This window comes from Tyto alba, unplaced genomic scaffold (assembly GCF_018691265.1).
Source record: "Tyto alba isolate M040663 unplaced genomic scaffold, T.alba_DEE_v4.0 Super-Scaffold_16, whole genome shotgun sequence".
In the NCBI taxonomy this organism is placed as follows: domain Eukaryota; kingdom Metazoa; phylum Chordata; class Aves; order Strigiformes; family Tytonidae; genus Tyto; species Tyto alba.
In genome coordinates this window covers 70,863-142,951 of record NW_024881278.1, presented here as the reverse complement: position 1 = coordinate 142,951, position 72,089 = coordinate 70,863, and the positions used below count along the sequence as shown (strand labels likewise).

General features: G+C 38.7%; 1 protein-coding gene and 1 pseudogene across 1 annotated transcript; both read right to left on the bottom strand.

Annotated features, from left to right (window-relative positions):
* Positions 1 to 15,047: 15,047 nt before the first annotated feature.
* Positions 15,048 to 52,805, bottom strand: LOC116959576 (annotated as a pseudogene).
* A 648-nt stretch (positions 52,806 to 53,453) lies between these two features.
* Positions 53,454 to 60,173, bottom strand: LOC122153175 (radial spoke head protein 4 homolog A-like). Its single transcript, XM_042789462.1, is given in 7 exon segments — positions 53,454 to 53,567; positions 53,569 to 53,689; positions 54,335 to 54,457; positions 55,277 to 55,410; positions 57,000 to 57,755; positions 59,370 to 59,601; positions 60,109 to 60,173. Coding segments are annotated over 7 exon segments (1,545 nt in total).
* Between the last annotated feature and the right edge of the window lie 11,916 nt (positions 60,174 to 72,089).

Below are 72,089 nucleotides of genomic sequence, written 5' to 3'. Positions count from 1 at the left end.
AACCTTTCTGTCTCATTTGATCTACCACCTGTTCGAGTATTTGTTGCACTTCCTTCTCATTGTTTCCCTGAATTAGGATATCATCAATATAATGCACTATTTGCATATGAGGAGGCAATTTTATGTTAGCCAGATGCTCAACCACTGTCCGATGGCAAATTCCATCCCTGAGGCAATCTGGTAAAGGTACACTGTCGTCCCTGCCAGGAGAAGGCAAATTGGTCCCAATGCTCCTCTGCAATTGGGATGGTGAAAAAGGCGTTAGCTAAATCTATTACAGCAGACCAAGTCCCTGAATGCTTTTGAGCCTTTTCTATTAAAGTAACAGTATCTGGTACAGCTGCTGTAAGCAGTGGGGTGTGTTTATTTAATTCCCTAAAATCTACTGTCATTCTCCATGACCCATCACTTTTCTTGACAGGCCATACCAAATTGTTCCAAGCTGTGGTAACTGGTTTCATTACTCCTGCATCTAATAAATCTTTAATTGTCTGTGATATCTCCTCATGCCCTCCTGGAATTCTATATTGTTTCATAGTCACTAATTTAGTAGCAGCAGGAATCTGTACAGGAGGCATTTTCACTTTTCCTACTAAAATTGTTCTAATACTGATATGATTTTTCATCCCAAACTGTTACTGACTGTCTGAAAGATTCAAAGTTAGTCCCTTCAAAATGTCTATTCCTGTTATGTATTCAGGAATGGGGACAATCATGACTGAATACAGTTATTTTGGGAGGTTTCCTATTTTCATTTCAATTTGAGTTTGTACAGCTTCAATTTGTTTCCCTCCCAGACCTGTAATAATTACAGGTTGTCCTTTAAATTTATTTGGATTCCCATCTATCAAGGAGGCCTCCGCTCCTGTGTCAACTAAGGCTTTCACTGTTTGTGAGGACTGTTTTTTCCAAAATATTTGGAGCTCCGCATGGGGCCGTCGGTCCTTCCGTGCCCATTGCACTGGAGCTTGGCCATAATTTCATTCCTGTTTACTACGCTAGACAATTTCCCTAGTCTCCTTCCATGGGTATAAATCAGAATACAGCTCCCAATCCTCCCTTTCCCCCGGAACAACTGATCTGCCCGCGGAGGGCCCACTGTCTGCAGATGGGAAGTCCCGTTGAGGCTCAGGAGGAGGTGCTGTAGGCTGAGTTACCCCTGGATTCTTAGATTCAGAACTCTGCACTCTCCTGCTAGGCTTATTCAGCCCTCTTTGTCTGTATATTCGCCACAGCTCGTTAGTTGGAACACCGTCGATCTTTTCACGAGATAGGCCATCCTTCAATAAAGCTGTAAACATTTCCTTGCAAGAAACTCTGTTCTCACTTCCTTTAGGGCTCTCCCGAGTATCTTGGTTTCCTGCACTTCCTCGGGGGCCCCATTCTCCAAGATCACCTAGCTGCTGTATTTTTTCAATTATCTCATCAATGGGATTTCCGGTCTCATTGATTAAGAGAGTCATTACTACATTTTTATATGCTGGTGGGGCAGTTTTAATCAATCGGTTTCTATGAGTGACAGACAAAGCAGCTTGCATCATTCCGTCAGGGTCTCCTATAAAGATTGCCAATTTCATCCCTTCCTCCTCCACCCGCTGTATGCAATCTCGCAAAGTACACCACGGACATTCCCCACCTGGCCAATCATTCTCCGTGGGGTATTTATTAGTACATCCCCGGGTGGCCAAGGTTAACAAATTTGTATCCTGAGTGTTATTTCGGAATGCATCTCGCACAAAGGAGTCAGAACTCAAAACTAAAAACTTCCTAGAGTCCTCTGGATCTAGGGTTACCCCTGCCGTGCAAACGCACCATCCAAGACAGCAGGGGTTCCCCCGGTCTCTGCTTAAATCTTTCAGTTATATCATTTATTTCATGCTGAGTATAATCCTCAATCACATCCTTCCTTACTTGTTGCCCATTAGTATCCAATTCTATTTTCCGTCTCCACACTGGTTTTACATCCACAGGTTCATCTGAGGAACCAGCCTCATCAGAACCCGTAGAATCCCAAATATCTCCATCCCATCTGTCAGGATCCCACTGTACCCCTGCTTCTGCAATCACAGCATGCACGTTCCTATGATTTACTTGTCCCCTTCTTTTCTTATACTGTGCAACCCTTACTGCAGCTCTTTCAGCTACAGTCTGATAAGGATCCAACTTATTGGCAAGCAACTTGTTTTGACATGGTAACATTACAATTTGATTCTGCCAATCACACATCTGTCGCTCCATGTGGGAGTGCTCTAACAACAGTTTTTCTTTCTGTCAGTGCTGTTTCCGATATGCTGTTAACAAAACCCATCCCTGTCTTCCCAAACACACAATTTCTTTTCCTTTTTTGATAGACAATTTTTGGATACATTTTAACACATCCAGTGGTTCAGCTTCTTTTAGCCGACTTTCCCACTGTTCACATGGTCCTCTGACCTTAGCCCACTCAAGAGCCAGTGAACTATAGGGAAGGTCTTCCCATCCAGGAATTTCAGATGGAGCTGATTCATTACATTTAGATTTAAAAAAATGACATTTTGTTCTAATCCTGTTCGTGACGCCAAATTTGTTTTGCCAATTGACAGGGTCAACACAAAGGACACAGACACCAAGCTAAAGAAATAGGCTTATTTTACTTTAGTTTAATGCAGCAGAAAGAATAAGCAAGGTAATGCACCTAGTCATTGCTACATAAAGCTGGCTATAGTGATTAAGAAAGATCCATCACCAATTGCCCTCCTACTTTACCACCCCCCCGCCCCGTGCACCAGCTGGGGAGCCCCGTCCCAGCGAAGGGTCGCAGAGCCTGTCCCGGCAGCTGGGAAGTCCCACGCAGGGCGTCCGCTCGTAGGGGAGGTCTCTGTGCTGTGAGAGGGCCCGGCTTTTATACAGGTTAACAAACAAGTCTATACAAAATGCAGGGGAGATAGCTGGTGGATTGACATGCCTCGCTCAGGCGTGTCTGGATCTGGCCAGGATCCGGGCACCTCTGAGGAGTTTCCGTTTTTCTTTACATTTGGGATTTATAGTTCCTTCCTGTTGTTTACTTACAGTTCCCAGGGCTCGTTCCCAGGGTTTCATTTCACACTGATAAGATGCTGGTTGCTTCGTGCTGCTGATAAGATGCTGGTTGCTGGTCGGGGAATTCACTCAGAAGTCAACCTTTGTTTGAGGCCTATTGTTTGGGCTTTTTTTGTTTCACATTGTAATGAGCAATTTCACACAAAGGACAGCATTTCGTCAAAATCTGATAGGACGTTGGCTCAGGGTGGCCAGGGTGCAGCTTATCAGTTCTGTGGTACCACCTTGTCTTCGTATGTGCTGTAGCATCTCAGGGAGACACCGTGAGCTCTCCAGCCTGCTTCACTTGCTCCCCATGTTGCTTTGCAAGCAATATTGTCCCGGGAATCACAGATGACGTGGTGGATTCTGCGCACACCAGCTGCAGCTGCATTTTACCCTAGACGCTTTTTGATTTTATACCTTTCCTTAATGTGTGAATGTGGGGGACCTCAGCTGGACTGAGGCCCTGGGAAGGAACAACTTCGGCCTTGAAAGGATTCCAAACTACCCCCGAGAGAGCAAGCAAGAACAGGAGGAGCTGCAAGATGAGCAAGCTTATTGACCGCAGTAAGAAAGCATAACCACTCTGAACCAATAACAAAAGAGACATGTCGGAAGAACTGATAACCCCGTACTTGGAACTAGTTTTAGGTGGATAGGGATACTAGAAAGCTTGGGAGCCTGAACTTTTGTACTTTTCACCTTACTACACTTGTGTGATGAGCTTATGCATATTAACTCCTCTGCCCTGGCAAGAGCGAGGGTTCATTTCCATGAACATGCGATGTATGAACACATACGTGAAAGGGCGTGTTGGTAAGCAGTCTGGAAAATCTGTACACCCTGTAGTAAAAGTATAAAGGAACAAAGGAGGAGAGCAATAAGGGGTGCTTTTTGAGGCTTTTTGCTTTTGGCTTTTGTGTTAACTTGCTTTAGAGAAGAATCTCTCTTGTAGTTTTGTCCATCTTGACCGTAGTTTTATCTGTTTTGACTGTGACAATTGATGACCCCAACTGACGAATGGAACACTGAGAAAAGACTGACTGCTGGATGTGCAGTGGAGATGGAGGCCGGTGAAGCTGAGAGTGGCGGTGGAGCTGCTAAGTCCATGGACCGATACTTGACACCTAATGTACCAGGTGAGCCAGCAGGAACATGGGCACGCCACTCACGAAGGAGAAGGCTAGTGTGCTGAACATATGGAAAGCAATATTTAAAAATTGGAGACTGAAAATGGACGAATTAATGTTACAGAGGATGCTGATGTGGGGTAAACGTAATGGAGTGCCAGCGTCCGCTGAAACTGTGTTCAGCATAGCAGTATGGGAGCAAACAGGAGAAAAGTTAAGACTGCACAATGCAGGGTGACAAGGAAGCATTAGGACTTTTAACTACATGGCGATTATTATTAGACACTTTAAAAGCTCTTAAGCAAAATCAAGATGAGATCGAAAAAATTAACAACAGTGACACAGAGGACAGATTGGACAAAGCGGTGGTAGCCATGGGGTTAGCAAACCCCTCTCTTGTTAAAAAAGACACCCCCTCAAAATTGACTGGCGCTGCGGAACCACAGAAATATATGCGGCCTGATGAGACTATAGAGCCTCAGCAATATCTATGTCCCCGGGATACAGGTAATGTACTGTATCCTCCTCTAGTGAAAAAGGCTCAGACAGAATCTTCCACACCTCCACTACCACAGGGGATGGAAGGGGCGGTGGGGGAAGTGGGTACAGACTTGGAGGTTTCCGAGGGGTGCCCCCCCCGTCACCTGAAGGACCAGGAGATGGCTGGGGGGATGGTAAGGGAACTCCAGCCAGCTGATTTGAAAACACCCTTAAGAGAGGGAGTGGAATGCCCTGGGCCTCCTCGGCCCTGAACATTACTTCCCGCTGAGCTAACGGCCCTCCCCAGAGACCCTGTTAGTTTTTGGATGGAGGTGAAGAAGCAAGCCATGGAGGAGGGGAATTGGGACTTATCCAAGGCTATCCAGACACCTGGCTTGTGAGACACTCACATTACGGTCCAAAAAGAGTCCACTGGCCCCTCGGCGTTTCCAGTAATTCGTGCCACCCAACAGGGCCAGGCCGATGAATATGTTGCATTTGCCTGGAGAGCAATACAAGATTTACAGAAGGCTGCTACCCAGCATGGTCCAAATTCTCCTGCAGTCATGCAATTATTACGTTTGGTAGCCACTGATGAGTTGGTCCCTTTCAACATAAATCAGCTTGTGCAAATTATATTTCAGCCAGTGCAAAACGCAGTATTTCACAACATTTGGAGGCAGTGCGGTGATGTACAGACAGCAAAGAACTTGCAGTTAGATCATCAGGACCCTAGATTTGGGGTGGGAATGGAAGCACTCATGGGATTAGGGCAGCATAGTGATACCCGGGCCCAAGCCTGCTGGCATCTACTTGTGATGGAACAAGTGAAAGCGATAGGTATAGAGGCTATTATGAGGACTGTGGAACTTTCAGAGCCGAAACCATGATATACTACTATAAGGCAGGAGCCTAAAGAGCCGTTTCTGCTGTTTGTAGAAAAAATAATGGCATCTGTTGAAAAACAAGTCTGTGACCCCACCTTGTGACAGATGCTGGTGTCCTGGGTTGAGTGAGTGGTGGAGTTCTTTTGGTAGCAGGGGAGGGGGCTATAGGGGTGGCCCCCTGTGAGAAGCTTCTCGAAGCTCCCCCAGCTCCAAGTCAGCTCCACTTCTGTTTGGAAACTGAGCCCATCAGCTGCGCCTCTGCGAGAACATATTTAAGAAGGGACGTGGTGAGGAGCAGTGGGACTGGTGAGGAGGAGTTGAGGCAGCTGCGTGAACACCAAGGTCAGTGGAGGAACGGAGGAAGAAAGGAGGGGGGAGGTGTGCCGGAGCAGAGACCCCCCTGTATCCTGTGGGGAGACGGCAGGGCGGCCCCCCCTGCCACACATGGAGATCTACGGTGGAGCAGACATTGATTTATGGCCTGTGGCTTCCGCCTGCATGATCAAGGTGCTCTGCTCAAAGAAGGCCAGGATCTTGTGGGAAAAGGTAGACCCACTGCTGTAATTCAGCGCTGGGAGGATTGCAGCATGCGGGGGAGTCCCACGCCAGAGCAGCTCGGGAAGGGCTGCAGCCGTGGGAGGGAATCCAGTCGGAGAAAGTTGGTGACCCATGACAGAGCAGTGTGGGGAACGCTGCGGCCCGTGGGAGGGACTCATGCTGGAGAAAGTTTGTGGAGGACTGTCTCCTGTGAGAGGCAGACCACGATGGAGCAGGGGGAAGAAGTTCCAGAAGCTCCCCCCACTGCAGATGGCAGAAGTGGCAGCACTGACTGCACCCCTCATTCCCTGCCCCCGCGCTACTGGGGGAGGAGGTAGAGATATCGGGAGCAGAGCTGAGCCCGGGAAGAAGGGAGGGGTGGGGGGAAGGTGTTCTCAAGATGTGGCAATGCTTCTCACTGTCCTACTCTGTTACGTGTTGTTAGTGTGTAATAAATGTATGTTCTTTTTTTTCTTCCCCTAATGAGTCTGCCTCTTGCTTGTGCCCATAAAGGGGGATTTTTTTTCCCCATCCCAGTCCTATCTTGAACCCCAAGCCTGGTTCTCTGTCCCTTCTTATTGCCGGAAGAGAAGGGAGAGAGAGTGGCTGTGTGGTGGTTGGCTGCCGACCAGGCTCAAACCACAACAGCTGGTAAAGCAACTAGCTCGTGATAATGCAAATAAGGACTGCTAAAAAATTACTGAAGCTATGCCAGGTGATCCAACTATAGAGGAAATGGTCACTGCCTGTGCAAAAGTAGGGTCAGTAAAACATAAAATGTCAGAACTTGCCATAGCCATGTCAGCTCTCCAGTCGGAGAACCAGAAATGTTTTAATTGTGCCAAGGCTGTCCACTGAAAAGCCAACTGTCCTAACAAGAACAGAAAAGGAGGGCAGTCGCAGTCCCTACAAGCAATGGGACTTGTAAATTGTTTAAGATGTGGAAAGACAGAGCACTTTGCAAAGCAATGTAAATCTTGGTTTCATTTTAATGGGCAACCGTTGGGCTTGGGAAACGCCAAGAAGAGCACGAGGGGACGCGTGCAGACACAAATGACCCCTCACAGGGTGCCTTGGGCCTTGCAAAGACCGCGGGCAGAACCACAAGCCTTTGCAACCAGTTATGGGGAAAGACTGAGGGGTCCGCTGGGATGGATGTATCCACCTCCTGCACAGTGACACTAACTACAACGGCAATGTATAAGGTGCCTTTAGAAGCATGGGGCCCCATCGGACAAGGACTAAGTGCATTATTGATGGGACGATCAAGTAGTACCCTGCAGGGATTAATGGTGCATGTGGGAGTGATTGATGCTGATTTTAAAGGGCAAATAATAGCAATGGTGTCTACTGCGACACCTCCGGTGACTATAAAAGCAGGAACACGGATTGCACAACTTGTGCCATTTAGGAGCTGCATCCTAAGAACAGCATCCACGGTTCGTGGAGATTGCGGCTTTGGGTCCACCGGGAAACCACAAGTATATTGGACCCAAAACATTGAAGAACAGCGCCTGGAAATGACCTGTACTTTGACTATGGAGGGTGCCTCTCCAAGACAACTCAAACTTGTGGGTTTACTGGATAGTGGCGCAGATACTACAATCATATCTCTGAACCACTGGCCTAAATCATGGCCTGTAGTTTCGAACAGTGGAAGGCTCCTAGGAGTGGGAGTAGTGCAACATAGTCTGTTGGCAGCCAAACCTGTATTGATGAATAACCCAGAAGGGCAAAAAGTTACAATATGGCCCTATGTCACTTCCCTACCAATGAATTTGTGGGGAAGAGATCTGATGCAACAGTGGGGGGTGCGATTGACCGTGGATTTTTGGTAGGGGCCACTGTAATATGGGCCAAAGAGTGACCGACTCTGGCTTTGTGATGGTTGACAGACAAGCCGGTGTGGGTGTATCAGTGGCCCCTCAATGAAGAAAAGCCTGTGGCCCTAAAGAAATTAGTGTAAGAGCAGTTGGCTGCAGGACATATTGAACCCTTTCATAGTCCTTGGACCACCCCTGTGTTCGTAATTAAAAAGAAATCAGGAAAATGGAGACTTTTGCATGATCTTAGGAAAATAAATGATGAAATGGCACCGATGGGGGCCTTACAGCCAGGCTTGCCATCGCCCATGATGATTCCAGTGGAGTGGGATGTTGTGGTAATGGACTTAAAAGATTGCTTTTTCATTATCCCTTTAGCAGAGCCTGACATGGAAAAATTTGCCTCTACTGTACCATTGGTAAACAATGGTGATCCTACAAAAAGGTATCATTGGAAGGTATTGCCACAGGGAATGAAAAACTCCCCAACAATCTGCCAATGGTTTGTAGCAAAAGCACTGACTCCTGTTAGAGAGAAATATCCACAGTGTTATTGTTACCATTACATGGATGATATTCTGTTGCTGCACCTCATTTGCCGCTTTTAGATGAAGTAGAAAAAGACACGCGCAAATCACTAGAAAAATACGGACTGATTATAGCACCTGAAAAGGTGCAGCGACAGCCTCCATGGTTGTATTAAGGAATAAAAGTGTTAGATCAGGTGGTGAAACTGCAACCTATTCGGTTAAAGGTAAACATAAAACCACTAATTGACATACAAAAGGTGGCAGGAACAATCAATTGGATTCAACCCTATTTAAGGTTGACGTCATCTAAGTTACAACCACTTTTGGACCTTTTGAAAGGGTATGCCGATATAGCTGCCCCTCGAACACTAACACCTGAAGCAAAACGAGTGATTGAGGATGTAGAACAAGCAATTAGCAGAAGTCAAGTGTGGAGGATTGATTTGACTGTGGCTGTGCATGTGTTTGTAATGATAGATGAAATGATACCCTTTGCCATGATAGCGCAATGGAATTCTGATTGGTTTGACCCATTACACGTGTTAGAGTGGGCATTTTTGCCCTTTAGACCAAATAAGACAGCTCCTGGAATCTTTGAGCTTTTGGCACAAATTATTATCAAAATGCGAGATCACTGTTGGGAAACTGACAAGCAATGATCCTGAGAAAATCGTTGTCCCTGTTCAAACAGAGGCTTTTTAATGGTGTTTTGCCAACGATTCAACCTTGCAAGCAGTGTTAGCAGGTTTTGAGGGGCACATTTCTTATCACCTTCCCTCTCATCCTCTTATAAAATCAGGCAGTCAAGTGCGAATTGAACAAAAACAGTTAAACCAATCAGAACGAGTGGCTGGACTGACCATGTTTACAGATGGGTCAGGGAAGACAGGAAAAGCAGCTGTTGTATAGTAAGATGGCAGTAGTGGCAACAGTTAATCGAACACCAAGAGGGGTCTCTGCAAATTGTGGAACTCCGAGCCATGGTGATGCTTTTTCAGAGGTTTGAGGAGCCATTGAATATTGTCACTGACTCTGCATACGTTGCTGGTTTGGTCCAATGATTGGATAAGTCTGCGCTAGGTCATGTGACAAATGAAAAATTATTTGGGATACTAAAATTATTACGGCTTATGATTCAAGAGCGACAGCACCCATATTATGTTTTGCATGTTAGAAGTCAGACAACGCTGCCAGGTTTTATCACTGAAGGTAATGCTCGAGCTGATGCTGCTACAGCAGGCGCAGCAATGGGGCCGATGCCTAATGTCAAACAGCAAGCTGTTGAGTCCCATCGATTTTTTTCATCAAGGACATCAAGCATTGAGGAGACAGCTTCATCTATCCAACACGAAGGCCTGGGCCATTGTCACAGTGTGCCCAGATTGCCAAGGACAGCGTGTTCCTCAGTATTATGGAGCCAATCCATGTGGGTTACAAGCCTTACAAGTTTGGCAGACTGATGTTACTCATATGTCAGATTTTGGACACATGAAATATGTGCATGTCTCAATTGACACTTTTTCTTCTGTTATTATTGCTACAGCACACACTCAGGAATCAGCGAAGGATGTTGTTCAACATTGGCAATGCGTGTTTTTGATCGCAGGTGTGCAACAAATTAAGACTGATAACGGCCCAGCATATAAATCTAGAAAAGTGGTGTTGTTTCTATCTCTTTGGGGGTTTCAGCATGTGACTGGTATTCCTCATTCTCCCACACGACAAGCTACTGTGAAGAGTGCCCATGGCACCTTGAAGCGTATGCTTCAAAAACAAAAAGGAGGAATGAGGGGAGAAAGTCTGGAATCACGCCTTAATAAAGCCACGTTTTAAATTTTTTGCAGGTAACAGATGACTCACCGCAGCCACCAGTGCTGTGGCATTTTGGACCCCTGACACCTACCTCTGGGGTAAAACCAGGGGTCAAGGTGCAGATAAGGAATCTGATTACAGGTCAATGGTCCTCTTCATGTGAACTGCTGACATGGGGAAGAGGATATGCTTGTGTTTCCAGAGATAGCAGACCTCAATGGATTCCTGCTCACTGTGTTGGGCCTGTTGTGGACTGCTGCACAGGATAAATGAAGCATGGATGGTGCCACAACCCAAAGCGAATAGATGGGTAATGTTGGCAAACATAACACAACAAAAAAAAGATTATGCTTTTCTGCTGCCTTCCCTGGAAACCCTTTTTTCACTGGCTTGGCTGGGCTGCCTGTAGATACCTGGCCCAATGCTGTGAATGTGGGCCCCTGTGTTAGCCCACAGCCATGTGCTGATAATAGCATTAAGTGGATTAGTAACAGATGTTGATAGCGTTAGACATGCTACGTTGCAAGGTAGAGCTGCAATAGATTTTTGTTGCTAGCCTCATGTGTTGTATGAATTTGTCAGATCACTCAGAATCATTTTATAAGAGTATTCAAATGTTTAAGGAAGGACTGAAGCCGCCTCAGACTGATGATGTGTGGGATTGGGTAAATAACTTCTTTCATGGTTGGGGATTGTTTGGTTGGATTCTATCACTGATCGAGACTGGAACGTTGGTATTGATTGTAAGTGTAGTTGTGTTATTGATGTTGCCATGTTTTATGTCCCTGATGCAAAGGGTCCTGCAGAAGGTGACACGGGCAACTTTTGTAGCACAAATACAAAAAGGGGGAATTGTGAAGGACCTCAGCTGGACTGAGGCCCCTGGGAAGGAATGGCTTCAACCTTGAAAGGATTCCAAACTACCCCTGAGAGAGCAAACAAGAACAAGAGGAGCTGCAAGATGAGCAAGCATACTGACTGCAGTAAGAGAGCATAACCATTCTGAACCAGTAAGAAGAGAGACACATCGGAAGAACTGATAACCCCGTACTTGGAACTAGTTTTAGGTGGATAGGGATACTAGAAAGCTTGGGAGCCTGAACTTTTGAACTTTCTATATTATTATGCTTGCGTGATGAGCTTATGCATATTAACTTCTCTGCCCTGGGAAGGGCCAAGGTTCATTACCATGGACATGCAATGTATGAACACATACCTGAAGGGGCGGGTCGGTAGGCGGTCTGGAAAATCTGTACACCCTGTAGAAAAAGTATAAAGGAACAAAGGAGGAGAAAATAAAGGCCCCTTTTTTTTTTTTTTTTGTTTGTGGCTTTGCTGTTAACTTGCTGTAACAAAGAATCTGCCCGTCTCAACCGTAAGTTTGTCCGTGCCGACCACGACATAAGCCTTTCGTTATAAAGGTGCCCATCTCCCCCAGGTTAGCAACCAATGCTACCTAGAGATGCTCAAATCCATGCTGCGGCTCAGATTACTGGGTCAAATTTAGTGTCCTATATTTTAAATCAGATTATTCAATTTCTCTGCTTTTAACCAGAAATGCCTTTTCCTCAGCAGCTTTTCGTGACACAAGTTGCAGCTGGAATGTTTCCCTGAAGGTTGCAGATTCAGCCAGACTTGTTCTGAAAAAGTTTAACTGAAAAATTCTTTATGTTCTAGTATAAAAAACCATTATCTCTTTTGATTTAAAGTCAGACTGAGTTACAGACTATGTTTCAAGACATTGAAATGTTTCACTGTAGGTTTCCCTCCCGTAACTGAGACATGCACACGCACACAAAGAAAGAAATAAAGCACAGACTAAAATAACAGTTTCTTACACAAACAGTAACTGAGATGCACCTTTCTAATTTGTGGAAAACACCTTAAAATCCCTTTTTAGGTTGGCTAGTAAATAGATGTCCCTTTGGATGCCTCTGATGATAGTCTGTATAAGGCTATATAAGAGTTTGGGCCTGTTCTAGCGTAACTTTTTTGCATTGACAGGTGAAAAATACCAAGTTAAAAATGAGGTACCACACACAACTAGGTTGCACTGTCCCTCTAACGTACCAGGCTTTCCAAAATGCAACTCCTCAACACAAAGTCCTGGGAAAGGTTCTATTAATAGTAGCAAGTCCCGAGCACCTCAACAATGTGCTCAAAGTGCTCACTCAAGGCAGAGGAAGATCAGTCTTTCTTTGTTGTTGCATACCTCTTTTCAGTGGGGAAAAAAAAAAAAAAAACAGAAAACAAACAACAACAAAAAAACCCCCACACAACAAACCAACAACCCTGATTAGTTCAAGTTCTTCTCCAAATCAGCTTAACATTTTGGAAGCAAAATGAACTATAAATACATTTTTCAATCTAGCAATCGGTTTTTATGAACATTTGCCGCACCAATTCTATGAAGCATTTAAAAATAAATATTAGTATAGTCACTCACCAACGGATCTCAAACAGCTTGTTATATTTCCTGACCTTTGTACAAAAGAAAGTTTTATACTTTTTTTTGCCGTCCTTGTTGGGATTTGTAGTCTGGTACATTTCACTAGATGAACGCAATTTCCTGTTGAAACGTTGAAATGCTGCTATCTAGTGAAACTCAGGATTGTAAAAGTGTGATTTTTCTCCTGCCCAGGAAAGGCCAAAAAGGCAGCACCAGCATTAGCTGTCCATTCTCCCTAAGGAATTCAAGAGATCAAAAGGAATCCCACCAAAAAGGGCCACAAACGTGTTTTTTGCAAGCAATCTCTCTGTAGCAATATAAACTATCAAATTCCAAGCTAAGACAATATTTGCCTAATTTTGTACGTTTGGGTTTTTTTTGTTAAACTGGTGACTAACTTTTTCTTTTTGTATCTAGTGCTATAACTTACATTTGTTAAGGCGGAGTTAATCTCATCAGACTAGAAAATTCTAGGACAGACTACTTCAGTTATAAGCTCACATCAGACCTAAAGTGACTCTGATCGCATTCTTAAAGAATTTGGAGTCCTGCCTGAACTTCAGGTGGGCACATTCTCCTCAGGAAAGCCATTTCTTTGGGTAGACTGGGACACATGTACAGAAAGCTCAGTAATACTATCTTGTCTTTCCGCTGAACTAAGATAGCTTTCCTAAGGCTTTGTAAATCAGCTTCCCCAGGAAACAAAATGATTAATGGCTAGGTTTTCTAAAAGCATTTATCCTTCTGTCCCTAACCTTTTGACTGCTCAATTCAGACAGACCTGTTGCAATAAGTTCCTGTTTTTCAGCTCAATCACCAGAGAAATCTCCAAATCCAGAAACATTCCAAGCAAGCAATAATTAACAAAAAAATGCTTGAAATTCTATATAAAAGGTAGATTTTTATATACACACCTTGTTTCCCCTGATGAAAGGAAAACATCAGTTTAATTCACTTATTAGAACACTGAAATAGAGGGAATAGAAAGAAAAAAAGCTGGTAGACAAAGGAAATATCTTTCAACCATAGATGGAAATTGAAAAAACCCAAACCCCACCCAACCAACCCCAAAACAAAACCCCACCACACAAACACTAGTGCTTTGCACTTATCGCTGTCTGGAAATAAATTGCTCCTACGTACCTATGGTAGGAAAGGAGACATTGCAGTGCTGCTCAGAACCTGTGTAGTTTGTTCCAGCAGTATCTTTTAAAAGCTTCCCAAAATGCATTCCAGGCCAGAGATTTAGAGACAAATTCTTACAATCTGTTAGCAATTACAGTAGTTGGCAGAATTTTCAGCTATTCAAGGTAAATACATAGTTGGTTCTTTAAAAGAGATCTCTGAAGTACCTCCAACAGGTAAATAATCCTTATGTGACTTTCCAATTCCAGTAACCACTGACTGCACAGAAACATGCCAATGTAACCATTTGCTTATCAGTTTGGGTAACCCAAACTGGAGTACTTGAGAACTATCATCATCAGGAGGTTTATTCCTATAAAATAAGGATGATGCTTCTGATGTGGCTATCTTTCTTCGGTATGACTTTCTCATGTCATGAAGATGATTTCATTCTTAACAAGTTGGTCTCAGTGTCAAATTCCTATTTTGTTGTCAGTGGAAGGCACATACGGGGAAGAAAAGGAAGAGGGTCTATCTTTTAGACTTCAAACATTGCCTGACTGAGAAAGACTCAAAAAGAATTAAACAAAACACCCATGACATGGAGACATTTTAAATCAACGAAGGTCACAATGCCCTTGAAGGGTTTTGAGTAACAGAAAAATTAAGGTTTTGAATAACAGAAAAATAAGGTAACAACAGACCTTGAAGGTTTTGGAATAACAGAAAAATATGGTTTTTAAATAACAGAAAAATAAGAAGGTTATCAGTGAACAACAGAGGACTTTGGAAGAACGCCCGGAGCAAAAAAAAAAAAGTAAAAAAGCAAGTTATAGTGGCAAGGGAAAAAAGACCTGTAGTTAAGCTAGCCAATCAAATGTTAGAATAGGCATGTGAGTAATATATGGTAAGCAATAAGCACTTATGCTGGGGACATGGACAACTTTGTAGGGGGATAAAAACGCAGCTTTCTGAATAATAAAGGGTCTTCGATCTTAACATTGGAGTCTGTGTCATAGATCTCCCCAATGACAGACTTGTGCAACAGTAAACTTCTGCACAAAGTAATTATTGCAGAAAGTTAGAAGACACAGACAAGAAGCATAATAATGATGGAAGTGGCAAGATTACTACAACAGATAGTCTTTAGACACTGAATACTGTAATCAACATCCTTAGATCATAGCACAAGTGACATGAACAGCACAAACAACTTGATGTATTAAGCATTTAATAGTTATTGACAAAACAAACCTTCTTATACAAAACATACACAAAAGCAGGCTAGTGAAATAGTCCGTCATACAGCCCTGACCATCCAGTTTATTTTCCATTCACTAGAGTAACAGAAAAGTGTCAGGTCCATTGCTTACTACTAAAAAAATTCTAGTAACCATCTTCAGGCAGGAACTAGAAGCATATTGAAAGATGATACAAAATACAAAATTACTCTTGATACCATAATTCACTGAGCTGCAGAAATAGTGTAAGGAGTTTAAGAGGAACCCTTGATTGTGCACCCTATAAACAGAAAATTAGTAACTTCAGTTGCAATGTCCAAAGAGAGAGGTTAAGAGAGTGGTGAAAATACAGTTTCTGTGGACTAGAGAAAGCATGGTATAAAAACCATATGCTGAGAAACAAAAAGTACAGTTCTTTCCAACTCAACAGCACTCAAGATACAAATATTGACCACCCAGAAGAGAGCTGTTTTAGGAATGACAGAATTAAACATTTAAGATTGAGAAGTTTCACAGTAGATTAGTTTCTGATTCATGCCTGTTTCCATTTTTTCTTCAATACCTTGGTTTTTCTTTGTCATCCAAAAAACAAACCTACCAAAGTAGAACACCATCAGATCATCAGGCTGTGGGTAACATCACTGCTTTTCCATTTCTGCTCTTGTATTCTAGCTTTTCCAATTGTGGGAAGTAGCAGCTCCGAGACAGCAGGGGATTTGCATGCCACCAGAGCTCTTATCACAATTTGTGCAAGAGGCTGATGGCTTTGACCTGAAGCAATTATCTTTTCTATATGCAGATTCTGGCTGTAGCCACTGCAAAGGCAGCTTACAACAGAGCACCTTTATTGGGTGATACATTCAGGTGCTTTATCTTTCTCTGAAGTCCCAAACCAGTGCTTAAGATGTTCTTCTGTGGGCTCTATTCCTGCAGGTCGTGTATCTATACAGAAGAAAAGAACGTCAAAGTAAAATTAAACTTTTCCAGTTAGACAGGCAGTAGGAATACAGCAATTTAATCTTGACTAGTGTTTTAAATGTCAACTGTCAAAGCTTGCCTCTGAGTAACTTGGTAATAGAATTCCTCACAACACAACACAAAAGTTGGCTGTCCCAAGCAACGGCAATGAATCATATTCTTTCTGGAAGCCTGCAATTAATACTTTGAAAACTGGTTAACTCTTCAACATGTCTGCTGGGCCTTCTAAAAGTTTTTAGAAGCAAGTGTAATGATGAAGGCAGTAGTCTTAATGTGCTACTATAGATCACTAAGGCTTCCCCAGACGTCACCTGGCCAGATAAACGAAATCCTGAGATAGGGCTGAGAAACACAACTTACCAAAACAGCTACTACTGCAGCTGGAGCCAGGCAGACTGGCAGATTCAACAGTGTCTAAAGTCTACCACCTTGAAGTTTAGAAAAAAGTTAACCAGCAGTTAGCTTCAAATAGTTTTTCCATGAAGTCTGTGCTCAATCAATGTAAAGTTAAAAAGCAAAACATTTTAGAGCATCAGCTATCTAGTAATGATATTCTGCTAATTCAATTTTAAAGTCAGTCATCAACACTTCCACTGCAGCAAAAAAAAAGAAAAAGTTTGATTATTCTTCAGGGGATGAAGGATTCATTTAAGTAATTAGGTTCTCTAGCCCATACATAAGCTTCACAGCTCCAGCTGGTCAGCCTTCCAGCTGACTAACTATTCAGGAAAATTGTGCCATCATGCAAGTTTCAGGTCTGAATATAGAAAGGATAGAGCATTTACCCTCAACTTGCAGGCTACCCCTTATACTTTACCTCTCCCAAATCTGTATAGGTTAATACCACCCTGTTACATACCTGCTAGTGTACCCAAGCTGGAATTATCAAAGAAGTTTGTTGGACAAGTCAGTGGCAGAGGCTTTGATATGTCCTGAATCACAGTTTCCTGAGGAACAGATTGTTTGGAGTGCGAAGGCATTTGGTCTTTAAGGGAATATGGCACTGTTTTCCTTGGAGACCTTGGAACTGTCTCTCTAGTGGTTTCTCTTGAGGATCGTTCTTTCCATTTTAGTGCTCGCTCTTTCCATTTTCTAAGTTCCTCTTTCAGTTCAAACTCATTACTGGAAAAAAAAAAAAAAAAAAAAACAAACCCCAAAAATAACCCCTCAAAAAACAACCCGGCACTTAATTAAGAAAATTTTAAAGTAGCTCCTTTAAGTCAGGAAAAAGTTCTGATGAGACAGTTCCTGTATTTTCAGATGACACAGACACAACAATCAAGACCATATTTGTGTATCTTGCTTTCAGAGGCTTTTTTTTTTTTATTTTGTAAGCTAAAATTCCTTCCAACATACAATTTAAGTCTATCTTCTAGCATTTAAGAGATTCTTACGAAAGAAAGCAATTTGAAGTTCAATAGCCAGAGAGATATATACATAAGTAATAAACCACTACCCTTAAAAAAAGTTTAATGTAAAAAAATATTAAAAATCTAAAATTAATAATTACTCACTGCTACAGGTCGCCCAGAAAGAAAGTGATGTGCATAGTTAAATAACAACAATGATTTGACATGTTGCTGATCAGCTTTATACTTACCTTAGTAGAAGGTCATTTTGTTTCTTCAGGTGAAAGTTCTCTTTCTGTAGCTTAGCTTGTTCAGATTTTAGAACAAGTATTTGTGTGCTCTGCACAATACCACTGCCACCACCACAAGTAAGGGGCATTTGGGATTCCTGAGGAGCTGCTTTTTCCAGTGCCACTAGAAAACAGTTTTATATAAAAGTGTGGGCTATTTAGACAGTGCTTAAAACCAAGACTATATATTTTTTAGCTTATTCCTTCCTATGGTCTGATATGTAAAACCTTACTAGGTTACAAGTGCCATTACAACAGCTATTTTTTTATACACAAACACACCTCCCAGTATTCACACTGCCAGGGAGATATTAAGGAAGTTAAGAAATGCTTCACTGGGCCATTTAGAGTAAAAATAGTTAGTTTCATGTGTGTCAATTATATTTAGAATTAGATTTTCATATGTGAAGTCAGTCAAGGAAAAAATAGCAACATGAGCTACTACAGCTGCAGCTTATCCCATCACAAGTGCAAACAGTGGCTGGAGAAATAAATACAAGGACTGCTGTGAAGCACTGTATGTGCAGCTAACATTTTATTTTCCATCTCATCTTGCAATGCACCCAATTCTCCTCATACCCTTTGAGGTAAAAGGCCTGCATCTCTATTTGGACTTTAACCATATAACCTTAACACTGAACGTTTAACATGAAAGAGCCACTTATATTTGTCTTGGGTTTACCAGTAGCATCTTGGTCTTGCTGTAATCTTCTGAATTGTTCTTTTAGCTTTGTTAACTGCTGTTCTTGGTGTTCTGCAAGAGCTTTATAATTAGCAATTCTATATGGGGCAGGAAGGGAGGAAGAAGAAAAAAAGATAAAAATCTTCAGTTCAGTATTTATTACAGTCGTAGAAGAGCTAGTTAGCTCATTTGGAAATCAAACACAAAACATACCCAAGTTATACAGGTAAGATTACATAAACCTAGTTGTCAGATTTTAGGTAAAGTGCAGAAACCCAAAAGTTGAACTAGAATTGTTCTCTGTGTATCTCTTCTCTCCAGTGAACTAGAGATTGCTTTCAATTACTGCTTTCCCCTCACCTTCTTTAGTCAGAACAGTTACTTCATTTATGACTGAACATAGGTTGGTTGAGAAATTTTGGTGGGTGTATAGGGAAGGAGTTTTGTAACCAACCCGAGATGCATACAGTTTTTACTTTCTCTGGAATCTAGCTACAATAAAAACCTAGGACACCTAAAGCTGAATGCTCACCTCTATTCTGTGGAAAAGAGAGACATAGAAGTAGAAGCTAAGAATTAAGTCGTTGAGAATTGTAACAAGGTAAAGTTTGAACTTACTTAATTTCGAAGAGAGTTGGATTGTTTCATTCTTTCCATATCACATTTTACCAATTGTGTTTTGAGATGATCAATTTCTTCTTTGTACAACTCAGCACCTTTATCTAATTTTGCCTGAAAATAAAAGATTTAGTGTGAAGAAAGGCTTGTTACTTAGCAATGAATTTAAGGGTTGCTTACTTTGTATCTTGACTAATATCTGCTAGATTTTGCAGGTACAGGACTGGGAGCAGGAAGTTATTCTGGAGTAAGGAACGCCCATGTTATCAACGAGCACTATAGTATTAGTTGGTATCCTAATTCTGGTGTACTACATGCAATCGTATTTTAGCAACTTTTGCTGACTTGTTTGCATATATAAGTCTGAGAATTTAGAACCAGTATGGTAATATATTACATAGAAAAAACAGCTCATGCTTCAGTTTCCAATTCCAAATTTTCTTACAATGTTTCAGAAATGCATCATGTACAAATGATAAATTTAGCTTCTAATATAACATAGGTTCTAAATTCTGTCTCTGAAGGCTGCATCGGTAGAATGTGAAACCGCATGCCAAACAGGCAAGTAGAGTGTTTTAATTTAAGAATGCCTATACAGAACAATAAATTGAAGTTAGAGAGCTATGTTTCATCCACAAGCGGTTCTCAAGCATGCTCACTCGCTCCCTCTGAGATGAGAGGAGAATGAGAAGAGTAGTTTTGCTCATACCTGAAGACTCTGATTCTCAGCTTAAGGCAGGTTTTGAGGCACTTCTCTGTCTCATTCACTCTGGCTTGCAGTTGGGTGAGCTCACTTGTTGCTGGTTTGATTCTTATCTGTGCTTCTAATTTGTTTATCCTGTCATCTTGCTCTTTGACATTTTCTCCCACTTCATTTATGACACTTTCCTAACTTCTGAATTTTTATTTCCATAGCCTATTGAGATACATCAATCAGTTATGAGTAGTCATGCCAAGAGATCTAATCAGTAACAGGCACATGGTCACATTCTTAATAAAACTAAAATAACCCAAACCACACAAAAAAATCCAACACTACAGGCTCTACAGGCAACTTAGTGTCTACCTCATTGTTCTGTCATCTTTTAGTATTCTGGAACACTCAAGTCTAAAAAAAGTGCTTTGAAGCAAGGGTAACTGTGACATAAAAAAGAGGACAGAGAAAATGAATCCTCAGTTCCTGGATTAAAGACAGAATTCTTCTCCAGCTTCCAGTTTGTCATAATGAATACCACATACTTAAAGGAAGTATCAAGAGTATCACACTATTAAAATCAACACTAAATTAAACAAAACAAATGGGAATATTTCATATGGACTTTCTAAACTGACATCCTATTTGTGTACAGAAAACAGGCAATTAAATTAGTCACGTTACAGATAATAGCTCAAACTTGCACTCTGGGAATAAAAAAAGCTGCAAAAATAGACAGTGCAATCAGGGTCAATGTATTGTGTTACAAGATTTACAGTTGCCATCAGACAACTTCTCAGTTTGATGTACTCTCACTCAGAAAACAACCGTCCAAGAAGTTTCTCTGAGAAACAAACATTAGCACCTTTCTGTCTTGTTCTGCAGCCTTTAATTTGCTATGAAGCTGTGTAGTTTTCTTCTTCTAATGCGAGACTGGCAGAGCCACCAGGTGCCAGTTGTTCTTAAGAGCGGTTAGTTCCTGAAGCAACTCATCACTTTTCTCTCTTCTCTGTTTTAATTCAGTATCAGCATTTTTACAATAATTGGTAGTTTTGGCATCCAGCTCTGAAGAAAGCTGAAGGAGGATTCTGAAAATAAGAAGCAGTCATACAGAAAAATTTTAAGTAATTTTTGAATCGTCTAGAAATAAGGTAAGTGAAGAAACAGTAAGTATCTTGGCCTGTATTATTTTCACCTTCTTGTTTCAGTGTCCTATTTGAAGATGTCTGCTATCAGAAATGCAATCAGCTAACACTCAAAAGACTGGCTTCATTTCCAAGTGAAGGGGAGGCAGGAAGGGGCACGAGACAAGAAGATAATGCATTGCGAAATTTACCAGTATTTCTGCATTAACTCATAGGAACACTAACATTACAAACAGAGGAACTACTACTGGAAAGACTTCTTGAGTATCAGTAACAGAAATAAACAATTATTTGCAGAAGTTTTTGCTAGAATGTATTCACTGACTAAAGTGAAACCTTTTTAGAGAAAACATACACACTGGACTATTCTAGAAACCCACAGGCTTAACTTGCCAGGATGAAAAACGAAAACTTCACACTTGTCAGGAAGTGACAAGGTTATACTAGATATGGTCGTCTTTTAAGTATTCCTACATCTTACGCTTAAGTATGAATATAGTAAGTGCCAATTGTAATGAATAAGCTTTAAATAGTCTTTTTTGAGGGGGGGGGGTAGTTTTCTATCAGGTTAGAGGCATTTACAGAGTGCTTATGCAAAACACAGTTCTGATTAAAGAAGGTTTAATTTTACCTTTACGCTAGGAGTCCAGAACTTAATGACTTGCATAAGCCTTTCATTATCTTTCTTTAACTCTTCTTGAAGTTCCTCTGCGTCACAGGGAGTTCCTGAACAAGCTTCCCAGAACTGTAGTGGTTTCTTTTCTAGCAGTTTCTTCCCGCTGTAACTCTGCCTCTAGTGAAGAGAAGTTGGCTTTCCATTTCTGATACATCTTTGAAAATGCTCTTTAAAAAAAAGAGGGAATTCAAGTTTAAATATTGCTTTGATAACTACATGTCTAAATATAGATATTGCCCTCTTAGCTATCAATATTTGCAGGAAGTCTGTTTTAGCATCCAATTATTATGTAAAAGAAATTTCTGTATACTTAAATTACACAGTACTGGGAAAAATGAGAAGTCAATCTACATTCCTGGGACAGGTGGGAAGGGGAAAGGGGAAAAAAGATTGTTAGTAAAAGTGTATCTCACTGTTTTAAAAGTCATCTTGGTATAGGGTAGTATGTATTCTATGAGGCAAATAAGTAAATAACATTCCCACTATTTTAATAACGTGATAATTTTACTTTGAGACACTCTCTGTAACAGAAACTTCAGTGTAATAAAATCAGCAGCATGAAAAAAGTTACAAATTCTGTTCTCTCCTCCCTCATATAGGTGAAGTCTTAACAGCTAAATGCAATGCCATTAGATTAGCATTAGCTACATTACCCAGTGCCTTGAAATATTGAAGTCTTTCTGTCTGAAAGTGGTTTCAAATACTACCTCTGTATCCAAGTGCGAAGTCTGCAGCACTTCGCTGATGTTTAACTCTTGAGAAGATATTTCATTCTGGTTCAAATAAATCTTCCTGAGACACTGAATCTGAGCTGGTAGCTGATCTTGTTTTCTCTTTTCCTCAAGCAATTCCATTTCATACTTGTTAACAGTCGTATAATATTCTCTTTTCTTTGAGCAAACACGACTGAGAAGAAACTGTGGTAGAAGCACAGGATTTATCAACGATTGTGCTTTAAACTGGTACCCTGCATCCAGCTGAAATCCCATGTTTTATAGTTCAATTTATTTACTATCTCAGTCCATCGGTGTCCAGGACAACTAGAACTTGAATAAAAGTCGAATTCACATGTGCTATATAGCAATGGCATATAAGGCTTTTAGCTGGGTCAGCATTTCTGAAGTATGCAATTTTTTGTAGACTCCTAAAAAGGCCAGAATGTCTAAAAGGCTCTAGACAGTCTTTCAGTAAATCTTTGAAAAGCAAATTAAAGTATTCTTTGTTGTATTTATTTTCTCTTAAGAGTTCTGAAAGGTACAGGTGATCTACAAGAATAATATCACTGCTGCTGATCTAAAGCTTTATTCTAGTCGAGATCTTAAGCTTCTTAACCATAGAAGTTAAAAGCAACCATAGAAAAAAAGAAAAAAGATCACACCTAAAAACCCTGCATGAAGTTATGCAATAAGGCTCTTTGGAACAGTTGTTAAAACTTCTTAGCCAATGGATATTTTTAGAGACAACTGACTCTCAAGATCATGTCCAGCTTTTTTGTGTACTGGACATGAACCTCACCCACTCCCTGGGCCTATTCTGCCCCAACCCTTAACATTTTATGGTAAATAAGAACAGAAAGACATACTATAATTTACTGTAATACTGCATATGATAACAGGAATTCTTTCCCAATTGCCTTTAACTATTTTCTGATAATTGGAATCAGTTTCTCCACTGAACTGCGAATTGGGGAAGGTCAGGCAAAGCTACACAAGTTATCAAACTACTCTGATCGTTTTGCAGAGTAAATCTGAATCTTCAAGGCATCTTACGTGTCCCTTTCCCCCGTAATAAAATATATACTTAGGGGTCCATAACTTGATTTATAGACTAGAGAAATATCATTTCCTATTTAAAATGGATTAATATTAATGAAATACTGTGCAAAGCAGCTGACCTACAGTCAAAAACTAAGGTTAACTTAACTAGTTCCAGTTTTCCAGCATCATAAAGCATTTACTATCAATTTGTTCCCCACAAGATAGATTCACAAAAATCAAAGCTAAAGTATATAGAATCCCGTTATATAGCTGTTAATATGGAGAGCTTATTAAAAAACCCCAAACCAAAACAATATGAAGCATCCACATATTCAGCCTTTTAAGTTGGTACCTTCAGGTTGTTCAATAAGCTCTGGAGATGACGGTTTATTTTCTCATTTGCAGTCTGAAGACTTTTGACTTCTTTACTCTGTTCCGATGAAAGCTGAGTCAGTACCACAGCTATCACTGCTTTCTGAATGTTCAGTTCACTCTTTAGATTAAGAGACACTGTAGAGAGACATTCATACCTCTTCCCTATGTTTGGGAATTTCTCAAGAAGCTCCTAAAGGCAAGTGAAACAAATTAATTCAGTCACAATAAGAAGAAGTGATTATCTATGAACATGAAGCTTTAAATAAACCATCAATCTTGTACTAACCCCCTATAGCATGTATTGGTTTTGCAACAGAAAAACTAATAGGACTAAGACTTCAGTTTTGACCTGCCACAGGAGTATGACAAAAAGCACCAAGCCACACACAAAAGCAGGTATTTCTTAGTTTCCCAGAAGATCATTTCCTAAACTCAAATTATTTTCACGATTTAGATTGCCTGGCCACGTCAAGACCTGTAGATCAGGCCCCAAAATTAAACTGTTGCCTGTTCACAGGTTTGCCAGCTAGGCTGCCCGTAGGATGGGCTCCCAAGTTGATCTACTTGGTCCTTTGTTGAAAGGCAGGGATGATGGAATTTTGTCTAGCACTCTGCCATAAAAAGAAGATGCGATCGAGCAGTGAGCAGGCTGAGAAATTCAATAGGCTTCAAGGCACTTTCAGTAAACTGCAGCTCACTTATATATGAAGCTAGATTATACATTTTAAAGTATAAGACTTCCTAGGCATACTGCCGTCTTTGGTTCTCAGTTGAAAGAAGCAAGAATCACCAGTTTAACTCTTTACCTCACAGTAAAAACACCAACTCACACACACATTCAACAAGAGTATGGACAAGAGACTTGAGAAAACTGCACAAGAGGCAGATTTTACCTCTTACACAAGTCAGGAGAATGCCATTAAAAGGAATTAACTGATGTTTACTTCCCTCATTATTATCTCCCTGTGGCTGATGTAGGATAGGGCAGTGTGAACAGAGAAAGTTACACACAGCTGATGTCTGTAATTTGGTCCTTTACCACATTTGGTGTTAAATGAAGCAGCGCTCAGAGCTTTTCTAACATGCATAGCATGATGCCCAAGTCTGCTGCACAGACATACAGACTGCAGTGTAACGGTACTCTTTAAGGTGTTTCATACCTACTCATAAATCCTGGTTTGTTTTGGTTTTCAGTAGGTTAGCAGTACTTCTCACTTTGTGAGAAAGTATACTCGGGATCACTAATTACCAAAAATTCTGAGGAATTACAGGACCTTCCTATTTTCAGAAGACAAGTTATTTAATGAAATTAATTTATTTAAAACCAATTTATTTTGATGGAGAGTAACAGAAGAGAGGATTTGGGAGGAATTTTGCAAAAACGAAATGGTGAAGTGCTTCTATGTGACTAAATATTTTCATTGGGGTGGCTGGACAGCGATGAAATCAAGTGAGATGTCTCAACTGAGAAGTGAAATGGGACACTCTCAGAACAAGATGCCCAGTCACTGAACAGCAACAGCAAATCAGATGATCCCATGGTTTGCAGCACATTAGCAAGACAGACAAACAATTATTATGTTATACACAGAAGCAAGGTTTATGCTCCAGAAGAAATGTTAAGGTTTCGCATGCGTCCTTAACATAAGCAGAGAAGTAAGTTTACTTTCATTTTTAAGGTTTTTTCCTTCGGGCTGTTATCAGCCACCTGCTCTGCATTATCTGGTGGGTTCACCTGAATGGACATATCCTTCAGGTTTCTCTGCTTCAGCTGGTCTAGAGCACATTCTAGTTTTGCACTTGTTTCAACACACTGAAACGAAAGCATATATGCTTAAGTACCATTCAAGAAGTTATCAGTAACTTAAGTATGCAACTTGCAACACCAACCACCTCAGAACTTTTTTGCAATTCTATCTTGAGCTGGTCCCGCTCAGAACTGACATACCGGAGAAGTTTTTGTAGCTCATCTTTTTCTTGATTAATTGATGAGATTTGTTCCTTAAGTTGTAAGGACTGACTAGTTCTTTCAGCCAATAACTGGTCTTTTTCACACGATACGCTATTTAGCATCTCAGTTAACTGTTGAATCTATAATAAATAGTGGAGAAGAAACAAGAATTATGATTTGGTCCTGGCCCCCCTGAAGTACTCAAATCAGTTGTGTGAAATACAAACACAATTTCCAAGAACCCTAAGATTCACACTAACAGCAAGAGAAGTTTAAAAATAATTTTGGGGTTCTAATCACTCAGCAAAAGAAATTCAAAGAGGAATAGCATGACAGCCAGAGAACTCTTTAGTCTTTAGTTGACTTTAGTCAACTTTGGTCTTCAGTAAAGCAAGAAGAAACAAACAAGAAGGCAGTCAACATATGTCTGCTATGACAATTAAAAGCAATAGAAGATTAGCGTAAGAGATGGGCAGGGGAATTGTCTTTATATCTGCTCTACCGAATAGAGCAGTAACACATTTACTCATCTGAAGCAATCCTTAATTATACTCTGATCTGCAAACAGAGGAAGAGTTTGACAGGTGAAAAGCGAAGTGAAAAATGCAAAGAGTGAGTTGGCAAGAGCTCAGTGCAAGACTTCCTCGACTAACAGATACCGTTTGAAAGTGTGCAGAGCACCAAGGATTCCAAACCCACTTAGGTTCATATTGTCTACACAGTGCCTTTTGAAGTTGGAATAGATACATGTATAATTACTGACCATTATAGTTACTAAGCCTGCACACGCTGGATCAATTGGTACCCATTCTAATGGAGTGAACCAACCCAACTGGTTATGAGGCTGAAACAAGTTGAGGATGCTATTTCTAAACATCGCTAAAGAAGATTGTGCAAAATCCTTTGCCCATGTTCATGCTTGCTTAGCACCCATACAAATGATGCACTGAGAACTAAAAATGAGATGAGATTTATCTTGAGCAAAAGTTTAGCACATCAGTGATAAAACAGCAAAAGACAGAATAGCTAGACTAAAAACAGAACTCCTTACCTTTGTTTGTTAGGCTGTCCTCCAGAATCTCTGACCGCCTCTGAACCTTTAACGAATGTTCTTCCCTTTCTTCAGCCTTGATCTTCTCATTGCTGAGAAGTTCTTGTTGACACTTCAATTCCTTCTCAGTTTCAAGAATCTGGAGTGAAAATAGAACACTAAATATACAAATAGGTTCTGAGATAACACATGAATCTAACTCACCCGCCAGGCCATTCAATATTTCATAAGAGTCAAAATACCTGGTTAAAAAAAAAATAAAAGTGCTTTAGTTTGGGTACAAGAAATTTCAAGTTTTGTCTTTGAAAGTTTCTCCTTTCACTAAGCGAAGCCTGCCAACTAGCATACTGATAAATCCTTTGTAATGTAAATAATTAGACAAAGCATGCTACAAACACATTTGGACATACTTTCTGCAATCCCTGTTTACACAAATGAGAAACAAAGCAGGGATGTAATTTGAATAGGGTTCACATCAAGAACTATCTGGAAATTATTAGTGCTGCTAAATGATCTTTGATAATTTATTACAGACCTAGCATTCCTTTCACTGAACATCTGAACTTCCAGTGAAGTTAAAGTTTTACAAGACAACTGATACTCAAAACCGGGTGAATCTGAAGATATTGGTAGCAAGAGTAAGAAGATTCTCCTCCCACCACAGCTTCCAATTAACTACAGACATCTGAAGTGATTACTCACTATCTGCACAAGGACTGCTGCTCAATGGATACCACCCGATTCCCTTGTCTCCACTGCTGTGAAAATATGCCTTACCCAGAAGAGAAATAAAGGTGTCAATGTCAGCTTTAGTTTCAAAACTTTGGAGTCAACTACACAAGATACCATTTTATCAAATTGATTTAAAAAATGCCTGTTAAGTGTTTTGGTAGTGCAAGCCATTCTCTGGTTCCTCATTTATTCTTAAATAAAGCAGTCTCCAACAACATTTTGGAAAGAATTTACACACATCTTTAAATACCACTTGCAGAAGACAGAAGGTAAAGCATGATAACATTCTTCAGTCTGGGTATGTAACATTAATACTTGCAAGATATTTTTCCAGACAGCTTCAAGAATTAACCATCCTCTTCTACCAACTATTTAGGGTTATTGTATTTTGATAAAAGATAAAGCACCTTATCAACACTCTCCTGCAGGTTCATCTCCAGTTTGCTCTTCTCTGCTTGAATACCTTCCAGCATCTCCTGGAGCTGATCTCTCTCCTGTGCTAACAAGTCGCACTGTTCCTCCCACTGTTGAAGTTTACTGCTTTCACTCTCAGTTTTTTCTTTCAGTTCTCCCAGCAGCTGGTGCCTTTCCTTAGTTACCAAATTTAAGTCCTCATTCAACTTGACTACCTATTAAAAACATAGTTTTTAAAAGTATAAAACCTGCATTTTATAAAATACAGAATTATACATTAAATAATATAGAAAAGTATAAGCATAACTATTAGCAAAAACTCTTCTGTTGCTAAATTGTATTACCATGACGTCATCTATTCGTCCAATAAAACAGCCGAAATCATCCTGGGTAAATGCCTGTTATTCTTATAAACCCTTGAGGGGACTTCCTCTAAATTATTTTTAAGAGTTTTTTACTATACTTGCCTTTTCTTTTGTTTGTTTATTTCTTCATTTAGTTTTTCTTCAGTGTTTTGCCATTTCTCTTCTCCATCTGTTAACATGTTCTTCTGGATATCAGCTTGCTCTTTCTGATGCCTTAGTTCTTCTTGTAGGTTTTCCATTTCTGTCAGAACTTTTAAGGACTACAAAACAAGGTATTACATGGATGTTCTCTCAGTATGACCAAGTTTTGCTTATCAGGAGTTAAGAATGATAAGTCAGAGCATTTGAATTTCTGGAGAGAACTATCAGAATAATCAGTCTTTTACTTTAGGAAAAAAACTAGTTGTCATTCTCCCATGCCTAGTTTAAGAACTCCAAAGGAAGGCAATCTTTAGGAATAGTCTATCCTTTAAAAAAAAAAAAAAAAAAGGAAATAGGCAGAAATAAAGAGGAAACAGAAAAGTGTTGTGGGGGGAACAGATTATGTATGTGACTACTTAAAAAAATAAAAAAAAAAAAAACAAAACATACAAAAACCACACCACCACACCATGAAAGATACTCTTATTCTTGTGACAGCTGCAACCAGTTACATGAACAATGTGTCCAACTGTTTAGTAACAAGATGCCAATCTAAAACTAAACATCTGATAATCCTAATTGGCTGGTTTTTAAATTAGTTGGTCTATACATACCTAAGAGATCAGTGGTTCTCCCTGAGGTTTGCCAAAATTTATACAAAAGCTTTTGCGTTTCTTAAAATAGTTTGCAGAGCTTCTCTTAGGAAAAAACAAAACAAAACACAACTATTTACCAGACTTCCTTTCAATTTTAGAAGTTATCAGCTTAATTTTTATTAACTGTATATTAGAACAAATTTGTCTGAAACAGCATGTCAGCATAAGCATATTTTCATAAAAATACTTTGAATACTGAAATCACTAATCTGCTAGGAAATCAGGCACTGGGAAGGAGAACTGGGATAGCTAATCAGTTTCTTTTCTGGGTTTAGCTTTCTCTTCGTCAATCCAGATGGAGCTGAAGTGGCAGGAGAATTAAGCCCTTAGACATGAGTAAACCTGGATTACCTCTACTGTTCAGCACTAAATGCAGAGGGACTGCACGTGAAAGATGTAACTGGCATTTGTGGAAGGTTTGTCCAGCAGGTGACAGAGAACTATGCCTAAACCCAGAGCAGCACAGGGACCAAAAGGGCAGGAAGAGGATAGGGGGGAATTAAAAAAAAAAAAAAAGAGATAGGTTCCAAAATCCGAATTGGATTAGTAAACAAATTTTTAGTTTACTGTTGCTATGAACAAGTGAAGGGAGAGCAAGAGATAGTGGAAGCGGAAGGCTTCGTGGCCAAAATTCAGAGTGGTACGACCTAATTACAAATTAAATACAAATTAAATAATTGTTGTAAAGAGATTTTATACATACTCTCTCCTTGCTTTCCCGACAGTCAGCCTCTAACTGATCTCTTTCTGCTTTACAAGTCTCTACCATTTGCTGTAGCTCATCTTTCTCCTCATTAAGTAAAGCTATTTTGTCAAGTTGCTGACAGATGTGGTCATTCATTGTTTTTTCAATTTCTTCTTTTTCTGACAGTAGCTTGTCATATTCAGAAGAGACATGAGTCAGGTTTTCAGTGACTTCAGTGAGCTGAAAGAACAAATAAGAACCAGCATTAACATTTCTAATAATCTCTAGCATGGATAGAAGTAATTTGCTAGTTAGTTTGGGGAAAAAAAAAAACACAGTAACAGTCTAATTTATTAAATTCTGTTTTTCCAGTAATCAGGTTCCAATTTAAGAAGTGTTATGGGATCATATTTCACAAGCACTTTCTATAAGTATGGGTTATAACAGGATTATTTTACAGAAGACACCTCCATTAGTTTACTGCTACAGTAAAAGAAAGAGATAACAATTTTGCTTAAAAGTCAATCCAATTTCAGTGCATCTGTCTCATTGGTAGACAAAACTGAGTGTGCAAAAGCCTACAGGCCACTATAATTCCATGAAAATAACTCCACTGCTGTAAGCACAGCAGACAGGCTTGATTCTAACAAGTGTTAATATCTTGTAAATAGCTTCAAGACATGAAAATAATAAGCAGGCAAGAAATTTATAATAGTGCAGCAAGTTAAATAAGCTAAACTGTCATTTAGATGCTCAAGTGTCTTCAAAGTTACACAGGTAAAAGACATATTATTAGAATTTTAAAAGTCTTAAGATTGGGAAATGCACTGAGGTCAAAGAGCAGTACTCCAAATAATATTCCATCGTTCAGTACTAAGGCATGTTTAGTAACGAGTAAGTGAGGGCTGCAGCTTGCAAGGTCAAATTGCATTTGACCATCTTTTCACTGCCTCTGCTTCTACAGAATTCTCTCGTGAAGCAATACAGGAAAAAAAAAGGGAAAAAACTTTTAGTGAAGTTTCGTTTTTACATTTACTGAACCCTTACAAACGGCAGGTCTGCAGAAGACACAGGTTGCCCATCCTGATAGAATTTTTAGTTTACTTGGCAAAACTGCATCTGACCTGCTGCAGTTCGTCAGCTGTTTCCTTCGATGCCTCTTGCGCTTCTAAGAGTTGATATTCTTTCTCCGAAATACTTTCTTTCAGCTCCACAATAGCCTCCCGATGTCCGAGAGAGTAATGAGCACATTTCAACTCCTCCTGCATCTCTGAATTCTTTGGACACAACACAGCTGGAGTAGGTTAAAGTCTGAACAACACTTCCAAAATTTAAGACAGACATTTACAAAAGCTATTGTCTTAAAGGAACAGGACTACTTTTCTTACCTGGCTAACTGTCTCCTGTATGGTTTCTCTTAACTGCTCTCTCTCATTTTGGAGATTCTCTAGTTGTATTTTAAGATTATCATCTCCACTTTCTGTCAGAGTGCTTGCTTCCCAACATTCAGGCAATTTTGGAATAAAATTGCTTCTCTCCATTTTTTCAGATTCTCTTTGACATTCATTGGCCTTTACTTCCTCCATTTCATGCAATTTCCTTTTTGCCTGGCTCAGCTCTTCTCTCAGAAGAAACAGTTATTGCTCAATAGCTTTTTCTTGAATCTGTGGGATCTATTTTATTCAGAGATGCAAGTCAACACATTAGGGGAAGTAGCTTTAAGAGAAAGATACCTGACCTTCAGCAGGTTGACTATATAAAACGAACAGAAGCAGTGTTTTAAAGAAGCCATGTTTTAGAGATATTAATATTTTTTTTCCAGAATAATAAGATTCAACTGAACTAATTTCAAGAAACTTGACCTGCATATTAAGAGACGTGTAAAGGTAAAATTCGAAGTGAGAACTTCTGAAACAAGTTACTAGAAGTAGAATTTCATGGCCATAGCTTAAGTCTGAGGGCGGAAAGAAAACCCACACCCCAAACAAAACAAAGACATCCCCGACAAAAAAACCCACACCACAAATCAAACTATAGAGACCTTATCCATATTTCTAAGCTCAGTAGTAGATAATAATGGTGCCAAGACAGTTATTGCCTTGAAACTTGCCCACTCCCCCCTGTAAATATTAAAATACGTGCACATCACTTTTTCTGAAGTGTACACACACACACACACACACTTTGCACATACACATGTAGCACAGAAATCCACATGTCAAATTACAGAAAACTTTGGCTGCAATGTCCCTTTCGCTGCAAGGACAAAAAGTCAGTTCTACCTGTGCTTTGAAAAAGCAGACCCATGTGGTCCAGACAAGCCATTTTTAGCTTTAACTACTTAAAGAACCACATCTCTGTACAGATCAACTCAGAACATCACTATCTTGTATCAAGTTAAAATTCTATTTACAGAAAAATGGTTCTCATGTTCTACTAGTATTTGTCCATACACAACAATATGGGTGGAATCTATTTCAAGTAAACGGCAGTAATCCTGGTGTTAATCATCTGCAGACATGTAGCAGGACCTTTTCCTCCAGTTTGTTTTGCAACTTATTGTCACTCAAGTTGAAGTTTAGAGCAGCATGCTTTCCATTATAGCCCTAGCATAATTACCGAAGTTCCTTCCCCATGCTCTTCTTTTTCCAAATGTAAACTGTTCAGCTTGTCCTGCAATGACTTGTTCTCTTGCCTAAGGAAAAAGATTTGTTCCTTTAGCACCTGAAGCTGATTGCTTTCTCTACATTTATTTTCTGACTTTTCCTCAGCAAGCTGGTCTCTCTCTGATGCCACGATTTTTATTTCTTCTGTCATTTGCGATATCTACAAAAAATGTGTAAAGACAGTATTTACATCAATTCAAAACCAACATGCAACGCAAAAATTTGGTTTGATTCATTCTGCTACAGCATTTTTAACACCAAGCCACTGTAACTAAACTAGAAAAACTCCAGAACCGAGTCTTTAGCCTTTGTCACCTGTTTTGTTTTAAATGCTAACCTTTTACCAGTCTCTTCAGCAGTATCGACCAGATTTTTGTCTAGAAAAAGTCTGAAGAAGACAAATAAGAAACACCTGTTGGATTACTTTTATGCATCTGTTCCAAAACACACAAATGCTGAACTGACAACCATTGACTTACTGGGTCTAGCAGCTGATACACTTCAAGAAAAATCAAATCTCACATGCTACAGATTCTCCCCACAGAGAAATTGTGTCACTGAAGCAACTGTGTAACACGCAATATTCTCAGCACCCTTCTTTGTCAGTTGTTGAACCAACAGGCACAGAAACCAGTGGATCAGCCTTCTGCTCTATGTTGAGAACCGAGCTGCCATTTACAACCGCACGTTACACTTCTCATTGGGACTGAGTGTTATAAACCATTAACCTCATTCCTACCCCTAAGTAAACCTCATCTCTTCTTCCATTTGCCATCTAAGGCCACCACTCAAACTGACAAGCATGGGGCACACTAGTTAAACAAAGGTTTATTAGTGTACATTCCAGCTTGAAGCTCTACAGAAATACATCAGCACCTGGTAAAGACTTGCATCAGGCAGTACTACTTTCTTGCCCACTTTATATCAAAGGACTAGACATTTTTGAAGGACAAGCAGAAGATTATAAGCAGACTAACTAGGCTTGCTTTTTCAGTGTTGGAAAACAAATTAAAAACATTTTTACTTTGGATTATTATGTAACATTTTACCTGCATTTCAAGTTCTTTAATGGTTTTCCCTAGTGCCTCTTCAACACTCAGAATCTGAGATTCTTTTTTCAGAAATATTTTTTTCCAGCTTCTTGACAGTGTCCTGGGATTGCTTGAGAGAACTCTCTGTATTTCTCAGTTCTTCCTGTGTCAAAATGTTCTTGAATAGAAGAAAGAAAACCCACAAAAGAAAGGTCAAGTATTTTGCAACATTAGTAAGCACTCCTTGATTAAAAAAAAACAACACACAACCCCCCACTCCCCTACTCCCATATATATTTCAGTATAGTTTATAGGCGTTCTTACACTCTTCCCTTAACACATATGGTCCATTTCTAGAAAGGCAGAATTCCTACCATTGAAACAGTGTCCTTTGTATCCTCTTTGAGTTGGTCTGCCTCAGCTTGGAGAGACTCCTCTTTTTGCCTCAAGCAATCTCTTTCCTGGCTTAGAGTTTTTAGTTCTTCCCAACACTCAGTAAGCTGCTGAAGAACTGCCTGGATCTCCAAATCCTTGGCCTCCAGTCTCAACTCCATAATCTTTTCTTGCTCTTTTAGTCGCTCCATTTCATTTAACTTCTCCTGAGTCCCAATAAAATCTTTTCTTATCTCAGGAAGCCGTTCATACTCTGCTGTCTTTCCTTCCAGTTCTTTCATTTTGCTAGAGAGCTTTAGTTTATAAAGGAAAAGGCCAGACACTTTAATTGTAATGCAAAACGCCATAATGTGTACATGTTCTCACAGAATCTTATGGGAACTTAGGAAGGGTGAGAGATGCCAGTTTTCAGCAAGAAGAGGAAGTTCATCATTTCACTAAGTGACTGCTAATATTCTTGCCCACATTAAATAAGGATTTGTTTAGGGAACCTTCCTGTGGTTTCTCTTTAACAGCAAAAGTCTTAGCAAAACATAACACCACACATGAAACTGTAGCTTAGTTTAGGAATTATCAAATTAGGAGCCACCAAATACATAGCTGGAACATGGCAGCCATCAATGCCAAAAGCACTGAAGAAAATATGCATCTTTAGTTCCCTTTTCTTAATTTTTTTTTTTGTTTGTTTTCTTTCTGATTGCCAATTGATGTGGGGATTCTCTTTGGTTTGAAAGATCTATTCTAAGCAGACTCCAGCTCCCAATGAGGAATCTTTGTTTCTATGACTTTAGATAGACTAGGTCATAGCAGCATATTTAAAATAACATTTTGCATAATGAAGATGTAACTTAAGAATGGGAAAAGAATTAAAAGGTCAAGTACAGGAGAGCACGTAACCTGGAATAACACACACATTTCTTTGCCTATGAAGAGACTGTTGAGCTGCATAATTCTGCAACCTTATACACCTGGCATGGAATAAGTAATATCCACTCGTACTAGAGGAATTTCAATGACAGTATTATTTATATCTTTAAGTCTACTTCTCAAAAAAAAAAAATATTATTTTTTTTTTAATGCTACAAGTGAATTCCTCATGTCCGATATGTAAGAAGGAACAAGCTGACACTGACCTCTAATTTCACTTCCTCCAAACTTGTTTTAGAGTCTTGTGCTTCTTTTGATGGAGCATTTATTTGGAGCTTCATTTGTTCATTGTTTTCTGATGCAGCTACATATTTTTGCTCTAGTTCTTCATGGAGCTGTTTAAGTGCTACACATTCCTGATCAGACTTTATGTACTTAAGCTGTGCATCTGCTAGATTGTCTTTTGATTTTTCAATTTCTTCAGTCATATGTTTAAGTCTTATTTCATTTTCAGCTACTTCAGAAAGCAGCTTTTCTCATTCCAATTTTAATAAGCGTAGCTCCTCACATTTTTCAAGAATCTGCCAACAGAAAAACAGTATTAATAGCATTTTCTAAATCAGTATTTGTCATAGCTGCATAATAAAAAACATGTTCAGATGCAGATATAGGAAATAAAGTGTAGGCAAGCACACAGCACATTGCATTGGGTTTTGCTTTGTTGGGAGGGAGCTGTCTAGCAAATAATCCTTCAAAGGGAAGACAGACGGACAAGGCCCTTCTAAAACCTTGAAACCTCTCCTCTAACTCCTCAGATATTCTTAAAAATAGAAAAAGTGAAATATCTAAAGTTAAGACTGGACTGATACTCCTAGCTATGACTTCTAAAGTGAGTGTTTAGATGTATTAATACTTTCTTCATGACAGAGACTTTACAGAGTTCTTAACACCTAATTAAAGTTTTATTAATGGAAGTAGACCACCAAAAGGGTTTGGAACTTTTTGTAAAGCACTCTCGAGCTTGTGAGATTACTTGCCCTGGAGAATTTTCACTGCACACACTTAGTAGAAGGTATTTAAGGATAAAGAAACCTAGAAAGTGTTTGCAAACAAATGCTTTAAGACACCTCTATAGCAAACTTCGTCTACTAAGCCCTGGTCTGCCAGGAAACAGAAAAATTTATCTGACCAATTTTCCAGGATTTGCAAGTTAAATCTTTCACTTCAAGCAGCATTTCTGCTAAGACATCTTGAAAATTTCTCTTTGCCCAATTAGACAAAGATTCAGTTTTAGAACAGTAAACTAGGATCAAACACTATTATACATATGCACACAGTTATCAATGGTGACCAAGACAAACAAGCAGGCAAATGTTCAGCTAGAAATTCCTGATTAATTATAATAGATTTTGTGACTAAACATGTGATCTTAGTTTTATTCCTAGGTGCAAATATTATTGCTCCTCAGTTACTTAATCAAATTAGTTGTAAAAATCTCAGGTTATTTGATTCAAGACAACTTTTGGCTTTAAAACTTCATGTTCAGTAGGCCTCCGTTAATATGTTACCAGTCAAGAACAATATAAAAGCAAAGAAAAAGTTTTGTTTTTTTTTTTTTTTTGTTTACCTCTTTCTGCTGTATCTCGACAGTATTTGGTAGAGACTGAAATTCTGAGAGCTCCTTTACTTGTTTTTGCAGAAGTGTATTCTCTTTCAGTGCTTTGTCTAGTTCCCTTTTTAAGTTATCTGCCTTTCTTTCCAGCTCCGTAAGAGAGAGCAGATCTAGAGAATTAACAAGTTTAGATTAATAGGAGTGTGAGAGAAGAAAAGCATGTTTTAAATTAAGCAGAAAATTCATCATGCATTCTAGATGTCGTATCAGTATCGTTCTAGAAAAGTATATTTGAGAGTGGCCAACAACTAAATATGAAACCGCTAGTCTGAATTCAGCCATCACTTGTTAGGTTGACATCTAGTTTATTTTAGATTCTCCCCGACAGCCTTTGTTAACTTGACTGTCTTTGTGCAAAATTCAAAGCATACCTTAAGTTGCACTTTTCCAAAGAGTTCAAGGAAGTGCTAAAGCAATTACTATGTGCCTGCAGTACCAGATACTCTAATATTTTTATGCTGACAGAAGCTCCCGGTATTTGAGAAAACAAGAGCCAAGGTCTCCCTGCTCCCTAATCATTATGGGGAAAAGGAAGGAAAGGGGCAGGGGGAAAAAAGCCAAACTTGAAACAGTACCTTTTGGAACTTTACCCTCCATCAGTGAAGTTAGCCTTGTGTTTTCTTGAAATACAGACTGCAACTCTTTCTGCAAGTCAGCTTGCACTTTTTTGTAACTGGCTTTTCCTGTTTCTATTTGGCTTTAATAAAATTGAACATCCTTTTGCATTTGCTTGTACTTATTTAAGAGTTCATTCTTCAGGAAAACAAAACAACATGCAATTCACACACAAAATAAAAGTCTACTTGCTTAACATTTAAATATTGCATCTGTCACTCTGAACAACTTTGGTCTTAACAAATATGGCAGAATAAGCCACAATTTAACAATTGCATTCCTGTCAGTCCTATAACAAAACAAACCTTACCCAAAAGGCTCAGGGCCATAACTGCTTCTATTATTTTGTCTTTACTCCTTCAAAGCCCAAAGTAAGCTCCATCCCATTTCTGAGTTCACAGCTCTTATTTCCTTTTGTTCTTTAGCAAAATTAGGTTTGGAGTCTTATGTCCTAGTATGCGTGTCCTGGTCTTATATCCTAGTAACTCCCTAAAGTTAATTTGCTCGCTCTCTCTACTGGCAGACTTAAAACTAACCACCCACTCCTGTGGAATAAGCCTCTTCTTTTCTTTTTATCTTTCTCCTGAAGACCCCTTTTCCATCAATTCCATAATAAAAACGCTACTTGGAGCATGAGTCATTAGCTTTCTCCAAATATTCTACCACATCTGGTGTTTACCAATTGTCTCCTTCACTAGTCTGCAAGCAGATAGGCCTTTAATGGCATTTTATACAGCTATAAACGCAGTTTAACAAGTACTTACCATCTTCTTCAGCTCCAAATTTTCAGTTCTGAGAAAAGCAGATTCCTTTTTGGCATCCAAGACTAGGGTTTCACTGCCTAAGAGGGATTTCTTCAGCTGCTGAATTTCTTCAATTAGCTTATCAGAATCAACCTGAAAAAGACAAAGAAGTAATAATTTAAAAACCCAAATATATAGTAATAATAAAGCAAGTGTGTTCATTATAATGTGGTTAAAACATAAATAAAGGCTCAGAAAACTTGGTGAGGTTGCACTAAAAGGAACAGTAGTAGTCTCGCTTGAGAGATGGAATGAAGAGCAGCATTTCCTATAGGTTAACTTCACTGGAGTATTGCTGTATAATTACCATTTTAAGCTTTGTAAAAAAAATTTCCTAACATCTGTAGGGAAGATGATTTCAATTACACCAAGGTTATACCTAAATTTAACCATTTACAACAAAAACCCAAGCCACCTCTCAACTCAGCAGAAAGCTCAAATTTACCACTGAAGGTGTGTCCTTTTTTTCTACTCCCACTTTCTGCAATTCTTCCACATGATTCTGTAATAGCTTTATTTTGTTCTCTTTCTCTTTCAGCTGTTCCAGTTTGGAGTTCATTTCTGCCTAAAAGTTGGAGAGAAGAAAAAGGGGGTAAGGAAGGTTCTAGTGCCCAGTTTGGTTTTCATGCAAGATTTTAACAAAAACCTGCTTTGTATATAGTAAGCGTTCATGGGGTTTAGACATATGCTCCTTATAGCTCGACTCAAGTTCCTCACTGTACACTCCAGCATTGAAATTACCAACTCTTTAAGTTGGTAATTTCACGCATTAGTTGTATCTGTGGAGCAAACTGAAGCAAAATTGCAGAGTATGTTAGAAAGCACCTACACCAGTAGTTTCAGTTGCCAACACCATGCAACTAAGGTCTATGTTGTGATTTCTTTCTATTAGTGGGCAAATCATATATGCACACGCATATCTAAACAGCTAAAGCAAGTTGCTACATATTCTTTCAAATGGATAGATGAGATGCAAAGCTTTGTTTTAGCTTCCCAGTGATTAGAAAGGATTCAGGTACAATTTAACATGTAACAGCTCGAGAAACAAGAGTAACGTGATCAAAACAATTAATACAGGAATTGTACAGATATGATACTTCAGATTCTAGTAATTTCAATCAGCTTTTTATGACACAGAGCAGATATTTGATTTAATCTATTCACAAGAATAAGAAGGTGCCAAAATTGAGGTAAAGCAAGCCATGAAGACATTCAGTGGCATCCGCTGGGAAGGAGGCACAAGTAGAAGACTTAGATAGAAAAGCACTTGTAAAACTGAAGAACTCTCTTCTTTTGGTCTTTATTAGAAAAGCTTTACAGTAAGTACTCATTTACAGGTACTTCTGTAGAGTCACAATTGTAAGTAAGGAGAAAATCCAATCTTTAAGATCAGTGAAAAGCTTTAAAACAAACATTCTCCTGTGAGTAATTCTATATGGTTAGGAGTATAGTGAGAAGAAAACCCAATCTATAATCTTAAAATCAGAGGATGGTTGTAGAAGATATGGTACAGTACTACTTTCAGAAGTCATGTAATGTCATTATTCAGAATCATAAATTTTAGCTGTATTTGTCTGTGGTGATTAAAATGAATGTATTTAGTGAAGTGTGTGACCTTTCGGTGTCGCTGTAATTCATCTGCCACATGGCTATCAACAAATGCTTACATTTTATGGACTGACTTTAGGTAACATATCTGAAAACACGAACCATTTGAAAAAGCAATTCTTGTCATAGAAGCTACTTTAGAACATTGCATCTGTTATTAGATACACAAAAGCTTTGCAGGGAAAACCGTAACTGAGTATTTGTTAAATGTTGGCTGATAAGGAAGACAGCACAATTAGTCTAGCATCAAAAGGGTCTTCTAAAAAGAATCTTAACTACAAGCTGAATCGTAATCCACTATGGATCCATTTTGTTTAAGATGCGTAAGTCTTTGTAGAGAACACAATGGACATGAGAGGTGATCTTGTTAAATTGTAACCCGAAACAACAATGCAAAAGGCTGTAACTTCAGCTTCAAGCCTAATTTCATGGTCAGAGGATACTAAACAGACTAGTGTGTACAAGTAATCCATAGAAAAGGGATCAGGAAAGAAATAGAATAATGCAACCTTGTCTTAATACCTCAAGTTGTTGGTTTTGATTGGTTGTTTTTTTGCACTGTGACCTATTTCACGGTCTAACCCCTACACAGCTAGAACCTAATGCAAGTAATATGCATTTTAGGTTACAGAATCAGAGCGTAAAACATTTGGACAAACAAGGTACATCTCCACTAATAGCACAAGGAAGTGAAGTGAACTGAAATTTACCATTTCCTATATTGTAAGTTATCCAGTAGGTAGGTTTACCTTTTCTGACTTCCTGGCACAAAATACAATGTTTCAGTTTTCCACACACATTACTACTCTCTATTATTTTTAAATATTTTATTACGAAGTTAAATAATACATTGTAAGTTAATGCTGTCATAGTTCAATGGATTACCAAAAGCCAGAGCTATCTTGGGTTGCAAGCCAAGGCATTTTGTACAACAAATATTTGAAATATGGTTTAGCAATTAAACTTTGACTTCAAAACAGTTCTAAAATGTATTTATGCAGCAAAACAACTGACTCTTACAGCAACCTAGAGTGAAATTCAGATCATGCATAAAACCAATATACAGATACATATATACACAAATATACGTTTAACCAGACTTCTATGCTACTCTCCAAAAATTTAAGTCTGAATTTTACACTCTGAGTAAATCCAGTTTAAATCCTGGGTTCATTCATTCTGTTGTTGAATGTAGCTTATAACACCATCTGTTTGTGAATCAACACAAAGGTGTATGTACATTGAATAAACTCTAGAAAAACATTTGAGCATAGAGATTTCTTATCTCTCTGCATTTATTTCAATGTACCTTACCTCATGATCTTTTTGTGATTGTTTTTCCAGTGCTTCAAATTCATCCATTTCTATTTTTTCCTTCAATTTCTCCTTTATTTCATTTATTTCCAATTTCAGCTGCTCTTTTTCCAACGCTAGGCTATTTAAGTTAGCTCACAGGACATTGACCTCATTTACAGCCATATCCTGAAGAAGCAGCCCAAGAAACTTTAGAAGATGATGTTGCAATGTCAGTCTTATTTCCAGAAAATACACAGACTTGCCTTTTCTGGTGCTAATGCTTCACAGAGTTGCACAGATTCTTCGAAGTCTCTCTGACTCTAGAAAAAGAGTTGCTTTCACTTACCTGATCTACAAGATCAAGCAAGTTTATTATATTCTTTGTTGCTTGTCTTTTCATAGCTAGTCCTGTTTAAATACCAAATCTTACTAGATCATTCATCACAAAACCACAGAATCGTAGAACTATCCTACAACTTCAGAGATTACCAAGAGACTTTCTAACCAGTTACAATAATTCTTCAGATATATAGGAGAATATTGTTGTTCTACAGAAGAGTAAGGCTGATCTTACTGAGAAGCATGTAATGTGTATGCACTGTATTAGACAACCGAAATAGATTATGATGTTACACAATTCACGTTAGGTCCAGCAGTCCATTCTACATCCGAAATTTGGTCAGGAACCATAAGACATTGGTTGTCATATTCAGAACTCTCTAACATAGCTGAAGAATAATGTATTAAAAAAATTACACAGTAGCAGTAGATTTTAAACTGGACATCAAGAATTATTTGCCTAAAGAGTTTTATCACCTTGGAAACAATCATTCAATGGCAAAGATGTGGCACATCAAGTAGGACTTCTGAATATCATTATTTTCTCTTACAAAATGGAACAACACTGAAGTCCAGTCCCGACAGTTATGCTGACCACCTTATCACAAGTTAATACTAACCTAGGCTGTAATTAAGTATATATTCTGGATTTGGAAAAGTGTTTAAGTGTCAAGGAAAGAACCACTCAACAGTATCCTGCAAGATTTTTAAAAAAGCACCACTACCACCACCCCCCCATACAGAAAAGCCCCTGACAGTCCACACACAGGCAAAAAAGCTTGACAGAAGGATAGGTAATAAGGCTGTAAGAAAATGCAACAATATCGTGCAATTATTCTGTTGTCTACAGTTCAGCTTTCTCTGTCCCTTGCTCCTCTAATGAATTTCTCCGTATCTGAATATCTCAATCTGATCTTTGAGTAATAACTTCTCTGTTCTTGTTGAGGATTTTGGAATTTCACACACACCACCTTATTTCCACCACCACCCACCCCTGCCCTCTTTTTTAGGGGATAACATGGTTTGGATGGATAATCTGCATCAAATAACAACTTTGGCTACTTTTACAGAAAAAGTGGGGGGTGGGGTAGGCTGCACAGAAGTATTCTAGATGCTGCTTTTTACTTCACAGCTCTTACCTTTGGTTTTAACAAATTAAAAGCTCAATATCCAGAAGAGGAGATTGAAAAAAAGTCATTTCTTTGGAAAGTATGTACAGGGACATTTGTTTGTCTTGTATTTTTTTTTGGTGAGGTTTTTGTTTTCCTGTTTTTTTTTTTTTTTTATTATTTTTTTTTTATTTTATTTCTGCTATCGGAGACACAACTTATACTTAGTGTCCCAAAGGGTAATGCTTGCGAAGTTATCCAACAGAAACTACCAGTATTACAGTGCTAAAACCACTTCTCTTTCAGGCAGCATTCTTTACTGGGAGTCAAATTTAATTACCTTATGAGCTACAGGTAACTTTCAAAAATGGGTTAATGGAACATAATTTGAGTAGTATAGTGCCAACAAAATGTAGGTTTTATATTGTCAGCAAATTAATTTCCTTAAGTTAGATTTAATAAAAAAGGGATTCTCATTCCAGAGCTGCTTTGCAGAGTTTCCTTAATTTTTCCTGAAGATACTTACAATCCTCCACATCTTGTAGTGACAACAGCTTCATTTTTTTTGTTTCTGTCACCCTTGGTTTTTCAAAGTCTTCAAAATAGCTCACATTCGCTTGGTTTATTTTACCAGGAGCCCAAGTAACTCTTCTTCTTCTCTTGGCCTTAAAAAAAACAAACAGTGATAGAACCAAAGTCCTAAGTAAAGAGTAGATGTTGCATTAGGCTAGTTCTACAACATACCAGCAGCTGACTAGACAGTGATTTACAGTTTCTTCAAAATTAAACTACAGCATAAGAGTTTGAAAGCAGAAGTCTCTGCGGTCTGTTCACTGCAAAGCAACATCGAAATGGTACTCATTCAGAAGTTATTTTAAAAGTTACCCCTTTAAAAATAAGAAAAATTATGTGAAACTTGCCTATCAAACTTATTCTTCATTGTCAGTATAATCCCATGCATTTAATATTACTTTTTGCAAAGTATTTCAGAGTTAACAAATAAGGTCTAGAACAGGTGCTTACTTTAGCATTCTGTTTTGAAGAAAAGGAGGCAGAAGTCACCAGCATCTCAGTTAAGTTTCGTATCCTATCTTCCTGTACTTTTTGAAGAGAATTTTTTTCTTCCAACAGCTGGGCCAATTGGTCTTTTTCCATTGCGTGAATTTGAGTCTTCGAAGACACCTTCCATAAAAAGAATATTAATCAAACTGACATTTTAAGAGCACAAACTACTCCTAAAGATACACAATTACTAACAGTTAAGAAAAAAACCTACATACACATATTCTTTTAAGTCTGGAAGAGCCATCTTGAAATTCTCAGTTTCATTGTTAAATATACAATTTTCCTGTAGACTTAGTATTTAAAGGGGTCAGAACTCCCAGACACAATACGCCTCAGATTTTTCTAGTAACCAACAAAAAAAGCATTCTTTCAAGTGTAACACAGTTTAACATGACCTTCCACGGTGCCAGAAGCCTGAAGCTCTTTGAGAACTACTATTCAGCTGTCAAATAAGAGCAAGTTACTCCAATGCATGTGGTCTCTTAAGATTTGGAGTACTGAAAATTTATTCTGTTGTAAAGCAACTGCATTACAGTAGCTATTTTTTTGGACAACTTTATCATAAGCTTACAATACTTTAGAGTAATTTGAAGTTCACACGGGATTTTCCAAACTCTTCTGTACTCAAGTACTTTCTTTACTACCTACTATCTCAGAAGACAGCAAACAGTTCTAGGTGCAAGTTTATACTGCAAATTAATTCTCTTAAAGAGGTCAATCGTTTTTGCTCAAACTTTTCCTATACTTATTTGTAAAAAGTCTATTTTGATGTTTTAATTCACCAAAAGGAGTATGTTTAGAATTGTCATTTTCCTGTGTTGTATCTTTTATTATCTATGCTCTAAAAAGATTTGCAAGATTGCTCCTCAACTCCACAGGTTTTTGGAAACAGGCAAACACGTGAGACTACACCGTTTGTTGGGAAGTTGCTACTGTTCATTTTCTAAATGTATCTTCTGCCTATACATGACGTAAGTTTTGCCAGTGATCTTAAGCAGTTTCAACTTCTTGCAACTCAAACTGAAGTTAAACATCAATAACGAAGAATAATATGAATTAAGTTGGAATCTGTAACTGATATTCAATAATCTATATTGCAATCAATGACTCCTTTTGATCTGCAGCAATATTAGAGTGCTATAAGGCACGATAAATTTTTTTTTCTTAAATATATTAACCTAGAGAAAGAAAGCAATTCAGTTAGTTGATCGCATTCAGTGTTAGCTTTCACACACATATGTTGACTATCATCAGATGTTCTAAACTTCGCATTGCCTTTTCAATTTCTATTCTCAACAGAAATGACAAATATCACTTTAAACAGTGTACCTACCCCTCCAAATTTAACTGGCTTTGGTTTAAAACAGAACGTTTCCAAATAGCTATCAGTACTAAGGACAGATTAATTTTAATAAGTTTATTACATACTTCCTCCAACTGCTTTTTCAAATCCAGAATTTCTTTGCGATATCTCTTCAGAAGGGCATCATCGTCAAGTACTTCATTGACTTTCGGAGTATTCTTCATTCTTTTGGCTGTATTGGCAAACTGCAAGAATATTCTTTCATAGGCAACAGTTAAGAGAACTAATATATCAAAATACTTATGCTGTCTCATATTTCCCAACAGAATCGAAGGGACAGTTTATTAAATAAAGAACAATGTATAATCAAGGACACAAATATTTACATTTGCTTATTTTTCCATGTATTCTATTCTTTGAAGATGTAAGTTTTCTTCACTTGATATTATTACCTAAAAAGCCCAACATTTAATCAAAAAATATAGCCAGTTATTTTTTATTTAATAAAAAGCTCAGAAGACCACCAAAAAGGAAGACAATCCTACCTAAACAATACAGTTCGTGAATAGTTTAATTATCCTAACTTCCTCCAGGACCCATCTAACATCCTGTGTCAATGAAGACTTGTAGTTCTAATTGTGTTTGGAAGAGGAAAGTGAGGAAACAGAGGTTATCTCCTGCCTGCAAGGTGAGAGAAGGAGCTTTGCTCCAACTGCCAGAAAGTTCATTAGACAACTTTGCACAAGATGACAACTGGGAAAAGATACTGTGTACAAAACAAGTACTTCCGAGTCCGCAGAGGTCCTTTAGAAGAGTCAAGTGACTACAGATACAGCAGATTACATTTTCCACCCCTCCAATATGTCTACAATGAAGCCCAGAGTCAGAACACTGCCTAAAACAAGTTGAGATGTTTTACCTGAAGAGTCCCGAGTGTTTCATCAAAAGAAACAGGAGTAATTGTACAAATAATAACTGTCTTAGCATTTCCTCCAAGGGAATTCTGCAGAATTCGAGTCAACTTGCTATCTCTGTAGTTTATGAAGCTGATGAACAAGGAGGAAGAAAAAAACAAAACAAAAAAAAAAATCAGGAAAATTAATATTTTTGTGGAGGAAAAACACACAGTAAATATCTTTTCTAGAGGTAATAGGTTACTTGAAATAGTTACCTACATAAAATATGATTAGATATAAAAGATTTTAATTTCTTAGTGTATTAGCAACTTCTCTTAAAACACATATACAAATACAAGTGCTTACCCAGAAGGGTCATCACAAAGTTTTTTGATAACTTGACCCAGAACGAACAAGCTCCGGTTTATACAGCAGCCTTCCTTCAGTCGGACACCTAGGTATCACACAGTAAATACTGTTGTTATTTATTTATTTTATTTTAAAAGCACACTAAGATACATTTTCAACCTGTCAGGCTTTTGTGCTATGTTATGCTCAGAGGGATTATCCAAGAATTAAATCTCAAGTTCCACAATGCACTATGACCCATCAGCACCTCTATGGTATAGCAAACTATCAACTCTTAATAATAGCTAAAATGCATCAAAATAAGATCGTAATCTATCACAAATAAATATGAATAATTTTTACATAGCAAGTAGCTGGGGTAATAAGAACTTTATTTTTGTTTCCTGTTTAAATTTTGCAAATGCCCATATTTACATGTGTAAGCATAACATACCAGCCTTAGATACAACTTTTAGGTTAGTCATTCCTTGTAAGAGAGAATATTAACTTGTGTTCCTCCCAGATCACTTATTTTATGATAAAGGCATCTCTGTGCAGCTTCATGCTGTCATTGTTAACAATCAAGCTTCCTTTTAGCTAGAGACATCTATTCACTCTTCACCTTTGTATGAGTCCCTACGAGCTTCCAATGATTTATTTACTATAGGTTAATCTTTACTGATTCATCTCAATTCTATTAGTTCAGTGCATGACTGCTGCTGGATCTGTTGTTCTAGAAAAGCCACACTACTAATTGTTTGCACTTTACAGCATGTTCAGTACTTCCTGGGTAGAGCCTGCCCTACCAAGGGGAAAAGGGATGATTTATAAACAGTAAGTAACACAATGGCACATAGATCAAAATTTCCTTTCTATCATAGTCTCTCATAAGAGTTAATTACCAGAAGTGGTCATCAGCAGAGCCTAATTTAACACTCACCTTCAGATCCTGTTTGACTAGCTCTTTCACTGCCTGCCAGATCTACCAAGTTCTGCAAATTCATTAAATATTCACAGGTTAGTTCTGAAGCAATTTAGTTTGAGATCCCCTTAATTCTAAATCTCTGCTAAGAATTTCATAAACTAAATTACATTTGAAATAAACAGCTCTGTCATTATTGGAAGCAATCCATAGCTACTACACACATACCAACCAATACTTTCAAGTTATGTAAGACAATGGAGTAAACACGTATGAACTCTATCGTAGCACCCTAAGCAGTATTTCAGACTTGCAGTACAATTCCCCCTAGCCTCAGTAACAGAAAGATAACAGTTTCTCAGTACAGAAGTGTTAACGACAGATTCAAGCCACAGAAAGCTTCACAAGTCACAGATCATCCAGTCCAGTCTTTCATGGGAAAGAAAGCCTAGATGAGATTATCTAGCACCCTGTATGTCTCTCCTTGCCTGTCATTGTGGGAATAAGGAAAGGAAGAAATTAAATACCAGAGGAAAAGCCTCACTCTGAATTTGGTTCAAAGTCAACTAGAACTTTATAGCTTCACATAACGATTGGCCTGAGCAAGTAGCTCTCACTAACTGGTTTCTGTTTCAGAAGGGTAAAATCCTGTACTAACTTCACCAAGCAGCAATAGACCAAAAGGGCCAAAAAACCCCCTCTCCCCTGCCAGTCTCAGTCCAATGCACCGAATAATGATAAACTCACTTCAGTTTGCAACAGGGGAGCATTGCCAAGAGCAAATGCTGCCACCCTCCAATTTATTATCCCCATTTACATCCTTTGTTTGTTTTTCCCATCCTACTGACCCTCAGATCTAGTCTGTTTACTGACCACTCGCTCATCCCACGCTCCACAGCTGCTGTTCTGACCTGCAGCTTCTCACACTCCCAACAGGGTGTTCCGCACTCTTGCTTCATTTACCCACAACCATCCTTCTAGTCTGAGGGTCAGTTTACAATTTTGCTAACCACCAATCCTTTGTTCCCACACCCCCCCACGTTAGCAGAGCTTACTATAAAGTCAGTTGGAACTGAGAGACAGGGTGGAAGGCAGGGTGGTGTAGTAAGAAGAGTAGATCCCATAAGCTATGGTGAGAAAAAAAAACTGGGCAGGAGGTTGTTCAGGTACTGCATGAGCAGTGTTTACACTCAGAGCCCAGAGGGTTTTCACATGAAGCCAGAACAGAAGGCTATTTCCACAATGCATGTGATTGACTTAATGCTACTCTCAATTCTGAATAAGAATGCTCATGCAGATTTCAGCAAGCTCGAATGCTTTCATATTGATTTCATCCTTCCAGTTGATATGGACTCTTTTCTGAGAATCAAGGAAAGGTTACATAAAGGAGGCTTCAGAAACCAAAGCACTCCCCTAGGGATCAGCAGTGTGTTCACCTGAGCTTAGGATATTTCATATACTAGTAATCCAAAGAGACACTAAGTGGGCTTACTTTTGAAAAAAATTAATCTTCTGGCCATTGCAGCTGTAGGCCACATGTTCTTTTAACAAAAACTAAATTTAAGTGTAAGAGAAGCCTTAAAGTTACCCACTTTGCAAGTTATTTCACTAGGCTCGTCAGTGTGGTCAGGAACAATTGTAGGGGAAGCTGTGTTTAACGAAAAATGCAAGAGCACTCTTGACAATAGCCCCTTGCACTCCTGGGAAGGGCATAATACTCCCCAACCCAGCATGAGCTGTCTAGGAACTGTTCCCATGTCAGAATTGCCTTTGGTGGGAAGATATCCTCTAGATAGCACACCAGGAATCTCTCTCTATACAGATGATCAGAAGCATGATTTCTGCCTAAGAAATGTCCGCTAGAAGCATACAAAAAAGCATACTTGTAGCATCATTATAAAGTAACAGTCTCCCAAGAAAGTGGCAACAGTAAATAGGCATTTAAGTAGAGAATTCAGTAACTTCTCGGAATAGAGCTTACCAAGTGGGATACCATCACTGCTCCATCACAGTTTGCATTTGCAGGGTCACTTCGTTCTCTGCTTTCAATGATCTAGAAAGAAGTGGAATAAAATTTGTAATTTCTAAAAATAATAGAACCCCTCCTAATAGTGAAACAGTTTTTACCATTCTGAAGATAGTGTGAGAACGACTGCTGTGTTCATTCATTTTGGTTTCTCCATAATGGCGATTTTCTGCCAAAAAGCAATATTAGAATACCTCTGCTTATATTCTGATAAACTAGAGATAACAGACAAAAAGCAGAGTTTTAAAGCTACCTGAAAAACACTGATTTCTGGATATAATCTCAGAGATATCCCATGATTCTAGAGATAGCCCATTCATCAATGCTTTTCTAAGGTATCAGCTGACACTGGTTAAAAAACTTACTTTCTCCTTTTCTGATCCATTCCATAACTTGTTCTGGGGTAACCACCACCTCTTCAATCAGATCTTCTACATAGGTATTCCTCTTCAGAACAAAAACAGTAATAAATTTTACTGAACTCTAAAATGCACTTCCATACATTAAGTTAACATTACCAGCAATTATCATGGTATTTATGCCAGTTTGTTTCCTTCTTAAAAGGAAGCAACATCAGCCGAATGCATTTTTACTCTGAACAAAAGGAATGGAGAAGTTTAGACCTTTACCAGAACTATAGCTTAAAGGCACAAGAATCAAACAGAGATCTAGAAATTTTCCTAAATATAAAACTGCTAAGAGAAATATCCTGGATATTTTCTGAGGGAATCCAGAAGTATATTACTCAGGAAATATTCTAAGGCCATAGTCACACAACTGATAAGTCTCCCTTCTTCCCAAGTCCCCAAAACACTGAACATTTAGGGCACTGACAGAAAAATAAACCCAAACAAAAGCCAAATCACCAATTTTTATTATTTGCTACAAAACTCAATATAAACAAACCAAAGATGGCATTAATATACTTATTTTCCCCTACTGATCATCTTACCGAATAGTTCTAGTGTGATGGCTATTCTAGGATTTCAGTAGAAGTGTTATCAACTTCGTAGATGATATGAAGATGGTATTAAAGGAACAGTACATCTGTTGAAAGCTTCTAACACATTGAAGCTAGGTGCTTAACAACATGCTTACAGAAGTTTTATTAGCTAGACAACTCCCAAAGCTAAATAAAATATACTACCCCTGGAAAATTTAGGGGATTAAGTATACTTTTACAAATGTTTATAAAGATAAACCAGCAACAGCAAGCCCAGCTTCACTGTTGTTATTCTATTACATAGAGTGCCCTTCTGCTAATTCTGAAGATAACAATTACACAATTTGACACAGTTTTCAACTAGATGCCTCTGAAGGGGTGTTTTTGTTTTTTAATTTCTTTTACTCCAAGCAGACACAACACTTACATTAACATCCTCACGAATTCCCAGAGGTTTCTTTTTCCGGATGTCACAAAGCAAATCTGTAATGGTTTCATTGTAGATTTCCATGTAAGAAACCCTTAGCAAGAATTCTCTATCTGGAATCTAATGTTCAAAGAAAAAAAAAAAAAGACAGACTAATCAATTAACACCTTTTAATACAAGTATTAACTCAAAGGTATGTTTGGATATCACTCCACAGATCTCTTCCCTGTCCTGCCCCTCCCCAGCCATTCTCTTTGCACTTTAGCACCCACCAATATAGAATCCTTTTTCCTTCTATCCTACCTCATTCCAGCTGCATTGATGGTCTATCACCTTTAGTAGGTTATAAAAGATAACTGCCCTAAAGAAGTGTGACAATAGCTCTAGAACTTAAATGCCCTTGCCATATCTAATTTCCTCCTGCTTAGGCTCTTCCCTTTATGCATACCTAGTCCTCTCTCTCTGCTTGCTTCAATTACTTTGCTGCTGCTGCTTCTTCCCCTGCGTCCTTGGTAGAATGAGGAAAGGCCGCACAATGGACTCAAGGCCTACAGCACCATGGGAAGTTTTCTCAGGTTTAGTAGACCCCCTAAGGTACTCTGCACTTCCTCAAAGGAGCAGTGACCATTTCATGTCACTGATAACGATTACCTGAAATCCTCAAGGCAGAAGGAAGTGCTCTGCAGGTAACATTTTAGAAATCACTGTTTTAACTTATACTTTATCCTTACTTCCTATTAGCATTGAGCAATTAGCCTAAGATTCTTTTGAAAGCCTGAAATAGGTAAATTTAGTGTCATAGTCTTTCCACTAAAAAAGTCTCTATTACTGTTATTTTTTTTTAAGTTTTAAAATTGCAGAATAAACACAAAGCTTCATATAACCTTATTTACTACATTAATGACTGAACATCTGTTTATACCTGTAATAAAGGTTTAGTATATTTGCAAGTTTAACAACCCCCCTCAGTGCTGTTCTGATTTGACTGATTTGATTCCAACTGAGAGTCCCATTATCTTTTTTTTTTTTTAAGCCGCTCATCTTTGCAAGGCTAGCAAAGCAATTGCAACACATGGTCTAATATAAATTTATTTCCCTCATAAGCACCTTGATACTAAAAATTAAGTTTTAGGTAACAATCACAAATATTATTAGTCCTTTCAGTCACTTCAGTTTAATGAAATTGCTCACCTCACAAATAAGTTTGAAAACATGTTGAATAGCCTTAGGGATAATGCCCACAGAATCTTCATTTCCCATCATTGTGTACGTCTTCCCTGAAGCAGTCTGTCCATAGGCAAAAATTGTGCCTGGAAAGATTGTTAAATTTTACTAATCACCTGTGAAATATACTACAAAAAGGATTTAAACACAGTTTTAAAACTTACCATTATAACCTTGCACAGCTGACTGTATAATTGAAACAGCTACCCCTTCATATAACTGCTGAGTGTTGTCACTTGAGTGAAAGACACGATCTTAAAAAAGTAAAATTGAAATAAAGCATGTGAATCCATTGTACTGCCAAGTCAAAAATAGCCTGTCACCTTACTCAGTATTGCTGATTTCAAATCCAGTAAGTGGGGAATTAGATCATTTGTAGGATGATTAAAATAAAATGCAATTGTGACACTACTAACTCAGGCTTTTTTTAAAAAAGAAACATTAAACCCAGAACCAAGAAAGGAACAATGAACAAACAGACAAGTCAAAAAAACTTCAGAATGATTGACACAGTTAAATAGTCATCCCATTTACTCCTAAAAACAATTATGGCTTGTTTATATATGAAGATTGTAAACCTGACAAAATAGATTATTTGCTAAAAACTTGTCTGCAGCGTGTTTTTATTAAATTTATAATTTGGGAAACATCTTCACAGTGACTACATTCATATTAAAAAGAGCAAAGCAGTTAGTTATGAGGCTCTAACGTCTACAGTAGGCACTTTTCCATTTTGGGTTCCCCCACCTTTTTCTCCCCAAAAAGGTCTGGACTAGCCCTAATCTAGTCCATCTGTAACTGGAATTTATATGGAAAGAATCCAGATCACATGTTTCGAAACTGCTTTACAGCATAAATCAGAAAAGGGAAAGCAACATCCACCGGGAAGCTGACTTCAGAAGCACGTTCCTGGTACTGACTAAACTAGAAATCCTGTGTGCCCCAGCGGCATGCCGCCAAAACTATCAAGTTGGGAAAACAGTTCATGGACATTGCAGAAAGCTAAGGTCTTGATGTTAGTTGCTATGTTCAAGCAGCACAGTAACAAAGTTTCACGTAAGCATCAAAATAAAAGAACCGCTTTCATATTCTTACCGTAATTGAATACTTTTGTACCATTCACTTCGGAAATAGTATTATTTTCACTTTTCCAGTGGAGCGGCACTTTATCTTCTAGAGCACTTTCTCTAAAAGAAGATATCTTCTGTTAGCTTTCCCCGGCTAGGGCTCTGCTCCTGTAACAGCGCCCCTGCCCCCACCGGCCGGCCCTCGCCAGCCCCGGCTCTCTCCTTTCTCCACCATTCGCGCCCCCGCCTCCCCATCTCCGTAGGTCGGCAGCCGCGCTCGCAGGGGCCCAGCCGAAAGCGAGGGGGGGGGCACGGCAACGCTCAGGGCGGCGGCGGGACGCCGAGGACCGCGGGGCAGCCTCCCCTCAGGCCGGGGGCCCGGGCGCGGCCCTCCCGCCCGGGCAGCGCCTCACCGGGCGATCGAGCGGCCGCACACGCACGCAGACCGTCACGGCTCCCTCGTCCGCCATCCCCGCGGCCGCACGCCCGGGCCCGGGCCCGGGCCCGCTCCTTCCCAGGCCGCCGGCACCCAGACGAGCAACGCAGCAGACCAACTGCCACCGAAATTTAAACGCCTCCCGAGGCCGCTTCCTATTGGCCCGCGCGAGGGCGGACACCGCGGCGGAGCGTACCACTCGCCAACGGCTGGCGGAGGGGGAGCAGGGAGCGCGTAGTGAGAGATCGATCGCTGAGCAGCCCCAGAGCCCTCACGCGACACACCCTGCCATGGTGCCGGCCGGGGCTGCGGCGGGGGGGGGGGGGGCAGCTCCGTCACCTGGCTCCTGACTTTCTAGGGTCGGCTGTCACACAGAAAAGTGTCGTGGGTATGTAATTAAGTTTTTTTTTTTTGGTTTTGTTTTGTTTGAGTAAAATTTATATAGGTAATGAAGTGCGAGTTAGAAAAACTGCGTGAACGTTTGGTGGATGGTAGTTAATTAGTTTAAAGCAGGATTATTTCAGGACACAGAAGCAGGCTATGTCTGCCTACCCTTCTAAAAAAGGGCTACTTCGCTGGGGTGTCTTCCAGTGAAAGCGATGCAGCCTTCACCCCAGCGCGGTGGGAAAGCAAAGGAGAGCCTACGGAAAGCCAAAGAAGGCGGCTGTGCTCCAATTGCATTTCTTTTAAGGTCAACTAATGAATGACTACTTCTTGAAAATTCTACTCATGTTTGAACTTTAAATATATATGTTCCCCATATTTTAATCCTCCTCCTCCTCTTCATCCTCCTCATCATCTTTCTCATCTTCCTAAGCTGCAGCTAAGGCTGCTTCCTTCACAGCCTTGAAAGACAGATCCTCCTCCAGAGAGGGGTCTCTTCTTCTCAGTGATGTCTGGCTCGCTGAGGCATTCTGCTTGCGCTGGTGGAGGCCGTGTGGGAGTGTGGTTCTCTGGACTGTATTTGTGACCCCACCCAAAGTGGATGTTATCAAACTTCCTGAGAAAGTAAAGTGAAAGATCACACGTTCTCCCCATGACAAACCATCAGTGGAGACACTGTCAGGCTTCTTTACTGTGCTGTGCAAAAAGTCACTGTGGTGCACCTCATTTTACCTGCTGTAACTGTTGATTAAGATATCTTCCACTTAAAAGCCTCCAAGTGCTAACATGATGAAGGCTGTACTCTGTCACGGCCCTGTATTGCACTATGACTCCAACTTGACATTGGTAATGTAGCACCATTTCTGACACCAACCCCAGTGCCCGTTTTAAAGCACAGAGGGGTAATGCCTGTACCATGTGTAGGGGAAACAAATGGACCTTAGAGCCACAGCATGTAGCTGTTTTTTAAAAAGTACAACAGACTCAGGAATAGAGGGTTTAAATCAAGGACTCAGCACAAATACTAACTGGGCATTTACATCCATTAACTTTATACCAGACTTTCCAATGGTCATTCATTGTCAGTCTTAAATATTTATTTACTGTTACTGTGCACATTTGAGTGCCTTTCTCTGTCAGTCTCTGGAATAGTTAAAATTCAGTCAATCAATTAAAAATAAAGCAACTTTGACTTCATTAGACAGGAGTCTGTGTTTAGCATATATAGCCTGTGTTGTAACCGTGTCAGCTAGCTACTCACCTGCCAGATGCAAAGGCATACGCTCTGGGCCATTGGTTAGACTGGAGGACTGCAACAGCGTGTTGCGGGATCAGGTTTGTAGAAGGCTGAGCTGTCCAGGCAGGGATGTTTTTGAATTCCTGGACGCAGCCAAACACACAGAGTCTATGAATAAACAGACTTAGGAGCCTCCACAAAATTTTTAGACTGAGCGGCAAGCCTTTCACAGAATTCAAGCAATGGTTATATTAAGTTGCATGACAGAAGAGGCAGAAGTCATAAACAATAAACATAGGGGCTGTATTTGAACAGGTGGTTTGGATATAGGGGTAGGTAGCACAGGAATGCTAACAGAGCCACGTACAGAAAAGATCACACTCCTGAATTTCCATAGCACTCACCACTGTTTCTTTTGTCAAGGACTTTTTATCACTTATGGATAAATTATATAGTTACATTTCACCTTGATTAAAGAACAGAGAGTAAGAAAATAATTTACTAATGATGTAATCTAATATTCAGGTTCCCATATTCCCATGCTTTGCTGCAGTAATATGCTGCAGCATCTAAATTCTTATTTGTGTATCTATGCATGTGTGTACATATATATCTATTTATTTATATGTGCACACACACTTATTTTTGCCTAAAAAGATGATGAAGAAATAGCAGGATGTATTTAAAGTAATGAGTTGTCTTGAACTTGCAGTAGCCTGATATGTCTGAGGTATTTTTTCCCTTTATTCTCAACATGACTGTTAACTAGTAAACCAAATTATTTCAGATTTTATGTCAATCATTTTGCTTTTGAACAATTTTGTAAAAGAATGTGCTTACCCTACAAGGACAAACTATATTGCTCCATGAAGCATCAGAGTCCTACAACTTCAAATAGTTACTACCTAAGTGCCAACATACCTAATGGCTCTCTATCAAAAACTTCATATTCCATGAATACCTTCATCTTCAGAGAGTGGAGTGAGAAGAGGAGGTCCTATTTCTTGCTGTAGGTCATCTGGATCCTCTGCTTTCTCTTCCTATTCTTCTTCTTCTTCCTCCTCTGATTTTTGAAAAGGATTAAGCCAAACATAGCGACCCTATAATTGATATAGAAAAATAATAAATACATGTAACAATCACTGAAAGAATGCAAGCCACTTAAAACAATTGGCTCAGGCACATGCACACCCAGTTAAGGGAGGGGGAGGGAAGAAAAAAATGTATATTCCATAGTTGGTATATTGTTGGCAGAACTATATCCTTTTGGCAGAGTGTTCCCTATATCCCTCATTCCTCCCTCATCCTTGTTTACTATTTCAGAATAACCTTATATGTCTGTCATAAGATTTTTTTTAGTTAGTCATCAGTTCCTTGCCAATTTGGTTTATATTCTTGCTAGATGATCAGTTACTGCAAACTAAGATGCTTAACTGATGGACTTTGCCCTTTCCTTTTAAAGTCTGCCTTGTTATTTAGCTACCAGAGGAACCTAACAAAATGTTCTTAAGATTCTAATGCACATAGATTTTATTTTTACAACTATTGTTTTGCTGGTAATAATTTTAAACCTTATTTCCTACCATTTGCTGTTATTTTACACTAGCATTCTTGAATTGGTAGACTGTCCAGCAAGTCAACCAGCAATGATCATCAAATTAGTAATACCTCCTTTCAGCACTACCCTGATATCACAAGCTTTTAAGCTTTTTCATTTGCATGCTTCACAGCAGAAAGGAAGCAACAGAAAACAAACCAGAAGAAAACATCAAATAGGTTCCATTTAGCATGCAATCAGAAGCTATCTGCATGTTAGCACCCTACCTGAGAAAAGAGAATTTAAAACATTTTTGTCAAGTAAAGACTTCAAAAGAGAAAACTTAATATAGAAGATTAAAAGAAATTTTTGTTATCTATCAAGGCCTAACTCCATACTGTTACCTAAAGATATGTTTCGATCTCAAGAACACATAATGAAAAAAGTACTAAACCTAGAAGGTTCCTAAATATATATATATACACACATATAGATATATAACATATGTAAATATGTACAGCATATTTATACACTATATACTATATCAAACATATTTTCTGCAGAAAAATATTTCAGTCCAATACCATTTCTGGTGAATAGTTCAAATGTGGAGACATTTTACGTCAACGAAGGCCATGATGCCCTTGGAGGCTTCTGAATAAAAGAAAAATAAGGGTTTTGAATAACAGAAAAATAAGGTCACAACAGACCTTGAATAACAGAAAAATAAGATAACAACAGACCTTCAAGGTTTTGGAATAACAGAAAATAAGGTTTTTGAATAACAGAAAAATAAGGAAGTTATCAGTGAACAACAGAGGACTTAATGCCTGGAGCAAAAAAAGTAAAAAAGCAAGTCATTGTGACAAGGGAAAAAATGACATGCATAGTTAAGCTAGCCAATCAAATGTTAGAATAGATGTGTGAGTAATGTATGGTAAGCACTTTTGCTGGGGGCATGGACAACTTTGTAGGGGGATAAAAACGCAGCTTTCTGAATAATAAAGGGTCTTCCATCTTAACATCGGAGTCCGTGTCATCAATCTTCCCATTCAAATGTGCAGGTGAGGAGAGACATTTACCTTCTGAAACCCTACGAGTACTACAGTGTGAATGGTATCCAAGGTCAGTGTGAGCTATGCCAGAACATACCTGCTTTAGAATACCCTGTATGTGGTGTACCTATGTGGAGAGAGAATCCACCATTTCAGTCACATGAAGAGGCTGAAAATCAGAGTATTCTTCATATGTGTCTCTTTCTCCTCCCTCCTCCTCCTCTTCCTCTCCTTCCTCCTCTGCAAACTGGTAAAATCCAATGGGAGAGATCTGGGTTCCTGCTGAGATCTGAGCTATCTGCGCATGCAGGTAATTGGCCTTATTTCCAGGGAAAGGAGAAAAGCTCACAACAGGAGCATCCAGCCTACCAGTGAAGAACTTCTTGATTTTCCTGGCACAGACAATCTGAGCTGGCATCACTGGAGGCAAGTTTACCCAGGGTTTGCCTGGCTCATTACAGACAAAATAGACATATTTATTAGCCCCAGTCCCATTTTCTTCTTTTGGGATGACAGGTGGGGGCTTATAGGTGGACTTTGGTGGTTTGTCTTCTTTTTCATTCTCCTCATCTTCATCTTCAACCTCACCTGTCTCTTTCCCTCCCTCCTCAGTAACTTCTTCCTCTTCTGTTTCCTCTTCCTCTTCCCCTTCATGATACTGCACTTCAGCTATAATATAGTTCATCTCCAGGCCCAAAATTTTGCCCCAGAAGCGACAGCTTTGGATTGGCTGAACACTAATTAGTTTTTTAAGGGCAAGGAATATGTGATAGGATTCGTCTTTGCTCAGGCCAATACCAGCCTGTTCAAAATAAAAGTCTGTTTCCATCACATTAGGTAGAGGGGTCTCTCCCTGGGAAAGAAGATCCAGAGTTAGAGCTGCAAAATAGTATTATTATCTATTTGAAAAATTAAATCTGTTATCCACTGAATGTTATACTTCACTTTCCTGTAGCACCACTCATTCTCTCAAAGTGCTTTGTGGACATGCATTCCACTATCATCGAGAAAAATTAAAAATACCATTTTACAGGTAGAGAACACAGATTTTAAAATACAGGATTCAAAATTCAAACTCCTAATTACTGCAAAGTAAGTGAAATCAGAATTCTTACACAGGATCTACAAAGAACTTCAGTGCTAGGGCATGTCAGCTATGTAAGAGGCCCGTGATGCCTGCAAACAGTGTCACTGTGTTTCCTTGTGTTTGTGGCAGATGCATTTGGGGAAAATGTAACACATATTTTATATATTTAGACACTGGACCAGCAAAATTTCTCAGGAGTAAATGTTCTTTTGGAAACCCTGACAAAAAGCTACCTGCATCTTTTAAAATACTGGCCCCTGCTGTTACTGAAGTCCATTATAAGACTCCATCTGTCTTCATGGGAAGCAGAATTACGCCAATAACCAAGATTTCATTAAGTATTTATATTCGCTTTATCACCCTTCTCACATTTCATGGGGGTAGGTGACTATATCACACAGACAAAGATACTAGAAGTTGTACATGGCAGGGTAGGGAATTTGGGAGTTGTACTAGTTTCGTATGGAATTTCTTTGGCCCTTCCAGGTTTCTTATAGGAAAGCAAGATAGACAGGAATAAAAAAAAAAAATCTAAATTCCTTTCAGAAGTACCTTACTTTTTTTCCCATTTTTACTTTTGTATGCTGTTACTGTAAAATAAGTAATAGTCTATGGAAAAAGATTAAAGACACTATCTTTTCTGCTGTTAGTATTTGTATTCTGCAATGGCAATTCATTTTTAATATGTACTGGCAACTTCATATGAAAATCAACATCTTGTTGATTAGTTTCCCTTGGTTATTATAAGAATTGTCTTAACTTTTCATTGGGTATGAATGCTTCTGCATATAAGCAACTGAATACTGAAAAATACCTTGTTTTAAGAAGTGAATTTCCTATTCTAGTAGTTCTTCATTATAAACATTTTTTTTTTTTAGTTGGAGAAGAACATACTGGAACCACATCTGGAGCTGGAAGGATCACAAAATTCTCCATTCTCTATTTTACAGTAGCTGCTGTGCACAATATTCTTGAACTGATGTCCAGAATTAGGGTCACTTTAGGTAAAGAAATGTTACTTTTAGATAAAAGAAATTTGGATGCAATATTACCTGCTGAACGGGCATATGGGAGATATTGTAAACTTTATTTTCTGTTCATCATCTCTGGAACATCTAGGATTTTAAAGGCTCAGGATATTAGATCTACTACAGGAAAAAATCCCAACTAAGTAACCAGATGGGGGTTTTTTCTTCACAACTAGACATGGGACCAACTCAACTATGAAGAGCGTACATAGTACTGTGGCTGCAATTATTTATATGATCATGAGAAGCAATACTATAAAGGAGACCACAGCTTCCTCCCTTCTTTCCCTTCCCTCCATCTCACCCATTCTCTGGTATATACAATATCTGTTTTTCCCTGATAATAACTCACTATCTCTTCTTCTAGTGCTTCATCTCCTTCCCCATTTGCCTTGAGGAACAAAGCTTTATGCTTTTCTGCAGCTTCAAATGTTGGAAGAATCTCATGTTCATCTTGAAGAGTGTCCATTTTTTTCTGAAAGTGAGCCCATTTCACATCCTTGCTGATATTCTCAGTTATGTCTACTGCATTTTTGGGCTGTTCATCCAGGATGTTTGTAAGCACATTAGCAAGATGATCATATCTGTCATATAAGTATTATTGGCTTACTATAAAAGAGTCTTAGAATATTATGCTTTTGATACCAAAAGTAGTCTCTAATCACCTGGATCTTTGGAGAAATTGTTGGAACAGTTAGATGAAAGGGGATCATGGAGTATTATGAGAAATTAGTCTTGAAACTAGCCTGATTTTGTAATATACTTAGGAGTAGTCTCATCTTCCATTTTTGGTATACACTGTATCTGCCACAGGAGCTGAAGCCGATTTTAAACCTGCTATTAATCAAATTAGTTTCCCTTTTAACTCTATAATAAATTCCCTTAGGAATTTTGATTCAGAAAGATGCTGGACACATATAAGTATCACATAGCAATGAACTAGTGCATTTATAACATATTCCCCCCTTCTATATATAACCCCCTGGTATCCCTCACTTTCTTAGCATGACCCTTTGCCCTTTTACCAACAATGCTTTTCTCTCCACTCATACTTCCTACCCCTTTCAGTTGTGTCCCTTTTTCAGACTTACAAGTTCAGGCCAGATGTTGTGCTGCTCTTCAGTAAAGTGGCTTTTGCATTCTCAATTGCCAGCATTCAGGATTCGGGATGGGGTATCTGATCATCATATGGATTGTATCTTGGCTCATAAAGACCATAACCTGGTTCATGTGTCTGAGAGGGGCCATGCCCATGTTCATAGGCTTGATAGGGATCTTGTCCTACTGTATATGTCTGATAGGCAGCTATTGATTCCTGTGTTTGGGAAGGGTCTAATCCTAGCACATATGACTGACACACGCTTTGCCTTGCCTCGGATGCTTGATGAGAGTCCTGTACCAGCGTGGATCTCTGGCCGATGTCTACTGCTGGCACTTGCAGCTTGTAAGAGCCATGTTCTGCTCTCTGCAGATCGCAGTGGTGTTGAATTGGGGTCTGGGATTGCTACAGTGCTTCTCCTGGTGCATGGGTCTGGCCGACACATCCTCTTCGGCCTTGTGCTTGGTAGGGGTCTTGGTCGGGTCCTTGTGGCTGACTCCTTCGCCTTACCCCCTGGTATTGATAAGAAAACTGGTCCCGGTTCCGACTGCTGAGGCTGATAAGGGTCTCGTTCAGACTCGAAGCCCTCAGAAGGTGGCTGCCCGGGGCCCCACTGAGCCGGGTGGGCAGCGTACGGCTCGGGCCGGTCGGGGCTGTCTCCGCTCTCCAAGTGCTCCCCGGGGCCTTCCCGCGGGACACCCTCCGGCGGGGACTCCTCGGGAGGCTCGGCCATGGCCTGGCCCGGCCCGGCCCAGGGGCACCCAACCGCCCCTCCCGTCGCCGTCAGCTCCGCTCAAAATTATCGCCTATTTTTAATTTTTCTCGATGATAGTGGAATGCATGTCCACAAAGCACTTTGAGAGAATGAGTGGTGCTACAGGAAAGTGAAGTATAACATTCAGTGGATAACAGATTTAATTTTTCAAATAGATAATAATACTATTTTGCAGCTCTAACTCTGGATCTTCTTTCCCAGGGAGAGACCCCTCTACCTAATGTGATGGAAACAGACTTTTATTTTGAACAGGCTGGTATTGGCCTGAGCAAAGACGAATCCTATCAAACAAAACATGAAGTGCTGTTAGTACTCTGTCTTGAGTGTTTGTGATACAAGGATCTTGCAGACCTCTGGTGAGAGCAGAAGAATGGATCTTCAAAAGCTTAATTTTGATTTAAAAATAAATAAATGACATTCATTTGCCTTCATTGTTTTCATTGTGTGCAGTAGAAAATGCAGTTTAGTCTTCTGTATTTTAATGGTGAGATGCTCTTGCCGTAAGGCACAAAGTTTTTTAGCAGAAGAAAAATATTGCAAGATCTGATAATTATTTTAAAAAACTGTTTTCACATGTCCAAGGGAAAAAGCAGATGTAAATTAAGTTGGAATAAAGGTGTTCTGAGTTTTGTAATGTGATGCTACCAGTGTTAAGGAGACAGCTGGCCATAATGTGAGTAACTTAGTTTGCAACAGTGTTCAGACACTAAAATGTGAAGGACAGATGTCACACTACAGCAGAAGAACCTGGTAACTTGTAGTAAGTTAGTTACTTGAGACTTGTTTTACAGAAATATAGTAGCGCAGTGCTGTATGTTTTTGTATCCCCTCAGGTATTATGTGCTACAGTGCTATCTACTTGAACAGATACTTGAAGTTATGTCAACATCTAGAGCCCTCATCATATGTGTAAAACTTGCTCATGTGAATTGGCTCCTTAACTGTTCATTATTGTCAGTGATGAACTTCTACTGTTTGAGTAAAGTTAAACACATACCTAGTATTCAACAAGGAGGTTATAAAACAAATACAGAGAGTAGGTGAGGTTTGGAAAAAAAAAAGAAAAAAGAAAAAAGGCCTGTTAAGGAGTTACATTTTAGCAAATATCTACAGCTGGCCCAAGGGTAAGTGTCAAGTGTTCTCTAACAATTCAACAGGGAAAATAATGCTGTCTCAGGGTATATATGTGAAGAAGTTGATGCTGTACAAATCTTGGTAAAAGGCTCTATTAAGGTTATAAATAGTGTTAAATAAAGATGCAATAGGTGAACTATAAAATATACTTCTCTGTCATTGATGGATCAGTTAATGTAACTTTTAAAAAATGCACTTTATTTTGGATATTTATTAGAAGTAACAGGAAAACACTCTTAGAATGGGACATTGCAAATTTCTGTCAAGTTCCAAGAGAGTAAGTGCCAGAAGTATCAAGGAATCTCACCCTTTCTGAAACAGCAGCAAAACCCATGCATTTCCCCATCCTTTAATAGGCATAGCACTTACATGAAGAATTTAAGTTTCCATATTGTGTTCCTTGATTTCAACAAGTAAGATAATATAAAAATGTTATTATTTATGGGTTTTAACTTGTAGAGGTTTTCTTTATTGACATACTGATCTTTGTAGGGAATATGCAAGAGTTCATTTTGCAGATGTATTTGCACAACTTACATACTGACTGCAGAGGGAGGTACAGTACTTGCAGATTACTTGAATCCACTTTTATTTGATAGCCATATTTCATATTGGAGGAAAACCTTGATTTGTTTAGTAATTCACTTCTATAAAAATTGTATGGAATTGAATTATCCTTCTACCTCTGATGTACTGTGAAGTAGCTGCTCAAGAAAGGGCAACTGCTTTATCTTTTCAATCTTGTTCAGCAAAGAAGGAGAAAACTGGGGGCACCTATATTGCAATTATACAAGTTAGGACACCTGTAAAATGTACAATGGCTCAGGGCAAAGAGTACCTCTGTGCAGGAGGATGCTTCAGCAAGGTGCTGTGATGATCTCTTGTTGATACAGAAAAGTAGGAAATGGATATATGCAGAATCTTACTCTGATGAACACTTGTCAGTAGCATGGGTTAATTAGCTGAGCAGTAACTAAAGTATTAATGTTTTTTCTTTCCAAAGGAGGTATGTTAATGGTTTGTATTGTCTCTGCTGTGGCCAGGTAGCAATGGTCACTCTCTTTTTTTTTTTTTTTTTTTTTTTTCTTCTATACAGTTTCATTGGTGAATGAATTGCTTGCACTGGGAAAGGAATGACAGGCAATCTGAATAGAGCTTCCCATTCCAAGTCGTACTTTATGTGCTCTGTTGAGTTCTGTGCAAACAACTATTGAATGGGAAAGGCCCAGGTTCAGGTGCTATGTGTGTCTTCCTGGAAGAATGCCTTAATGGCCAAACCCATAACTAGCACCTGTAACTACTGCAGTGAAGCTGCTCTTTACTGTGTAGCAGGCAAGGCAAATTTACCTGAATCCCGGCCTGTGCAATAGGAATCAGGCACTGTTGCTTTCTGTGTGAAGTTTGTCCCAGCAAGCAGCTGCCAGGTGTTCTGTCAGCTCACTTAAGAGGAAAGCATAGCTAGTAGATTCTTACTGGATTTGGTATGGCATAGGTTTGAAACTGCATACCATGGTCAAAACTAAAGTGTCTGAGTATATGATCTTTAAGTTTTCCTTTATACTAGATTCAGGAATTAAATACTAATGCTCGCTCTGACTGCTTCTAAATGACTTAAAGAGGAAAGGTACTTGAAAAGTGCAGGTTCTGTCTTGTTACTTTTGTTAAATCTTGTGAAAAGTCTATTAACTACATAACTACTTTTATATCACCCTTTTCTGTTCAAAAGCCATTCTGACATTTGTTTCTTCTGCAGTTCCAAAAAGGCCACATACAATTTTTATGCTTAAACATATGACAAGTGGCTTTAATTGTGTAACAAAGTTTTCTCTTTTACTCTTTTTTTTTTAACCCAGAGAGGATCAAAATGTATTTCTGCATGACTTTCAGAATATAGTTTTCCATTTGATTGAAATTCTTCTTGCAAATTCCCTGCGAAATATCAAAATACTTGTATATATAAAAGCAAATACTATTCTGTGAATCTTAGATGTATAAGCATCTATTCCTCTCTACACAATAAACAAGATTTCCTTAAAATATAGCAGTGACCTTTTTTTATTAGTTACAAGGTTATCTCTGAGTCATTACTGCTGGTATGCCTCTTTCTTCTTCCACAGGGCTTGATTCTTTTCTTCAGGTTATATGCTGAGGTCATACTGTATTCCTCAGGTGGTCATAGAGGTTAGATCAGTGCTGACAGTCTGAGATGCTTTTCTATGAGGCAATATTAAAGGAAAGCTAAGACACCATCATCCTTCTGCAGGGGGCTGATAAGAAATGCATATGGTGCTCTGAAGAGAATAATAATCATTTTTGGAGATCTACTGTTGGCTTTTGCTCTTATTGAAGTCAGTGGGAGTTCTGCTACTGACTTCAGTGAAAGTAAGATTAGGTCCTTTGTCATTTCATCATAATTTTTCAATGTAAACCAGGTTATATGCTGGCAGACAAACTGGTTTTAGTCCTGATTTATAGTAGAGAGTTGCTGTGGTTAAGGCCACAGATGAGTTTGCATCCTGAGGTGTGAACTCTGTATTTTACATCCTCTGAGTTCAGAAAATCACTGGGAGTTACAGGATAATATTCAGTAGACATTTAACTGTAGCTGTGCAGTGGCAGCAATGTTGGTATGGGCCAGCAAAACCCCAAGGGGGTAAAAAATTTTATATCACCTGTTAATCTAAGTGCTAAACTGATGTTGTAAACATAACACAGTTTGAACACAAGCTTTTACAGTGGCATGGTGAGGATTTTTGTTAGGAGAAGTGCAAGAAATTGAAGTTGATAGTTTTTCAGATACTGGAATGTAATGTCTTTGTGATTATGATTTCTGCTACTGAAGGTGATGGTATTTCTCTGGTTTGGGGCACTGTGTGACTGACTAAAAATTGCAGTGGACACCATGATTGTTTCTGGGTGCTGTATCTCTAATTTATTATAATTTTAATTGATGTTGGTATACCATTTCTTATCTGTCAGTACAATCAGTGTGGTGTTTTTTGGTTGCTATTTTTGAGGAGAAAGCTTAGTTTTCTGTCAAAGAGGGTGTGGCAGTTGTGCGTCTTTTACATACATGCTGGGTTTAACCAGCATCAGCCTTTGTGCTGATGCTCAGAACTGTCCATTTCCTACAAGTCTGTCAGACCACAACTGCAGATATCTGAGGCAGTGATACTTGGTTAGTGAGATGAGAAGCAGTGGCGATGCTTGCTGGCACGTTACAGCTCTGATAAAGAGTTCAAGTGGGCCTGTTTGGGATCTGTGTAGGGCCAACTTGGCCTGTGCTACACGTTTTTGTCAACTGTTATGCAGAGAAATCTGAATGTCTGTAGGATAGTGCCTGCTCTTTAAATGGTCTAACTATGCATAATTGTGTGTTTCTGTACTACCCTTATTAACTGAACCTGATTCAATGGTTCATGTTGAATATATCCACTTTTTTTTTTTTTTTCCCCTCACAGCTGTGTAGATCAGGATGTCTCTGGTGTTGCAACAGTGGAAAAAATGGGCTGTTGGAGTTTTGGATCTTTGATTGCTGCAACAGCGTTACCAGGTGGCAGTAGTGTGATGGAATGAGCTTCAAACACCCTCCCCTGCTTGGGCTTGTTGGAGATTTGTGAAGTTTTAACAGGCTTGTTTCTCCTTGCTGTGCATCTAAAGTTGTCCGTTCTTGCAGGGATAGGGAGGTGAAAGGGAGGGGAGGTTTTGTTTAATGTAGAACTTCTTGGGGATTTTGTTTCTGTTAATATCTGGTTAAGTGACAGATAAAATGGACCAACGATTGTCATGAATAAAAGGGAGGTTCACTTTGCAGATCTGTAACCTTTACTGTATTTCTGAGAGTGATAAAATGAACTTTTATATTTATTAGATACTGCATTTAATTCACAACAATTATAAGTAATGGTTTTATTCTTAGATGAAGCTGAGCAAGTGCAATTACTTCAAGACGATTATAAATTTCAGTCAGTTCCTATTTTGCTTTTCCCTAGCTGTGTGTGTTATAGCACTTCTCATTGTAGATGAAATGGATTCGATCATTTTTTCTCCCACTGTGGTAAACCCTCTAGTCTGCAGTAGCAGTGTAAAACAGTGTATAATGATTCAGCAGTATTTTACAAAACATGAGGAAATAGAGAACGAGGCCTGACATTTTGCCTTTTCAAATTATTAGAGAAGGACTATCTGAACATATTCTTTGCTATTTATCAAGTACTTAGAAAGTAAATATTCTGAAATCAAAATCCTTCAGGAGCGTAGATGGCAGTGTTGTCGTTAGGGACTAGGGAAATGCCTAGGAGGTTTTGTGGGATCTAGGGATACACAGAAGAAGTTTCAATATTTCTCTAGGATTAGCCATACATGTTAGTTCACCCTTAAATTCTTTGCAGGAGGAGCTTGCCATGTTAGACTCAATAAATAAGGAACTGTGTTCAAAAATCCATCTCTGTATTGCAGTCCTGTCAGAAAATCCATGCTACTGCTTATCACTTCTAAAAAATACAACTTTTCAGGCCATGTTTTTTCAACAATGTCCAATCAAGCTTTCCTATATTATGCTATTTTGGCTGTGATATAATTGGCTTGTTTGAGGATAACAGTATGCTCAGAAACAGTATGTTTAGTTTGTATCTACTGAGTTCATAATGCAATTGCATTCTTCGTTTGAAATAATACTCAAAGCATAATGGGGAAGCAGGTTTATGAAGTTTACTTTGTGATGATTTCCAATAAAGATAAATCCACCTCTATCATTGTTATTTCATGAATTACCATTAGATCAACCATTTTCTTTGGCAATAATTTCTCTAAGTTAAAATACTCTTTCACTGTAAATTGGACATCTAGGGTCAGTCTCCATTGTTGTAGATAACTTTGTTGCATTTTCTTTTTTTCAGAGATGTAGAACTTCCTATAAACAACCTTATTCTAGGAACAAACTTGCTCACTTGAAAACTATTTTTTTGTTGTTTTTGTTTTCCTGTTTATTATTTTGGATAGGGCTTCTATTTTCACTTAGTCACTCAGTCTCCACATCTTTTTTCTATCTATGAAAAGTATGACAAAGACAAGGTAAAAATTTGCATCAGCAATCAAAACACTGTATTTAGGTGAAGTAAACAGGATTACCTATGAAGTGTCTCTGAGACATGTTTCCCTGTATTTTATGTTAGTAACTTTGCAATATCACTAGATTATTGGTGCAACAATTTTCATCCTATTTTACATATAAATAAGTTTTCCTTAGAAAATATACTATGAATTTAGATAGTGAATAGATTCTACTAGTGTGTGTTTTTCTAGCAAAACATTTATATAACCATTATAAAGAGTCTTGCTCACCTGCATTTGAAACTTGCTTCTCTTCTGTATTTTGTAGGAAACTGCTGCTTTAGCTATCAATGTTAATAAGTGTTCAAAGCATCCATATTAAACTGTAAATTTATTTGTATTCCTTTGTCAATTTGAAAAAAAAAATTGTATCTGTCTAAGAAACTGTAAGGGCATCTTAAAAGGTGTCCTTAAATATATAAAATTTAGGGGCTATGACAATTTACTTTTAGCTGTCTGGAGTGAGCTTGAGAGCTCTTTGATGCTTAGAGTTAATATACAGAGGGTAAAATGTTTGAAAGTTAAAAAGACATAACAATCCATTCATTCAGCAAGAATTGCTTAACTGAGTGATGTGTAAATTCTGCCATGATATGTTATAAATATGATGCTTTGGAGAGGCTTTATGCATCTCTTCAGGCTTTAGTCACCCTTCTCAGAACTGAAAGGGGTCACGATTATCTGTTTCTGACTCCAAATTTATAGATAATCTACTGAAAGAGAAAGCAACTTCCCCCCCTTTTCCTTCACTGTCCGAACAAAGAAGTAGGACTTGTTTTCTAAAGAACAGCTGCTGGGAGCATGCACCCCTTATACCAACCGAGGTAGAGCTCTGGAGGGGAGAGAGCTGAGTTCAACTCCTTTCAGGCTAAGACTCAAATCATAATCCCCACATCTTGAATAAGGGAACTGAGGCTCTCTGCGGGGACTTGGGTACACTACAAAATTCTACTATCATTTTCCTAGCTTAATATTCAAAGTTGTTTTTTTATTCTTTTATAAAGCAAACCCATGATCTTGGAGCACAGTCATGAGTGATTTCTTAAGAGATTCCAGTACAACCAATAAAAAGATGAAAACAATTAGCACTAATACTTCATAGCCAACACTAGTTTTCCAGGATACAGTAATAACTGTAAGAAGAAAACATGGGGAGCAAGCAGTCAAGGTATTAAAATAATTCACAATAGAGCTTGAGACTTCTTTTTAAAGAATGTAGGTCCAAATACCATCTGTTAATCAGATAGTGGTTTGCTTCCTGAAGTAACCATGATTTTATTCAGGGGCTGAATTCTATTGTGGAGTTAATTAGTGAAAAACACTGTACCTCAATGAGACAGTTATGGCTCAGACCCCTGTCTGTTAGGAATCTGCATTATGGGTTTTTCATTCCACAGAAGGACATACTAAGTTTATGCATTAAGATTGTGATTTTTGCACATATAATAAGTGTGAAGCAGTAATGCTTCAAGTTTTAAAGAGCAAAAGATAAGTGCTCATGCCTCTTACAAGGTGGTGTATTTACAGACTGAAAATAAATCATAATAGGAAAAACTTCAGCAGGCTTAATATGCCTACCTGTGTTGCATTTCCACTCTCCTTTACAACTCATGGTAACTGGTATTTTAGATTGAGATACAATAAATACTACTCAGTGTTGTGATGTGCTGTTTTAACTACTGCTTTGAAACAAACATCAAAAACTTGGGTGAATAGGTTTAATTAGGTTGTTGTTGGCATTCAAAAGAATATCATGGCTGTGGAATTCTGAGATAACTAACAAGTTTAATTATATACCATTTGATTTTGGATTTGCTTCCCCTGAGCCTGAAGACACATCTTGTTAGCATTCTTCTTTCTAGGGAGATTAAAATAGTATCCAGTTGGTTTCATTACCAGGTCTGTGAATGCTGAACCTGTTAGTAAAGAGGCACTTCCTCAGCCTGAGTTCTTACAGTAGCTCTGACTCAGAACTTCTTTTAATATAATAATCCAGAGTTTGAACTTTATTTAAATGACATATAAACCTTGTATAGGTCTCTGTATGATGATTAATTCAACAGTTCCTGCCATGTATTCTTAATCAACCTTTCACTTTGTGTATTTATTCAATTTCGTGATTGGAAAGTTACCTTTGAATAATTATAGCCAGTAATAAAACTACTATTATTGTGATACTGCTCTCAAAAAAGTCAGGTCCAATTTTAAATTTGCTTAATACTAAAGTACAACAAAAATGGGGGAAAAAAATGTTTTCTAAATAGAATTAATTCTTTGAGTTTTAAATATCTTAATCTTAAAGTTCTTACAGGGTTTCAGTCTGTGTTATGAAAACACAGAAATCAAAATGTAATAGGAACCAAGAAACAGTAATTGTAAAACTTGCCAAGTACCTAAAAAATGTAGATGTTTGAGTTTTGGGAAACAGTGTAGTTTCTGAAATTCTGAATTTTTTCCAGATGTTGAATTTCTTCCCTAAGTCTTATCTATTCCCTTTTTCAGTTGTGGTGGTAGTTTTTTTCTGAAAGTTGTCAATGTAGACATAGGTATGCCTTGTATATGCAGCTGGTACACTGCTTTTTCCTCTATGTATGTCCTATAAATTCATTTACATGCCATCTATCTTCCATTCCATCTCTTCCTCATGAATGTGGAACTTGGCATTCAGTAACTTTGAAAGTTAATAAATTAGGGTCTGTGAGCATTGAATAAATTAACACATTCACCTGGGCTCGGTGGGGAGAGGAATGAAAGATTATTAATGAATTTCCTGTTAGGGAGAACTCAGTTACTGAGTTACTGAGTCTGTCTTCTCTCTTCCTCTACTGGAACAAGTGCAATAGGGTCATAAATTAGCTTTTGCCCTGGCTTGAGATGGTTAATGTTTTGATGCAGTGTTAACAGAAAAGTCATTTTGATATCTTGCCAGTTTTCATTCTAGTTTAATTATACAGAAGTTACTGCCTGGATTATGGACAAAGGGAAGAGCACTTTTTAGCAAAAAACACTTCTAAATGTGTCACTGTCTGAAGATACTGCATTTAAGTGAACCCCAGTTGTAACTCTAAAGAATTTTTATTTTTGATTTTGGACACAGATGGTGAGAGAAAGAGAAATAGTCATAATATTAACTTTCTAAATGGATACAATTGTAATTATAAGGCTAGTCTCAACTGGTTTTAATCAGAACAGTTCTCTTGCAACCCATGAAACGACATGCTTTTGCTAGCTGAAAATCTCTTTTGTAGTTTTGTAGTCTGTCTCCTGATATTTCTTGATGCTATATTCTTCCCTTCTGATTTTGTCTACCTGTTTTTATTCCAAAGTGAAGGAACAAGAGTGTTTTGAGATGAGCAGATAAGTGTCAGGTTGATGGACCTTTTACTAATCAACAAGTTGATTAACTCTCAGGGAAGGCAAACAGATTTGACTAATAATATGCCAGAAGGCAGGAAAACACCATGCCTAAAATTCAGCAGTTAAAGGTAATATTAGTTTCACTTGTGGAGGTACCACTCTTGAAAGACATTGGAGTTGCAGTAGCAATAGCTGTGTTCCTAAAATGGAATTCCTGAATCAGAACTTTCTGGGTAAACAACAATTACAAGAGAGGAAGATGAGATTTTCTGGGTAAACTTCTGAGATCTAGCCCAGAAAGCTGTACAGTCATTTAACAGACAAAATTATGGTGAGTTTAAAAAATTGGAAAAGACTTGGTCTGACTGTCATTTCAGGTTTACACTCTTTCAGTTTAATCTGGCTAGATTCCTTCTGCTCTGAGATTCAAAGGAAGGGCAATGTATACAGAAGACAAAATTTGTGGAAAACATTTCTATATACATTCAAGAGTGTGAGTTTTGTCTAGTAATGCATTTGTTTCTGTAAACAGGCAGTAAAGTGCAATAATAGGGTTTAGAAGCAGCCATTACTTGATGATGGGAGATTATAATTTGTCTGCTGTCAGAAATAATAAAGGGTCCACCATGTGTGGTTTATATTACTCACTCACTGAAATCTGTTAAATCAGTAGGTACATGAGAGTAAAATATGGGAAACATTACTTTTCTTATGGTTATTTCATGTGTTTCATCTGAAATGTATAAACTTTGCTGTTCAAATAGTACCTCAACCTCTCTTTAAACTGCTTTTTCTCCATTATTTTATACATCCTAATGTAAACATCAGTTAACCTCCCTCCTGTCTCATTTAATTATGTTTAACAAGTGATCAGTCTGAATTAACAGCAGGAGACTTCATGTCATTCAAATGTTTTTAACAGATGTGTTCAGATAATTCTATGAATATATTTGTCAATGAAGGGAATCTACTGTGATTCACCAGTTTCCTGGGAGAAGTCTGGGGGCACACATAATCTTTAAGTATTGTTTTGGGCCTCTGACACTCATGATGAAGTTAAATAATAGTTAATTAATTTCTATTTATCAAATACTTGTTCTGATGGAGCCTTTCCATGTCATCTGTAAGAAGGGCCTCTTAATTCTTGAAAGATTTTACTGCTAATACCTTTGGAGGATAGAATAAAAATACTTATCAAATGCATAGTAAATAAATCATATGAATCCTGAAATTCAAACACCACAAATCAATTTGATGTATTCAATTTTCAGTTAATACACTCAACAATAAATATAACAGGGGTTACATAAGAGAATGTTTGGCTTGTTATGGATTGTAGAACAGCCTTTTTTTAGTTTTTATATACTGTTTTAATTAAGTCTGGATTTTTAGACAATTAGAATGTTTGCCCATACTGTTCACCCACGACGTCATTGTATTCACTATGTTGTGTTTCTCTAACGTTGGGCACTGCACATTTGCTTTAGGTGAAAGAGTATCTAGGGTAGAAAACCTTCTGTTTTAGAAGCATGGAAGATTTGAATCCCTAAACATGAAGCCCTATAGAAGATTAACTCTAGTTCAGGTTTCTTAGA